A 72,089-nucleotide genomic window follows, 5' to 3' on the forward strand; every position below is an offset into this window, starting at 1 on the left:
TATTTTTGTTCTATAGTGTCCGCAAGTTGGCATGTTTGATGAAATTTTAATGAGAAGGCTGATATATGTACATATATGGCTTTAAGTAAAACTTAACCACATATGCTGGTAAAGTATGACATAATATATTACATAATAAGTTAAGAAAGGCAGATAAATAAATAAACTTGTATTTGACGATTTGTAGGAACACATATGTAAATATGTGCCAAAGTTATTTTTATTTCCTTTAGAAAGCCTGTTATTTGGAATCATGAAGTATAATATTTATTTAAGGAGAATGCATTATTTAAATAGTTATAAAGAATACGGAAAATTAATAAATATTTCGATGGTTTCAACATCTTCTAGGTTTAAGCGATGATAATGATCAGCTTAACCAAACGGAATTATTTATATTTTTAGCCCGAACCAAGGGCTTATGTACCCGTCGTGTCCGTCCGTCCGTCCGTCCGTCTGTCTGTCTGTGACACGCTAGCGGACGAACCCCTAAACCGATTTTGACCAACATTGTCTTAAAATGACCGTTGGGACAAGGCCTTGGATGAGTTCGAAGATGAGCAAAACCGGTTGAGTGGTTGACCGGTGGGGGTCATATAGGTGGTGGGGGTATTATGCACCAAAATTTCAAAATGAAGGTAGAAAGCTGAAATTTGGTACATTGGTCATTAATGGCATCTAATAAAAGAATACGAACTAAAATTTTGAAAATTTTCAGCTGAAGGGACCCTATAGGGTGACCCCCACCGATTTTGAAATATTGTCCAATAAGCTTGAAATTTATCATACAAGGCCCTGATGGCTTCAAATCATAGAATATGAAGTGAAATTGGAAAAAAATTCAGCTAGAGGTACCCTATGGGGTGACCCCCACCGATTTTCAAATATTGTCCTAGAAGGCTGGAATTTGACACAGAGGCTTCTAATGACTTCCAATGAAGGAATATAAAGAGAAATTAAAAAATTTTTCACATTGATACACCCTGTTGGGTAACCCATACTGATTTTTCATAACCCTCCAATTGAGTTAAAATTCGGTTTGAGGATTGATATTGACATGCCATGAAAAAATATGATGTAAAGTTTGTAAATTTTTCAACCGCAGTGACTATTGGGTTGACTCATACTGATTTTTAAAATTTGTTGTATTAATCTGAAATTGATGCCTACTACTTAATCGGACAATGATTGTTTAGTTCAAGAATTAAACGGCATATAACCGGACAACTTCCTTGGTTCGGGCTATGCAAAGCTGTACTAAGAGGTTACTAACAAGAATTACTAATACAAAAACAAGTTAGAAATAGGGGCATATAATTGTTTAACATTTTATATCCTGCTAATTGTTACTAGGATTTCGGCATAATAAAAAATCAAATTAGATGATAAAATCTTTAAAAGGAGAATGCGTCGTGGCAAGTCTGAAGAGTTACAAAGGAAATAAAGAAGCTTTCCTAAATACTGAATATAATATCGATTTGTATGTAGAAATGTCAGTAAAAAATATATGATAGCGAGATGTTTTACAGTCTAAGACAAAATGTAAGAAAGTGAGAGAGGGAAGGGGTGTGGCGGGCGCAAATGGGGCTATGGCATCAAACTGCTTTAGGGTTATGCTACACTCGTTTAGGGCTACAACATATGCGAAGGGCATAAGGATCTGAGTTCGAGATTCCATCACACATTTTATCCGATTATCTAAATGACTGAATCATTATGATAAAACAAAGATGGGAGCATGGAATTAACTAACAATGCGTGGTCCCCAACGGTCTCGCACCGATTTCAACGAAACCTATCTCATTTGATAGATCAACTAATATGAACAAAAGTTGCCATAAGTACCCATCTTGAATGCGCAGAAGTATTGGAGATACAGCGTGTCAAAGGTCAAAAAATTGCACGGCCGCCATAGCGAGAGGGCCAGCGAACTCCGCTCGCTCACCGCAATTCCTCGCTTTTTTTTGCATCGAATCTCGCTGAAAATTTCGTTCTTATTGAATTTTATGAAATGCAGGAATTTGACTATTTTTTAATTTTTGTGGATTTGTTAACGTTTAACAATTTAAATTTTTCATCTTTATTCGTAATAAACTTTTACGATCTTGCTACTGATTACAAATTAATTTATTGCATTATAGATGAGAAAAATTGTTAAACTTGACGTTTAACAATGTTTTAATAGAGAAATTAACAAATCCGCAAAAAATAAAAAATAGTTAAAATCAGGGTTTCGCAATTCCCACTTCCCTGGCATATTTCCCATCCCACTGGGAAATAGGTGGGAAGTGGGAAGTGGGAAATGGGAAACAAGTGGGAAGTTAGGGGTATTGTTTTGGGGTGACTTGGAACAACTTTTTTAAAAGCTAATATTTCGAAAATCTAACTTCATAATCATATTCTCGATGAGATTCTGAGAAAATAAGTGGGTAATACGGTTAAAATCCATTAATCTTTCAAATTAACATGCATTCTTATGAGAAAATGATAAATCTGAGATTTACAAAGCAAAAGTGGTCGTATGACATACCAAAATGCTCAGAACTTTGTGGAGATCACTAATATGAAGTCAGATTACAAATTTTTCCAAATTTCCCACTTCCCACTAGGACGGGAAGTGGGAAGTGGGAAATTTCCCATATTTCCCATACCCACTTCCCAGTGGTATTTCCCACTCCGAAACCCTGGTTAAAATCCTGAATTGCATGAAAATAAATAAGAACGAAATTTTCAGCGAGATTCGATGCAAAAGCGAGGAATTGGGGTGAGTGAGCGGAGTTCGCTGGCCCTTTCGCTCCGGCGGCCTGGCAATTTTTTGACCTTTGACACGCTGTATCTCCAATACTTCTGCGCATTCAAGATGTGTACTTATAACAACTTTTGTTCATATTAGTTGATCTATCAAATAAGATAGGTTTCGTTGAAATCGGTGCGAGACCGTTGGGGACCACGCATGGTAAGTATTTACTCAATTTGGTTAGATTCTACAATTCAAGTTATAATGAAATCGACTTCTCATTCGTTATCATATCTACATGTTAATAATTATTCGTTTTTTTATAAAAATCAACCTTATCAATTGATTGCTGAAAGTATAATTAGTTACTAAAGTTTTCTTGTCCAGCTTATTAAATTTTGGGGTTTTGACTGGGAAAGTGGAAAAATGATTCCATTTGAAATTTTTGAAAAACTATAAAAATTTAAATAGAAAAAACATTTTGGCATTACAAATACATATTTATTACAAGCTTGCGGGATCCCATACATATTATGATACATACTTTATTAGTACAGGCGTACAATCATAACGTATTTTTCGAGTTCCAACGATTTCGATGTATGATATTTCAAAAGTTGCGTAATTTTCATGAGATTACGAATTGTTAATAAAATTTGCAAATAAAATATGCAGTTTTTGCTCTAGAAGCCCATATATGTGAATTTATTACGAATTTTAGGATATTGGCCAGAAATAATAAAAATTTGGTCAAGTATCAGTGGAAATTGCTCCAAGGATTGTTTGCATAGTATAAATTGTTCAGAGTGTAATGTATACAAATTGAATGGCAAGATCAAGAATATTTTTTCACAAAAATCTTTGAATTGATCAGGATTAATTAATCCAGAATGAATACGCCATACATGAATTAATGATAAAATCTTGATAATGGATTATTCATTTAATGCATATCAATTCAAATGCGCCCTCACTAACTGAATTAATATGTTTAAAATATCAAAAACCACGAATATAAACTTGTTTGTGAAATTATTACACAAAATAATTATCTTATGTATATTTCAGACTAAATAAATACGTAGTAAAACTATGTAAAGAAAATGAAATATATATGTTACGTGAGTTACGTCAAACAAGTTCATTAAATATAAAAATGACATTTTACAAACTTTCCTTTCTATCAACCACGAGATTCTTGTCACGAGGACGACCCTCAGCGAACGCTTTCATCATTGCATCACCCCGCGGGTCATAGCAAGTCTGTATTCCCATAAAAACATTAACAACCTCAGTAGATTATTATAGTAAATAAAAATCATAATTAATAAAAACTTACATCAAATCCACGGAATTCTACTCTTTCGAAACACTCAGAGAATGAGTATGCATCAGTCATTGTGAAAGTTTTTTCAACAGGATCACTGTCATAGTTGGAAAAGTTGCGGTTGAAGGCGACTGTCTTTTTCCCTATGAAAATTAAATGACAAATATTTATCAGTGTAAGGCAATTATCGCTGATTTATGTAACTATTAAATTACTAGAAGTTTTGTGGTGCTCGTGGCACCACGGTAATTTCTAATATGAAAATCAAATACGTTAAAACAACGTTCGTGGCGAGTGTATGTCAAGGGTGCGAGTGTATGTCATGCCCTTCCCGTCAAATAACATGAAACCATATTTTGGTATTGGTGGTAAGCGAATGTCCAGGGTACGGCAGTTTAGCTACGTAGTATGTGAGTGCTCCCCGCTGCTATCCCTGTAGTGTTAAATAAAGCATTGACGGGATGCGTTCCCACAGACGGACAGACGGCCAGAACTGGGTAAATATATAAGTTAATATTTGAATATCTGAATAGCTGACAATATCAGAATTCAGTATTCAGTATTGAATACTAAAACTGAAATTCAGTATTCGGTATTCAGTATTGAATACTGAATTCTTAATTCTTAATGCTGAATACTGAATTCTGAATACTGAATTCTGAATACTGAATACTGAATACTGAATTTTGAATACTGAATTCTGAATACTGAATTCTGAATACTGAATTCTGAGTACTGAATTCTGAATTCTGAATACTGAATACTGCATGCTGAATTCTGAATACTGAATCTGCTGATCTGGCTTCTCAGTAATTCATTGTAAGATAGGCTGAGAATAATACATAGAAGGGATAGAGCGTTACAGAATGACAGACAGACAGACAGACAGACAGAATTGGGTAAATATATAAGTGAATTGATTAAAATAATAATTACCGCTCCAAGCTGACATCCCTTCAAGGACTGCTTTAACATGGTTAACATCCCTCACAACGAAGATCTTGACATTTGCGGGATCCAACTTCCAAACCTGTAGAGCTTTTAATTCTTCCCGTAAACGACTTTTCCACACCCCCTGAGCCCCGCCATGTGTCGATATGTCTTCGTCACTGTCAAATACAAGCACACGCATTTTTAACTCCAAGTTGAATTTCTTGACAGATGGAAATATTTCCACAATTTTCGAAATATTCCAGTAACCCGAGCGGTGTAAGTATTTCAAATCAAGAGATTCGATATTTTTCATCTGATTTTGCCAAAATGTCCCAATGCTCGCTGGCAACGTATCCCCAACGTCGGTCATCCTTAAAGAAATATGTTTCAGGTTTGGGCATATCTCTGGCCGTAGGAAGCCATGGATGGGGCTTTTATCCTGGTAACAGTGGAGGCTGAGCGAGGTCAAATTTGGCAGCTGGGGGAGGTTGTACTGAAAATTAGGAGCATAATTTTAATTTAGTGAAATTTTAAATTTAAATATTTAACCTTACAATGCATAAATACCAGTCTTACCACATTTTGGTCGTCCCTTTTCGTGCCACTTCCCACCCAAAGTTTCAAATTTATCAGAGAATTTTTTATAGGTTCCAACATTGCGACAATTTCGTCAATGTCGACATACTCGACAGCTCTCTCCATCTGGTCCATGTCGCCCTTATGATCGTAATGGAGGATTTTCACCTTTGGACACTTCTTAAAACTTGGGCGTTCTCCTATCGGTAAAATCACCGTTTCCAAATTTGGCGCCATGTCGAGTACAAATTGTTGAATAGGAAGTCGTGAGTCGGCAAAACGGCATTTAATATTGACCGTGAATGATATCAAAGAAGGCAGCAGGATCTTATTTTGAAGATCGAGTACAGTGACATTATTCCCACTTGAATGAGTCGGCGTGATGCAGAGGTATTTTAGGTTTGAAAATTTATGGCTGTACATCATCCTGGGGAGTTCGGCGAGGAAGTGGTGGCTAGCGAAAAGTATCATTTCTTCCACACTGCCATGAATTAGTGCAACAAATGTAGGAAGGTTCCTGAAAAAAGCTTTGTCCAATTTGTTTTGATGTCCAATTTGTTTTGATGTTTTGATGGCCTTTTGGGGGCAGGAACATTTGTCAGTAATTTTTATCCTTTTGGCAAGATTGGGGTGAAATGGTGGAGGCCTGGGACGGAAAAGGTTACAGCAGGGCCAGGTTTTCTTGAGGTTGAGAAACGTATTTTTCCTTACGGCGCGAGCACCACCCTGCGTATTCCATGTTTGACAAACTAGCCGGGCTGATTTCAAGTCGGGAATGGATAAGGAAGAAAAAACCCTGTCCAGAACCTATGTAACACAGCAGATGGAAATTGAGTGACTTCAGCAAAATCTTAGACACTTTAGAATTTGAGAAACTAAATATTTACGATGGGATTCATCATGGCTTTCAACATTGCCTCGCAATCTGTATCATCCGCTAAAAATTGAAGCAAAAATTAAAATATGGTCAGATTTTAAAATTGGAATTGGAATTATTTCCATCGTTGTTTAAATTATTTTGCATTAATTATTAGATTGACATATTTTAATGCAATTTCTGCTTTAAGATTACCTGTGGTGGGTGACCTTTCCCTTTGCCCATTTAACCCCTGCCTGGTCTTCCTTCTTGTCAGCATTGTCGTATGAAATGTATGATATTTAAGTGGTAATACGTGCGAAATTGTAAATTTAGCAACTATTTAGAAGTTTAGAATTTTAAATAACAATTTGCCTCAATCTATTGAAACCGGTCAGCGAAACTCATAGCTATTTTTTTTTAATTTTAAATTCACACGTTCACGATGAGAACTGAAAGGCTCTGAATCGTATGCCGAACTGATCATCTCAAAGTAAAGTACACCTGATGAAAACCATCGCGACCTTTCCTTTTATTTTTTTACCTTTCTTATTAATAACATTGAGTTCAGAGTCCACCATAAATTCTTAGAAAGGGTAGAGGGCAACGTGCCGTGCAGAACCTACAAATTTTCAGAGAGTACCTGCAACAGGTTGAACTACGTAAACGGTGAAGAAAGGATTTACTAAGCATACATACTTACCTAAGCATACATAAGCATTTTTGCGGTTGAGTTTCATTTTGCTACATTTGGGGGTTTGGATGCATGGGGATGTACCCACAAACTAGCTTAAATTAGTTAATTGAATATTTGGCACCGTTTCTTTAAATAATCTCAACTTGCCCCTAGAGGGGTGTGCCTGGGCACACCCCATGAATAAATGGTAACACCAATATAGGGATAAATATTGACGTTCTAAGCTCAGTGTTCATAATATGTACTACATATGCCAACTTCGGAAATGAGCGAAACTAATAAGATTTCCACTACTTTCAATATATGGAACTCCTCCCCCTATGGGTGTGGTCAATGACAACTGGTCACATAAAATTTATTTATTGCTAACATGTTTCCTTTCTAAACATGAATCAAATTTGTATAGACTCCTGACCCCAAAATTAGAATAAAAATATTTATAACATGCATTAGGTAATTCCCACCAGTGACCACACCTCTTCAGGGGGCGTGACATTATTAGTTGATGCATCAAAAAAGTTTCCCGTGTAAATAGAATGACATTAGAATTAGCAAAAATTTGCAAAAAAATACGACCCCAGTTAGGATCGAACTCACGACCGCCTGTTGGGAGGCGTGACGTCATACCATTGGGCTATGGCAGCCCCGTTGAGATTAGTTTGTCCTTATCTTATCTTGTCTATAAATGGGCACTGAATATATGCAGTGTATTTAGTTATGGGGGTGGTTCAAACACCAATTTCTCCATGAAAAATTTCGAAATTTCAAAATTTGAAAAAAGATGACACTGGGGAATGGAATTATGTAAAGATTTTGCCTCTTGTCATTTTTCGATTCGATGCATCGTTTTGGCTGAAACCTTGTGCGACTTTTTCAACACCCACGCTGAATGCATATCTTATGCCTCGCAGGGCCCCACTTGAGCATATTCACATATGCTTTTTGAGACGGGGGCCCAGCTTTCCGGCTTTGCCTCACCTAAGAAAAAACAAAACCTACAGTGTGCAGTGTCTAGATAGCCCGAGTCAGGGCGTGTATTTTGTCGACCAGTCATTTTGCATTAGATTACTGTTAAAAGTTACATTTTTAGCCCGAACAAAGGGATTACGTACCCGTGTTGCCTGTCCGTCTGTCTTTAGATAACTTTTGAATTTCACCCGGGTGTGGTGACCCATACCGATTTTCAAATTTTGTAAGAGGAGGAGAGGACGCAAGAGGAGCTTTATTAAGCCGTTGGGGAGCTTAATCAAGCGCAGCGGCTTTATAAATCGCAATTGATCGGCTTAATAAGGCTCCTCTTGCGCCGAATTAAGCGTTGTTCCCCTGACTGACATACGTCTTTGATGGCTGGCTACTAATGAAAGAATGTAAAGTGAAAATGTAAATCTTCATTCGGAGTTAAGATATTCCTTCACGTTACCCTATATGGCGCCCCCACTGATTTTAAAATGTTCCCCCAGAAGTCAGAAAATAAGTGACAAATTCCTTGGTTCGGGCTACACAAAACAGTACTAAGAGGTTTTCTTAAATGAGATATTTGCAAATTAAACTTCTTATTTCTTCATAAGAAGCCATTTGACGAGTATGTAAAAAAATCGCCTTGTAACAAATTCTCATAATCGGTAAGGATCACAAACTAGACAACTGGGATTGATTTTGTTTTAAATTTGACTTTACTGTATTTATCTGCAAGTCATTAGCAATCTCTAAACCAAATATAAGCTGGATTGGAGGATCTAAAAAAAATTAGCATGGTTGACCTAATGGGGTATCTCCGGGGGAAATTTTTTCAATTTCTCTTCATATTCTTGCATTAGAAGCCATCAGAGGCCTATATGCCAAATTTCAATGTTCTTGGACAATATTTGAAAATCGGTGAGGGTCACCCCATAGGGTACCTAGGGGTGAAAATTTTCCAAATTTCACTCCACATACATATTTCTTTCATTAGAAGCCATCAATGACTTATGTACCAAATTTCAGCTTTCTACACCAAAACTTCAAAATGGTCGTACGACCATTTTGAAGTTTTGGTGCACCCCCATCATCTATACATATGACCCCCACCGGTCAACCACTGGAGCGATTTGCCTCATCTTCGAACGTGACTCGTACTTTTATTATATAAACATGTGGTGAAAATTTCAACCAGATTGGATAAGTTCAGTTAGTTATCGTTAGACGGATAGACAGACGGACGGACATGACGTTACATAAGCCCTGACTCGGATTAAAAAGTAGTTGTCAGCGCCTATCCTAGGGTTGGTCCGGCCTGTGGAATGTCTAAAAAGTACGGCCGGTATATGATACAGGTTATTTAATAAATGATCTACTTATCTACGCGAATACTATAAGTACATGAGGTCCACAGAAGTTTGACGTTATTTTTAGAAAAACGTTTTCTAAATATATTTAATAACATCTATTTGTTCCGTTTAATGATTTTAAAGCATGAAAATTATTAATATACTGAATCTAGTTAATTTATGAATGTTATTATTGTATGGTTACATCATCCAATTTTCCCACATGCGCATCCTGCAAGGTAACATAACTATAATTTCTGATAACAACTACTAGTTGTTATCAAAAATATTCCGAATTTGTCATCCTTGGATACGAAAAGGACGCATTAAAAAAAATGCTGGAAATTCCATAAAACTATGCAAAAGTGGGTGTGGGTCTGGGCAAAAAAAATGACCATCGTCACAATGTGGCCCAGCCACAATTTTGTGTATACAAAGCTGATGATATGCTTGATTTTTGTGTGCATATTCCAGCGAGGCCACATTTTGACGATGGCAGTTATTTTAGGGAGAAAGTGGGGGTACAATTATTTCAAAAGCGGATTTCATTCTTTGAAGAAGAAGGAAATTAAGTTAGAGAATGCTGTAACTATTTTGCCTCTTGCCATTTTTCGATTAGATGCATCGTTTTGGCTCAAACCTTGTGGGAGTTTTTGAACCATGTACGAATGCATACTCTGCTTCGCCGGGCCCCACTTGAGCATATTCACATATGCTATGCATATATTAAATTTATTGTTAATTGACACCTTTGTTTCTTTTCGTCGTTTGTTAGATTACCCATCTATTGGTGGGGGAACAATAACTGGGCTATCGCCGTCCTCCTCGAGATTGATAGGAATGTGTGACGTGTCGAGTTTCCTCCCAATAATAACCACTTCTTCATCATCATCCTCCATCGCTTGTTCTTGAACGATATCTGAGGAGAGAACTGCACGTCTGATTCTTTTGATGACGTTGTCTCGGTCCACAACGTCGATAGGGAAGAGCTGTTTAATCTTGCATGTAATCCGTTTATCAGATCCTCCAATGGGTACGAACGGCAATCTCATTCCATACTATCAATTTGAGACGTCCGTATGCCGCCATTCATCCGATACTGACCCATCATCCTCCAGTCAATATTTTAAAGAAATAATAGAAAAATAGTTCACGGGAAGTTTTGGTTGCATTTGTTAGATAAGTCAGGCTAGTGTTTCATCTTTGCAGCATAATTATAATTTTATGCGACTTGCAAAGTAAACAATCCATTCATTTTGTAATTATAGGTTTTAGTTTTACTGCAATTTTCATCGGTAGTATTAATTACAAACGTGATTGCTTTTTAATGCATTTTTGTCAAAAAATAAATTCTGGTAAAAAGTTCACAAAAAATCTGGAAAAATGTTTACAGTTTACATTTTTTGATTTGCGTTGTTTTCATGTAATTTGGCACAATGGTTGCAAGCTACAGGATTCATTATCGATTTTTTGAGGTATGAGGGGGGAATTGAGCCAAATTTCTCACCTATGAGCAAATATGACTCAAAGTAATTAAATTTTAAATTTGCCCATTAAATTGTTAGAATATTGATTAAAATCTGTCAGAAGGGTAATTAATTTTTAATTTGGATAATTTCATATTAAATATTGTTCAATACGGGATTTAAGGTGCAGAATTTGACATAATTTCCTCAAATAAATGGCCAACATATAGAAAATATGCAGTTTTTATGAAAAATTGCATTGAACAGTGCAAAAATATCGCAAATTTTCAAATTTATTATAATGTGTACCAGACTTTATTTTCGGAAAAATGTGTTGTAAATCCCTTAACTTTGTAATGAATGATCCTAAAACACTATGTTGCAATCATAAAATATTATTATTGGGTGAATGAATTATTTTGGTTTTACGCTACATAAAATATTGCTACAGACATTTTCTATAAGAGCTTAGAACTATATTCAATTTTTACGAATCAAGTACTATACAGGGATTTGTCTGGGGGGTTGGCCCCAGGGGTGTGCTTCTTGGTACAATTGACTGAATTTGAGATAGTACATAATGTGGGTACATATTTCATTAGCTTGTTTTCAAAATTTCATCCAAATCGCCCCATAATTAGGAAAAGCGCTGCAAAAGCGCTGCTTACAAATATTTACAACGTTCTTTCGCCATGCAGCGCTTTTGTCAATAATGAAGCGATCTTGATAAAACTTTGAATATAAAGTAGTAATGTATGCGTCAACAATATCCGATCCAGTTGGGACATCTTCGAAAGTATTTCTACGCCTCGACCACACCCATTAGCGACCCCCATGGGGTTGTCTTGGTGGAGTTTTATATTCCGGATATTGTAGATGCATGTTTAAATAGCTTATGTTCTAAATTTATCAAGATCGCTTCAGTATTGACATATTCATATTTATGTGTTTCATATTTCATAAGATGCCCCATATACACCACTTCAATAGTTGTCACAATAGTTCTTAATGACCTTATCAAATGACCTCAGGTCATAATCATCTGTGGTATATCTGCAGGAGGAAAATGTTGAAAAATTTAATTATTTATGTAATGCCTCTTCATAAATATTTGAAATCCCAACATGTTAATCGCTGATAAAAAAGCGCCAGAGAACCACCCCCCAGGGGGGTGTGGTTTTAGTTGTTTGAGGTCACCCTTGGGATACCCCTTATCTGCTAGACAATAATTGGTATCGAATGACATGGTTTACTTTGATAATGACGAAACCCCTGAAAACCACACCCACAGGGGGGAGTGGTTTTACAAAATTGGAGATGCACATCGGGATGGCCTTTCGTCACTGAAAAATAATTGGTGTCGCATGGCATGGTTTACTATAATAATGATGAAAGCGCTGACGACCACACCCACTTGTGGGTGTGGTTTTTTTTAAATTACGAGATGTCCATCATGTTCGTCTGTCTTTCCTGAAAAATTATTGGTGTCACATGACATGGTTTACAAAATTAACCACAAAAGCGCTGGAAACCACACCCACTAGGGGGAGTGGTTGTTTGTTGTTGGGGTCACCATTGGAACCGCCTTTTCTCGCTGAAGAAATATTTGTGTCGCATGTTACATTATGCTTAAACATTCAAGAAATCGCTGAAAGCCACACCCCCAACCACACCCATTGGCTCTGTGACCTATTGACCATTCTGGTCACTGCAAATACTTCAGTGAACTTCTTGGATTTTGAAATTTTGAATTTAACAAAGATTTGACATTCTTAGCAAATTAATAAATTTTAGTCAATTTTTGACCTTATGACCTGCATTCTAGGTCATCCAGGTCATAATTTTTAAAAATTGTAAATCAAAATTAGTGCCCCTGACCTAAGGTTTCCAAAACATTTAAAATTTTGAAAATCGGTTAAGAATTGCTAAAGTTAGAAAAATTTCCAATTTACAATGTTATTAGTTATGGGAAATTCCAGCCGCCTATTATTCTTGGACGTACCATAGAAGGTGTGCACCTCCCCTCAAATTCAATCCTGACAAACATTCTGTTCTAAGTACATGCTTTGCTATCGGATATGATAAAACAATTATCTGGGATCACAAATATGTAAAAATTGTGAAAATCGAGCAGAATTGGATTTTTGGCGACATTAAACTTGGGAGAAAATGGCTTTTTTTCGTGTTTTGCACATCTTTGAAAGGGTGTGGCGGTCGCGAATGGGACTATCATTAATAGGAGTCGGCAATTAGCCTTTAATGTGCTACCGCCGCGGATCGGACTATCTCTAAATTATGAGTAGTTCGATCCCCCTACACAGTACAGTACATCATTAATAGGACATCAAACCGTTTTAGTGTTATGCTACACTCGCTTAGCGCTTCAACGTATGCGAAGGGCATCAAGATCTGTTGTTGGCAAGTTCGGAAGCTCTCTTCCTAAGTAAGTAGCGATTCACAAATGTAGATATCTGGATACATTTAGTGTGCGAAGTGACCAGCCTACATGGAACTGGTTGCAAAATATTATGGTATCTGGCATATTATCCGACGTAGTTGGCCGATCAGACAATTTTTTTATTTTGTTTTCTTGCAAAATCATAATGTTGGGAAAAATTGCAACTTTATTTTTTAAAATAAAGTTGACAAACCTATGTATGAATGCGGATTTGTTGTTTATGGCGACGAACTCTCCGTTCGTATTAGATTGAAGCCTGGGACGTGTATCAGTATGTAACTACTAATATTTTCATGTCGCTTCCGCAATGAAAATGTTTCCAACTTAAATACCTTTCCGACCTTTGATCGAGCTCTTAAGACGGGATGAAAGGCACCTGATATAGGTTCTCGTATTTTTATCAGGGTTCAAGACAGTGTTTCGGGTGGATTAATCCAAGTGGATTTAATGGCCGGATTTAATGGATTCAATGGGATATATCCACTCGTATGTCAGTGGAGTTAATGGCATTAATGGATTTAATGGATTTAATTAAATTTGGGGTATTTTGATACACTGTTGTAATGATAAATACCATGAAATCAAATTTCCAGGAATTGAAAAAGAAGTTCGAACAAAAGTACAAAAATTTAGCAAATGTTAACTGCACACTTACACTTCAATTCCGTGTTTATTTCTGGTCATTCCTGCCATGGATTGCATTATAGATTGTTTTTTAGCTCAATAATTTGATTTTATTATAAATAAGTGGCAATTCAAATCATATCTAATAATTTGGCAATATCATCGTCATTTAAAAATATCTTTGCCATCCTGATTATCACGATGTGAGGGCAACTCAAAATGCCCCAAAATTGATTAAATCCGTTTAAATCCACTGGCCTGGATTTTATCAAAAAAGGTGGATTTAAAGAAACACTGGTTCAAGATGACACTAATGGAAAGTATATATCTAACTTTATATAAAGTCCTGTAGCCTTTCCTATTTTAGAAAATCCACTAACTTGACAACCTAACAAGCCCCGACAAATAAACCAGACCAATCGCACGCCTCATCGATCCCTTACCTCATAAAAATTGCAAAGTATCCCAAAAATTAGGACCACGTAGACCACTAATTGTGTTACCAGGCTTGTGTTACCAGGCTTGACACCTTTTTATGCCACAGTTTCACCCAAGCTACAAAATCTAATTTATTTAACATGGTTAGAAATTAATGTGGTTTTGTGATAATTGTAATTTTGTAATGTCCTAGATATTTCTAAATAGGATGTACAAATCAAGAAGAGGCGGTTTGATATGTCTTTACTACATGTAGCAATACGAATTGTAAAAATAAATGTTTCAAAATAATTTTAAATTTTTAAACTGTTCAAGAAATTTAGAACTTTCAAATTTTAAGTGGTTATAGTGCACTAAGATTTAATTTCGAATCATGTGTTAGTAGTGTTGTATTTTATTTAAAATAAAACTTGTGTTGTATGACAAATTTTGAATTAATCCGATTTACTCGTTGTACTAAAATGGGCCAATTTTATTGTCCGCCTGGATAGAGTACATCACTGCAGAATCCAATATTCTTTGATATGGTGACAAATTGGTCCGGTCCATCATGACGCTGAGCAATCCACTAATTCCCCGGCGTAAAATATAAGCTCGGTCGTAATTATGCGTCGCAATGAAGGCCTTATCCAACCGCACATGGTTTGCCACCACCTGAGCTGCGATAACATCCGGCGTCATGTCGTCACAGGCTCCTCGTAACGTTTTCCAAGTCGCCTCAATTGCAGTTATGCATTGTTCCACGAGCCAAGATGGAAACTCAGTCCCCGCAACGATTTTAAAAATCTCGCCAAAAAATCCGTCCATTTTCTTGTCCGATTCTAAATGTGCCGCCGTTACGACAAATTTTCGAATAAGGTCTTCTTTTCCTGCCATATCGTCTCTATAGAGACAACGATTAACGATCCAGTCGCTAATAACGCCGCAATGTTTACAATCTCCTGATATGTAAGGTGTTAAAGATGTCAATGTCGTCAAAGATGACCAGTCGTCGTTATGCAAACACCCCCGTTTTCCCGAGTGGGCTATTTTGCTAGTTATAAAAGCGGCATGATTCCCTTTAGCGGCGAAAGCGGCATATCTTGAACTAGTCAAATGTTTTGTTTCCGCTAATTGGGTGAATGCACGGTAATGAGGTACAACAGTGTACCATGCGCATGATCCAATCGCTACATCTAACGCCCATTCGTGACTCTTATCCCCAGCGATGCATCTGCAAGTCGCCACCTCGTCGATACAAGCGGCGCATGCGTACGCGTAATTCGTCACAGCCTCCAATCCGCCGTATCTCGCAGCAATCTGTGGAATATAGTTTAGAATGAATTAGTAAATATCAAAATTTTAATTAATTCAGAAATTCTTACATGAATTTCGTTCATAGGTTCGATTGCCCGGATATCGTGAAAAACGTCTATAAGTTCGTTGTTCCGAATAATTATGTCGATCGCTTTCCTAATCGAGGGACATATCGAGGTCCCCTGCGGTGTCCAAATTTCATCCGTAGGAACAACAACACCTTTACCCTGGAGGACGAAGGGAAATTTGAAGTAGACCGGCATTGCCGCCTCCCACCATCTACACTCAAGAAATTCATACGGCGTAATATTTTTCCCAGTAGTTGGCGCAACCTACATTTTCCCCGCTTTACACGAAGCCAATAAATCATTCTTGTGCTGCATGAGTGCTGCTACCATTATGAGTTCATCCATCTCAGGGGGAAAGCGAGACCCCTGAACTTTCGTTGAATCAATGCTAGCCGCCAAGTAGGATTCGATACCCCCCATTTTCGGGTCTTCCATTGTACCCACGTAATCTACGCAGGTCGTGAGGCATAAGGCAGACGCACAGACGGACAAATTGACTATGTCGAAGCCACGGAGAAACATGAAAATTTGGCAGGAGAAATAATAATCGCGGACAGCGCGAGAATTGAAATCTGCAAGCCGCATTATTCCGAGGGTTTTGTAATGGTTGAAAATTTCAGGACCCTCAGAACCCTTGGGAAGTAGGAGGGGGAATGAAACGAATGAGAAGGCCTCCTTGCCCTCGTTGATACACGTTTTGTTGTCAAAATAATCCTGTATGATCCTCTTGAAGTTGACATCGATTCTGTTCCCATTGAAATATTGTTTGCGAGCAAAGGTCGCTTGTAGAAGGGCATTGGCCTCGGTCAACCCTTTATTGTCGGTGGTTATCGGGGCATCGCCATATGGTATGTAAGGGTGCGGTCCAATCAAATAGTCGTCATTTGGTTGTAACTTGATTGAACGGATATCCCTTGAGACGTCATGGAACTCCTCGCTGATGGAGGCCATTAACCAAGCGCTGTCCGCGTCCGGGGAATATTTTTTGGGGACACGGACACCTCTAACTGTGTCCGAAGGATTTTCCATCCTTTTCCAGATGGAATCGTAGAAGGGTTTGTATGACGCGTAGGTCGTCATCCTGTAGTCAAATTTTGAAATATTAGCTAATTATAGTGTCTTGTCAATGTATTATGGTTTTTAAAATTTCTGGGTGAAAACTGTGTTAAAAATAAACAGAGATACGCTTTATATAATTCCATTACTTGCTTTAATTTTACTTGCGTTTATTGCTTTGTTCTTCGTATCCTATCTTTACACAGTAGCGAAAGTTACAACTGCCATATTGAAACTGTTAAACCAGTTTAAAAAATAATAATCAGTATAAAATGATTTATTTCTAGACCTTTTTCGTTTCGTCCAGCACATATCAACTGACATCCAATTCGTAATTGATCAAGATATTCTTTCTCCATACTGTATACCGCTTTATTCTTTGTGATTATTTAGAATATAAATTGAATACCGAATCATGCAGAAAGCCTAAAGCGTACCTAGCTTTATGAAACTGGTCATAAAAACTGTGGAACACAATTAATATGAACTGCTACCTCATTTAGCATATGTAGCGCTGGTAAAAAAATTTTTTATTGCACAGCTTATTGCGCAATTTACCTGGTTTTTTACCTGGTTTGTTTAAGTAGGGACATGCTGAGCCGAGACTCTTTATAAATTCCCAGACATTAAATACAAATTAATGCCAGAAATACACATACTATATCTTTATAATGGAACTTGCCATGTAAATAAAGCATGTTCTTGTGTAATTATGTAATGGCAGAAATACTTATATTAATACTTATAAGTAATTTGTCATGGAAATGAAGCATGTATAGTTAGGAATTTATTGGCAGTTGTCTTGTAATCTGCGTAAATATCTAAGACGGATTTTATTGCTTAACGAATTTGCGTTACGTGGAATTATATAAGTATGTAATTATTTTTTTACTATATTCTTCATGTATGCCGGAGATCATATCCAATGATATATCACTAATGTACGTTCAATAGTGTGTTTACAGTTTACCATGTATGTCTGGCACATACGTTCTCACGAAACAATTGTACATTCAGTCGGTTTCTTGCGTCTACAAAATATAGGCGACCACTGCAATTATGGGAAGATTGGCTGGAAAATTATTCAATTAGATCTGTCCAGTTTGTAACAAGGATAATGCGAAAATTACGTAGTGGCTTGCTTAATTAGTGAAATGTTGGGATACACCGACGTTGATTGTATCGCATAAACTCCCAGATATTAAAAGTTACACAAATATATTTTACTGATGGAAATTTTTTACAATAAATAAGTAGATGTTAGTGATAAAGACGGATTGTATTACTTAATGATTTTTCAATATCTAATCATATTTAGAGATTCAGATATAGCAGGTTGTTGAAAATATGTCTCAAAGTGTGCCTTGTTTTACAGTTTTTGATCTCACTGCCTCACCGAAGTTTGTTTTTTTAAATTATATTTTTATTACTTGTTTTACAGTTTAGTTGAATTCTAATTTTTGTTTCTATGATTCTACTCCATTAGTTATTCCCCCCAGCGGAAATTTATGTATCTGGGTTGACGAAGATACTTGAGATTAGATGGTATACCTTGCGAGTACATTCTGGTTTAATAAGTTCGAGCCTTTTTGAAATTTTGCATTCATCCCATTCTTTTTGAGCTGATAGGAGCTGTAATATGAGCAATTGTGGATAATCATGTAAAGCAGAATGGATAATTGAAATATTCAGTAAGAGGGTTGTCATACGTGTTTCGCCTTAGTGTCTCGCAATCGATTTAGAACAACCTCCTTGAAATCTTGATCACTGGTGTTGTCATCTTGACGTGGGCGCTTCTAATTTAATAAATATAACGGCTGAATATAATTTACTCAACGATTTAAGGAATTGCTAAGACTAATATTTAATTTTGAGTAACTCATTTGCCAATGTTGAAGAAATTTGAAGAAGACCAGTTATGTCGTGCTAAATTCTACTCAATTTACCTGGTATGGATTGGTCTGAATATTGTGAGATCTCGCAGCACTTATATCTCATTTCCAACTAAGATACTAAATGTCGCGGGCAATTTAGGTCTCATAAAGAATTGACTAAAATTTTTCAATATCAATTACTTATCAATTCTTAAAATACAAGAAGTGGATAGAGCTTTCTACCACCAACTCGTGAAACGGAAGGTTTATGGACAGGTTGAAATATAAGCTATGTATGCAAGCTTGGATTACTAAAAATTTAATAAATAGGTTTTAAAAACATTTTCAAAGCTTAAAATATGTATCTAGTAATTTTTCAAGACTCGTCATTAATTTGTGTTACCGTACAAATTTCATTAATTTCGTAGAAATATTAATATAAATATTAATATACCTGTAAAATGTGCATTGTATTACTTGTATTCTATTCTAACCTTGAGGTGTAACGACCCACTTAGTGGGGTGCCTCATTGTACCAATAAATTAAATTAAATTAAATTAAACAGTTTCGACAAAATTTACCAATTTCGGAGTTTCCACGGTGTCTGTGGAATCTCTACTTTCACTCCGTGTCCTTTTTGGAGCGGCAGGACCCCCAGTTATTGAAAGTTGTTGATAATTGACGTTGCCTATAGTTAGACAAAGTTGTCCACTGCCTGGTTCCTTGTTAAGGTGGGTCCCTCCCTTAAGCATAACGGAGAATGCTTGATTAAAATTAAATTTCTGGTCAAAATTAGATTAATTTCCAATATCCTGCGAAACTAGCTGGTACTTGTCATACCCAATAGATTCTTCCAACCATGGAATTAATTATATTATTATAAGTATATTTGTGAACTGGCCAAATGTACAGATTTTAGTGAGTTTTTCTATTTTTTCCCATTTACTTGCATGACTCATGGAAGTATATGTGAAACATATAGTATGCAATCACTTAAGGGCAATGTTAATTTTGTTTGGTCGTATAGGCCGACTTTTTAAGCTAGATGGATGCGGTTAGTGGCATTCGAACAAGCTCAAAAATGTAGGCATAGGGTACGCGAACCGTTTTTGGAAATTTTGATTACTTTTTTATCTTTTCACCTTCAAGTGTAAATGGGCACTAGGGACACTAAATATTTTTTCAAATGGGCTGGGTGAATGAGAATGAAAATCTGATTGCGGGATATTGTCTACAGGGCCTAGGGCTACAACAAATGTTTGAAACATTTTTTAAAATAGGGCCTCCTATACGCGCGAAAATTCAAAATGTTGAATTTTGGGTGGCTTCAGTCTGACAGGGGTACAGACTGGGGGGATTAATATTTTGAACTGGAAAGATGTTCATTGTGTTCCTGAGGGTCCCTAGGGGTGCCCTTAAAGGACCACTTTTTTCGAAATCGCACTTAGGTGAAAAGTTATGGCGGTGTGAAGATGTGAGAGGGTTAGTCATTGAGGAGGAGATCCTCCCTAATTGTCCATCTCACATTTCGATGTACTATGGATATATGGTAGTACACCATGAGTGTACAAAAATCTTTGTTTGACTCCATGGCCCCATTGGTGCCCCCATCCCCCCACACCCTCAATGGGGCAAAAAATGCCAAACTCACGTGTTCCAAACGTTTACATTCAGTTTTGTTCGGGTTTTGCAAATTCTGGCCATAATATTGTAGCCCAAATAGTTTTAGTATCCAATGAACTTCAATTAGATTTCATACTTACATATTATATTCAATTCCAAAGTTAACCTTTATCAATTTTTGATGTATAATATTTTCTATAATATTTATTAACATATATGCATATGTATGTAGTATTAATGATATTATAATATTTTCTCATCATGGGTGTCTTCGTTTGAATGTGTTGTGAGTCTCCCTTTACCCCATGAATTCGCGGTATAAGGAAAGTGGTGTGTTTACCTGCACGACTGTTGCTTCACATGTCATTGCGAAGAATATAATTGTTTTTATATTTATCGAAGTATTTAATTAAATTCAACATAATAAAAGCGATTAATTACACGTCAAGTTCACAATAAACACAAACGATGCCATCTAGACAAAGAAAGTTACGAAAGTACAAGCACGATATAGCAAACAAGTGCAAAATTCAGAAGGACACAAAAACCATACAAGAAGAAAGTATTGATGTCGAAAAGATGGAAATAGACCCCACTGAGGTTGAACTGGCCCTGTCACCTCACCAACAACTCTTCATCAGGAATATCAACCAAGTTGCAAACCGGACATGTTTCATTTGCAATCGTCTTTGGTACGATAAGGGCATCAGGTTAGCGTAAAAGAAAATATAATGAAACAAAGGAATCATGTTAATCGGCACCAAATTTATTTTTACTTTAAATTTTGCAGGGTTTGTCAGTAACTGAAGGAATTCGAAGAGTCCTGGGGTCAGTGGCAAATAGGTACGACAGTAATACCTTGGAACATCTCGTTCCAACTACTGGAGACCAAATAGATTGCTGCCATCGTTGCCATGACAACCTGAACAAAGGAAAAGTTCCAGCAACCGCAATGGTCAACAACATGTATGTCCCAGAGTCACCCAACGTTATCAGTATTTTGACGGATGTGGAGGCAAGGATGGTCAGTCGTGCGAAGGCCTTTCTTAAAATCCACAAATTGAGTCGAGGATGAGGACAAGTTGCTCTTCAAGGGCAGGTCATCCACTTTGCCCAAAGCGTGGAGGAAGTTCAGGAGCAGTTACGCCTCGGGCCGAACACATCAAACGGCACAATAATTGTCACGGAATCAGTTGGAGACTTTCCACATTCCTCCATATTTGATATAAGGCCTCAAGGTAGAGCAATTTAAATCACTACTCAATTTTCTTAGTACATAATGTTAATTGTATTGGTTTTAGTACTTCGTGAAGCTCTAGAGTGGTTGCTCATAAATAATCCCGGATACTCAAACGTGACAATGGAGGAGTTCAACCTGGACGGTATTCGGCTTGAAGATGCCGTTGTAGCACAGAACGAAGGTGATAGTTATCCAACACCAGATGTGACTGATAGGAAGGGAAGGCCACGCATCGAGGGTGGATATGTTCCAATTCCAAGAAAACCGTGGATGATGGCAATGCGGCTGAGCTTCTGTCAAACCTCCAAGCGATTTCTAAAAGCAGGAACTGGAGGAAAACAATGCACTGCAATGTCTGCTGCCGCTGTGGCGTATGCTGCAGTAAAATCTCCGGGTACTTGGACAATACAAGATGGAGACCGGATGTTGACGGCTGGTGACTACTACTACCAGAAATGTCGCAACAGGATTATAGGTATGTGGAATATTCGTGCTGAGATATTGTGATTGAGTGGTAAATTTCGTGTTTACATACAGAAAGGAACGCAACTAATGGTGAAGGCCGCGCACAGATTGTTGCATACGACTATTTAAACCCTGATGAGATCGAGGGACAAATTGCAAATGTTTTTGGAAAATCTGTTAGTATAACCTTGGTGGACGGAGGTATTGTCTTCTACGCTGCGTTTGAAAGGTGGATGGCAGAAGTAGAAGACTATGCGAAGAGGGGGCTAGCCAGTGCCATTGAGGATTTCGTCTCGAGCAACTCAGACTACGCGTTAATTACTGGTGGTTCGTATAATCACAAATACTGCCAACATGTTTCCATTACAAAAATTTAAAATAATCCCATCCCGTAGGTCAATACACAATGGGCCTAAGCAAAAGCGATGGACATCTCTACTATTTTGACAGTCACGCTAGGACTCAACAAGGCATGATTTCAAATGCAGCAACTCAGCAGGCTTTAATTTTAAAGCTACGCCAATGTCAAGAAAGCTACCATCATCTTTGCAAAATAGTCAACAACAATTGTGTTCAAAGCCTAAATGCTGCTGTTCTTACCGTAACTCCTCTGAATATTACAATTCGTGAAGACATAAATAGCCCATCGGAAGCTGAAGAGATAGATAATCCCAATGACATGCATGCTGCATTTGGCGACGAGGCACAAGAAGATTGCCTCATCCACAATATTGACTTCCTTGAGCCTCGGTTGGACAGATTTGGGCAGAGTAGAGAAGAACAATTGCAAGAAGATGTGACCGATCTCGTTTGCACTAGCTCTTGCAACTTGCAAGAAAATGTGAATCTTCATAGGACGGCTGCTCCGCCAATTAACGTGCGTTACGAAATTCATTTGGAGGAGAAATGCTTCATTCAATGTTTCCCCCACGGACAATACGGTTTGGACGAAAATAGAGACCAAGATCACGCTGCTAAATTAACGCCTCACGCATACTTTGCGACCAGAGTGATGTCAGCCGATCGTCGATTTCGTCGTAATGACTATCTCTTCTATGCACTTTCAAGGTCGGAACAATCTATCATGGATTCCAAAATTGCCGTCTGCGCCAACATGAAATTTCAAGACCAGGAAAATGAGAATGCTCCGGTGGCAGAAAATATTCATTTGTACATGAGCGCCATCCGTGGTTCCAAGTCGTACTGGAAGAAATACACAGGAGATATCATGGCAATGGTGACAAGACTTGGTCCACCTACGTTCTTCCTTACAGTGTCTACTGATGATATTGGTTCCGCTGATATTCTCACTGCAATGTGGAGGGCATCGCGTGACGAACCTGTTCCAGCCAATATTCAGAATTTGCCGTATGACGAACGTCGGGAGCTATTAAACTCCAATCCCGTGGCAGCCGCACGTCATTTCAACCTTAGGACCCAGGAACTGATAAAGTTACTGACCAATGATCCAACAATATTTGGAAAGCCGGTGGTCGACTATACCTTCCGTGTTGAATTTCAAGACCGCGGGAGTCCCCATCTACACTCCCTCATCTGGGTAGAAAATCCACCAGATTTTGCTACCACAGAAGGTATCGAATTCATTGACGCCAATGTTTCATGCAGTCTCCATGGTGAAACAGAAATTGGGGACCTGGTTAGACGTTACCAAACGCACAAAAATACACCTACATGCTTCAAGAAAGGTAGCACATGCCGCTTCGGCTTTCCTCGACCTGTAATGGCTGAGACAAGTTTAACATTGGACGAAGACAGCAGGACCCGAGGACGAGGCATCATCTTACGGAGAAATGAAGATGAGATGTGGATTAACAATTATCATCCGAAACTCCTTTGGCTCCTCCGTTGTAATATGGATATACAGCCCGTTCTTGGGGTTGCAGCAGTAGCCCTGTATATCGCTAAATATATTGGTAAGAATGAACCGGAAACCTTCCGCGAAGATATTCGCCGCACAATTCAAACCTTGAGGGAAGGTAATCATCCGATTCGATATCAAATGGAGAAAGTTTCCCGAATTCTTTTGAATCGGCGGACTTTATCGTCTCAAGAGTGTGCTGCCAGAATGTGTAATATCCCAATGCGGTTTTCGTCGCGTAGCTTCGTCTTCGTTCCCACCTTCCGTCCTTGGGATCGGATAAGAATGCTTCGAAAGGATGCATTTCTGAATGGTGACGAAGTAAAATTTGCTAGGTAAATGACAATATTGTAATCATAAATATTTGCCTTTTAATGCTAATCATAAAATTAAATTTTGTTTTAACTCTAGTAACATAATTGACAAATATTGTGAACGCCCGGATGATCTTGGCAATATCTGCCTCTTTGAATTTGCTTCGAAATATCAACCATGTCGAAGTTATGTGCAACCAGATGAGGATTTGGTTGAAGGGTTTGAGGAGGAAATTCTGCGAAGACAAAGAGGTTCTCGGGCTTTCTACCTAAGAGACAGAAGCATGGGTATGTGGAAAAAGAGAGAAACCTTTTCCATAGTCAAAAGCCCATCTTTCCATAGCGACACTGATGCAGCCAATTTTATCTACGCGCACATTCTCCTATACATTCCATTCAGAAATGAGGAGGTAGAGCTGCTAATTCCAGGCGAATCTGTGCAGGAGACTTACGAACGACGGAAGAGCGATATGAGGACAAATGAAGATTTTCACCTCATCCGTCCGGAGATGGCGACAGCATTGGAGGCTGCTATAGACAAAATTTCACATGATCGAGATGCCCAACTTCAAAATGACCTTGCTGAGGACGACCATTTCCTTTACTTCCCCGATGTTGATAATGCAAGCAACGTTTTGATGGCACCAGGGGACGAATATCAAATCCCTTTCATGGACGAAGAAAGCTTCGAAACTGAATTGGCCAAAATGAACCCTGATCAAAAGGAGATCTACGATCTCATTCAGCAGTGTTTGGATGATCAAGGACGAGTCCAACTTAAGTTGTTCATTACTGGTGCTGGGGGAACTGGAAAGTCGTTTTTGATCTCTTTACTGACTAACCTCATTCGGATAAAGGAAGGCGGTCCTGGACTGGACGGCGTAGTGCTTGCTGCTCCAACAGGAGTTGCAGCTCTGAATATAAACGGTCAGACCCTCCATCGTACATTTCATCTGGCCGTAGAGGCAGGGTCTGTCCCACACTACGCCAAACTAGGAGCTCAAATGCTACAGCGTATGCGCGAAAAATTTAGGAACGTTGAGTGGATCATCCTTGATGAAGTTTCGATGATTTCCTACGAGGTGAGGCAAATGTATCATTAATTATATTTCGTATTAATGATGGTCCAGCGGTACCATGAATAGTAAGAATTACTATTTTTAATTAGGTATTCCGGCAGATTGATCATCGCCTGTGCGATTGTTTTGATTCTGAGATGCCGTTTGGAGGAAAGAACGTTATCTGCGTTGGGGATCTCTTCCAGTTGGAACCAGTGAATGGACACTGCATCTACGAAACGCCGCGTTTCTATCTAGGAGAAGCCAACATTTGGCATGCTTTTGAGTTTCGGGAATTAACGGTAAACATGCGTCAAGTGAATGATCCCCTCCTTCGAATATGTAACCATCTACGTGAAGCAAATCTCACAAGCGAAGACCTTGAGATCTTAAGAACCAGGGAGTTAAAGGATGCCAACCCTCTGGAGCCAAAGATGAAAGACATGCAAGAGAAGTTTAAGAATTCCATCCGTATCTATGCAACCCGTGCCCAAGTAGCAAGCTACAATCGCCTGCGGACTAGACAACTTCGCGATGACAAAAGTATAAATGTCTACACCATTCGGGCAAGGGACACCTTCAACTCTGGACCAAATGTTGGATGCCAAGCACCTCTATCCCGTAGTTCTAGAGACAGCAATAAATGCGGAGGATTTCCTGCTTCCATCCAACTAGCTGCTGGATCTAGAATTATGGTGATCCGAAATTCCACGACAACGCGATACCTGGTCAATGGGTCAATGGGGACCGTTGTTGGGTTCACCTGGAATATGCTTGCAAGAGAACAACACCGTTCTGGTGACCTACCCGCCACCGTACAAGTAAAGTTTGACGACCCAAGGATCTGCGGAAATTCAGATGGTATCTTCGATCTCCGACCTGAAGACGTCGTGTACAACAACGGACGCGGGGGTGAAGAAATACGGCGTCGAATGCTACCGATAGTGCTTTGCTGGGCAGTCACGGTTCATAAGGTACAGGGGATAACAGTGGACACTGCCGTAATATATCTTGGACCGGAGCTCTTTGCTCACGGACAAGCTTATGTTGCCCTTAGTCGTGTCCGAACACTCGATGGTGTAGCTATTTTACAGCAAGACGATACCAAGTTGTGCCAAGAACTAAATCAAAAGCTGGTAGCGGAAATGAGAAGGCTTAGGGATAAACTTCTTTAATATTGTTTACTTTAAATATATAATCAAAACAACAATTGCCAAAATGTATTTAGCTAATCTGAAATAAATAGCTTGAGCGAAGTGAACAATGAGGTAGATAAAAATTGGTAAATAATTTAGCGGTAAAACCGCAGGAAAACCTATTTTTTCATTTCCTGTTCCATGTCTAATTTCATTTCATTCAGTTTCACAGTATCAAAATTGAGAGGAAATGCGAGAAACAAGATTTTTTTTCAAATATCGGTACTACCCAAATTGGGTACTACCGATATTTGATGGTGGGGAAAAATAGGCGCAAATTTTGGCAAATGTATTGGCTCATTTGGTCCATCTCATCAACCCCCCTAACCTCTGAAATTCATCAACATCCCAATATCCATTGTCATGGTCGATCGGTTACTCAATGTGCAGGCCTTAATTTTCAATGTCTAAGTGATATGTCAAATGTCCTACAATCTTTAAATTCAACTAGAGGCGGGATCGCACCATATAATTCATACTTGTCGAGATTGAGGAATATAGGTCAAGTTAGATTAGAATAGGTTAGGCCATAATAAAAATGTTTAACCAGTGAAAAGTTTTGCATGAAGCATCACAATTGCAATTAGTTAAAATACAAAATTAAGAATGTAGTTTCCGGAGTCAATATTTGCGCCTATTTTTCCCCACCATCAAATATCGGTAGTACCCAATTTGGGTAGTACCGATATTTGAAAAAAATCTTGTTTCTCGCATTTCCTCTCAATTTTGATACTGTGAAACTGAATGAAATGAAATTAGACATGGAACAGGAAATGAAAAAATAGGTTTTCCTGCGGTTTTACCGCTAAATTATATAGTTTTGAAGTGTCGATAGAAAATTCAAAGCTATCAAGACAAGCATCAGATTTCCAAGAAAACCATAAAGAATGTTTAACACTACTTTTAGAATTGTTTGTATACCTAAGCATATCGTACATTAATTAATGTAACATCTCTGTCTTTATTTTTTAGAACAGAGGAATTTGCGATGGTGTACGTAGACAATAATTTAATAAATATGCTGGAATTTTTACCGTGGAAGTTTGCGGAATTACAGCCGTCGAAGTTTGAGGGATTTCTGACGTCGAAGTTTGCTGAACTACTGCCGCCGAAGTTTGACGAATTGCTGCCACCAGGGTTTGAGGAATTGCTGCCGTCGAAGTTTGCAGAATTTCTGCCGTCGAAGTTTGCGGAATTACTGCCGTCGAAGTTTGAGAAATTGCTGCCGTCGAAGTTTGAGGAATTGATGTCGCCGAGGTTTGAGGAATTGCTGCCACCGGGGTTTGGGGAATTTCTGCCGTCGAAGTTTGAGGAATTGATGTCGCCGTGGTTTGAAGAATTTCTGCCGTCGGGGTTTGCGGAATTGCTGCCGACAAAGTTTCAGGAGTTATTAATGCCGTCAGGATTTGAGGAATTGCTGCCGTTGAGGTTTGAGGAATTGCTGCTGTCGGGATTTGAGGAATTGCTACCGTCGAAGTTTCAGGAATGATATCTGTCGTATTTCGAGAAATTGCCGTCATCCAGAGTTGAGCACGCTTATGAGCAGCATATTGTGGAGAAACCGGCTGGAATAAAGTATAAAAACATATGTGCAACAAATCGCATTAAATAATTCTTTTAAATTAATTTTACCATTTTTAAACCTTGACGTTGATAACGTTGATAAGCCTTATAGAAATGGACAACTAGATAATTTTTTTATGCACTATATTTCAAGAGGAAGATGATAACCACTGTTCAAAATTATGGTAGAAGTCATACGGCAATTATTAGTATGACAACAACACTGTAAAAATTCAACAACGACCAAAGACCATGGATTACAAATCAGGAGTAACCTATTTAATTTCATACAATTGACTACGTTTTTGCAACACTAGATCACTACCAACTGGATGTATATTAAGTGGATTAAAGGAATTATCTGTACTAGCACCAGTAAATATATTTACCGGTTAAAAGATCTTTATATAATTATATATATGATTATATATAATTGATCTTTCAACTCGATATCTTACAGATAACGGGATGGGCACGATCCGTTTGACTAAAAATATGCATGTATTAACGAGAAGTGCCAAGTATTTGGATACATGGGGTAGGTCTATGTATTATTTCCACTATCTTTGCATTATTTGCATGGTGACTAAATTGTTGATAACGCAGTGGAATAGGTTAACACGGAGCAAAAATATTAATCGAGCACGTACACAGGTTTCCAGTTCAGATAGATAATGGATTTTGTCAACAATTTTTACTTATCGCAAACCTCTATGGCGCCTAAGCATATTTTTTCAGGTACATAATTACGATACGTCTGTGTAGCGAATAATCCTTACATTTTTATTAAGATGTAATGAAATTTGTTACATAGTATGTAAAGACAATCTAATGGAAATCCATAACAATTTTGCATAAAATATTGACATTTGTGATTATGTAAGAAAACAAATTTTTCATTATTTAAGCATATCGTCAAGCATAACTTTCAAAGTGGGATGCTTTTTGCTAAATCTTTCTTTCCAGATATTCCAAGCCGCATCGTTACGATAACACTGATCTTTTGCTCGTACGAATTGCGATAAATAGGTTAGCATTAAAATAAAATAAGTATCACAAATTGTAATTAACTCACATCGCTGTCCGACATTTTTTTCGCCCTGTCTATTACGCTATCCTTAGTACGTTTGGCCATCGGGTCGGTATCCTCGTCGCTCTCGTCCTCGTCTTCAGTATCCTGCAGGAAATTAAGGAATTTAAATTTATGTCGACCTGATTATGAGGTCGACATAATAATATAAGTTAGTTTCATAAGTTAGTTTTCCCCTTACCGGGTATTTTGAAACACATGTATGATTTCTAAAATCTCGCTTAGGCGTTGGTAAGGCAACAGCACTTTGGGTTACTTCAGTCACCAGTGGTTTGACGGGTTTTGACGCCAGAAGCGATTTTTGTCCCTTTTTCAGTACCTTTTCTTCCTTCCGGTCGTCGGTTGGGGTCAATTGACCAGTTTTGTCTAATATATTTACAAGGTGAACTACAATGCGATTCTCGCAGGGGTTCTGATATTGGGAACGAATTTTCTGAACTTTATCTGCAAGAGTGGGTACTTGGTCTTTCGCTGTCTTACTTTTCCTGTATTTTTGGATGCGGTAATTTTCCGGATGTTCGAGCGGATAAAGCTTCAGTGATACATAGCAGGGAAATAATCATGCATCAGAAAATGATTAATAATTTCCACTTACCAATTCACACCCCTTTAACACATCTTTCCATGTTTGATTTGCGAAGAATTCTTTACTTTTTTTAAAATCAGATTCCGGGTCGATAAGCTTGACACAGATTTTTGATTTTCGTCTGGGGGCCTTGGTAGGATTACAGACATGTAGTGTACATAATGTAATATATTTACTTCATCGGGGACATGGCAATGTTTGCTTGGTTTTGTATTGTGTACTAATATTTCGATTATTTATGTTACTTACCATGGATGCTACATACGACAAGAAATGGCGATGTCTATTATACGAATGGGAAAACCAACCTGGCTTCGGAGAAAAATTTTGCATAGTTGTTAGAGATACGAGTTTTATCTGCCGAGTGATATATGAAGCAATTAGCTGGTTAACTCTGTGAAGCGATTTGTGCAAGCTAAAATGAGATTAGATTGGACTTTTTTTACTTTATGTTGAGAGTAATCATACATATGCATGTATGTTTACCAAATTACATGCCACAAATTCGTTGTTTACTTGTTAAACACTTTTATTTAGTCTTTGTATAAATTATGCTAAAACGTATTTTATAAATTACAATTTTAATACAGTACATAAATATAATTTGCAGGTAAAGGCAATAACAAACCACCGGTTTCTGCATAATTTTCGTTGCATAATTAACATATTGCATAAATGCAATTTTGCACAATTATTAGGTATGGAAAGTTTAGCTTATCAAAATAAAATATTCAGGTTAGGTAAATTTTATTTTTCATGTATTCCATCTGAGATAAATTATTTTGTATTCCGTCATGGAATTTCTGTCAAGAACTGATGTCGATTAATAAAATAATCTACCCCAATTGTCGTTAATCTTTAAATATTGTTATCGTACATAAAGAGTTTGTACTTTCAGAAATTTTTTAAGAGATACAAAATAGGTCTACACATTTTTTTAGGCCAAATTGCAAGAGGGTCTCGCTAATTACCTCGGGGTATGTATTTAATGTATGTATATTGAATTTATTAACTACCTGGGAAAAAAGTATTCAAAGTTCAGTCAAATTTTATTACATGATTTCTTATTATTTCCATGAAATTTGCATGCAGAGCGTGGAGAAATATTTTCTGAAAGCGGAGAGTCTGCCCTCTACTCGTATTCCATGGGCAACACTTGGAAAAAACTCACTCCAGCTGGACTGAAGTGACAACAATAAATCAAATCAAATTATTTGATTTAATTTCTTTGGTGACAATTATTCTTAATTTTGTACTGGAATTAATCTCCATTATTTAGAATTAACCGTGGTTGAATGTGCTGCAAAATAATTACACACCTAAACTTTATTAGTTCCATTATTTACTAAATTGGCACGTGTCCTGAACCAGGTTGCAAAATTAATGAATATTTCTTTCAAAGTGGTGGGTGAAACTTATTTTTAACTCTAATTGGAAATTGAATTTATTTAGTAATATGTACATTGGTCCTTAATTTTGATTACAATTTGATTTTATAGAATTTCGTTGCCAAATTTTTGCCAAATCTCGAGTGGTGGGAAGTAATTGACTGATTCCCGTCACATCATGGAGAATTCCGGTAAATTCTTATCAATCTTTTAATATGAGCCTTTCGCAACACCTTGACCTATAGATAATTTATAATTTGCTTAGGCGACGACCTCCACCCTGTCAAATCTCACACACCGGGAATTCCCATTTCAAGGGGACGTCGCTGCGAAATTTGTTTCCTCAAGTGCCGAACTTTAGGAATTTATAAGGACCATAGGAAAATGCATTACGACTGGCTCAACAACAGGATTCAATGTCCCACCTGCGACGCCACGTTTAGCAGGCCGTGCTACTTCCGGAAACACATCTCTATGAAAATGTGAGAAATAGATAATGAATAATCGACTTAAGGGGGAGGTGATTATTATTTTTTGATGTCATTAGCTGCAGTAAAGTTCCAGACGAGACAAAACCTGATTGTTTACCTCAAGAGACGAAAACCTGTGTCAAGTGTCGCATTACTTTTGCAAGAAATGATGAACTACAAGAACACGAACGGTTTGACAGGTAAGGTGATTAATTGGCGAATTTATAATTTATGATAAGGTTTAAAAAAATATTTAGATGCGCAAAATCTAGACTTGGTCGTAAATATGGTCCTCGGAGTAATCCGCCTAAACTTGAAACTTGGAATAAACCGCCTGAATCACACGGTGACACAAGAGCGTTGAGTAGTAACCGTCCCCCAAGGTAAGAGTCGAATTCTTGATGATTTTTGCCCTCTTTCCGCAAAATGAATGTTCAAATTAAAAAAAATCCTATATTGCAAATTATAATTTTTATACACACCTATTTTAGGCTGGAATTGCTGACTTGTCCAGTGGACACGTGTCGTAGATCGTTCGACTCGACGTTCGAATGGGACACACATATCAAAAAAATCCACGCCACATGGGATGGGAAGTGTGTCCTCTGTGGGGAAAAATTTGAGTGTCAGTTCGACCTTATTGACCATCTGAGGGGCAGGCATGGGTCACAGGATAAATTTTATGCAGAAAATCTCGTCCGAGTTAAGACTGAGCTAATTGTGGACGAATTCGATGAAGGACGAACGATCAAACTGGAGCCTGATCAAGACACAAAGGATGGAATCCTGCCGGTTGAAAATTTAGTTTCTAATGTTTCAAATACTAAATGTGATAATGATGTAAAAATTAAATTGGAAGTTGAGCAATTTTAATTAACAATGTTAATTTAGCATTTATGTAAAATTGTGGCGTTGGATTAAGGGGTATAAATAAAAGACGTTCAAATAAGTTTGAAAAATTATATTAATTTTTCTTTCGGTTGGCATATTTCCTCACGTCCTCCACACATGATAAATTTACCAATTTTAAATGTCTGTTCATTAAGGATTCTCAGTTTTATTTATTTGCGTGCTGTGAAATACATTTTATTGATGATAAGTTAAACTTATCATCAATAAAATGTAAACTTATTAAGTTTACATAAATACCGTTCAATTAATTTGGAGCTGATTTTGCAATTTTACAACGGATATTCCGTTGCAAGGAATATTGTCTAGAAGAGGTTGCATGGATCGTGGTTGGTGGTTGCTTATTATTGCAACCATTCTCGTTATGCTCACTTCTAAAATGCGCTGCGACTGCCTTTTTTTCAAGATAAGTTTTATCACATCCCGGAAAAGTGCACGGAAAGCGAGGTCTTGTCGTCGAGCTGTGGACCGTTTTGCGGTGCGCTTGCAAATTAGTTTTTGTTGTAAACGATTTATGACAAATATTGCAAGAAACTCGAGGTCCATTGTTGTGAAAATTTGCCATGTGATATTCCAAACCATAGCGATCCTTGTACTGTTTTTGGCAAATCTGATAATTATTACAGACAAGAAATCTCTATGTTAATGCACAATTCTAATTATGCCACGGAATATCCGATTTGTAAAAATATGGAGTAATTCAAAAATGATGTATATTGACTTACCGCACATTTTACTGCAGCCTTATGATCATGCGTGATAAGGTGCTTGAGAAGAGATGCCTCCGTTTTAAAAACTTTGGAGCATCGATGGCACTTGAACATAACATTTGAGTTTGTCAACATTTTTGAAAAAAACTAATTATTATATGTACAAAATATATTTGGGGTACGGTATCTTTTCTAAACTTTTGAAATTTGTATAAACAACGTAGTATTTTGTCAACTAAGAAGTATGAGCGAAATAGGTAACTGACGAATATCTGGAAGTATGTAGAGTTAAGTTAATATTGGAAAAGGCCCCATATTCTTGAAATAACCACGCATCAAGCACGTTGACCCAGTACGAACCAATCCTAGGAAAAGGCATGAATTCCTTCCCGCACTGTGTTCTAGAAATGCTATGAATAAATCCTTCATTTATTTATTGTGGGTGGAATAATATGATTTTTTTTCTTTCCCATGCAAACAGAAACAGGGTCTCGTCGTCTTACCCATGTCATGAAACCACCTTTTTTGTAGAGGGAATGCAACGTTTTACTCTACATACATATGAGTGCATTCATACATACCATATTTAGACCACAGTTGGGATACGAGGAATGCGTTTTTACTCAACCCTTTTGAGAGGGGCCCTTTGAAGTGGTACCTTAGCATGTTGCACTCAACTCCACATATTGCCCACGTCCAGCATATCCTTGTGCGAGTGATATTCCGCTCAAATTGTAAGTCTGGAGAACATCTGGAAAATAAACCCAAGTTCGACTGCTTAGTTTAATTGAAAGTATATTTGTTTTAATTTTCATTGATTTTACAATAGAATGGAGACCGTCGAGAGAAAAATTGACTTCAAATGTGAGCACTGCTCCAAAGTTTTTAAAAGGAAGGCGGGTCTTGCTCAGCACCTTATCACGCATGATACCGGGGCTGCAGTAAATTGCGAGGTGAGTTATCTCAGATAATTTAATGCAGAACTTTTAAAATTATCAAAATGTTGATTACCGTTTAATTATTCTTAGAAATGCGCGAAACCATACAAGAATCAAAAAAGATTAAAAATTCACATGGCAAATTGCCATAGCAACAAAGCCCCAATCTCTTGTAATATTTGTCACAAGACACTTTCAACCAAGAATACTTTACAAGCGCACCATAAGAAGTTTCACAGCTCGACGACAAGGCCCCGCATTCCGTGCCCGTCTCCACCTTGTGATAAAACCTATTTTGATAAAATCGCAATTACGGATCATGTGAGAAGGGAACATAACGAGAATCCCACCAAATTTCCGTGTACTCTTTGCGGGAAAGAATTCAAAATGAAAGCACATCTTAACAGCCACATAGCGTTCCACACGACGGAGAAGCCTTACAAGTGTTTAACCTGTGGGAGAAGGTTCGCGCAAACTAGCAATTTTAAAAGCCATCAGGTAAAATTAAAGAATTATTATAAATGGAAACTTAAAATACCAAAAAATTCCACGGTAAAAAATACAGAGATTCTGGTAATACATGTATACACACTTTTTCTTAAAGTTTTGACCTATTTAATTGCTGTAGTGGTCGTTTTAAGATAACCACAAAAAAATTTCATAAATACTAATGATTTTATGATATAATTTTATATATCCATTTATACGTAAAAGAAATTGGTTGCAATGTAGCAATTATAAAAACGAGTATTTTTAATTTTTTGATAACCAGATTCGTTTTATCACGTTTTTTGACTTTTTAAAAATTACTGAGCGTATTTTGAACGCAACTTAAATATATACTGAATAAGAAAATCATATAATCTTATTAGATGATTTACAAATAATTCTCATCAATTATGTCCACACGCCATTATTTTCTTAGAGAATTTTATGCCGCTAGATACATACAATTACATTTATATTTTAAAACACCTTGTTATTTTTTCAGCGAGTACATATGGAGAGATCTCAACGAGAAGTGCACCGGTGTCACCTCTGTGATCGGATATTGATAAGCAAACGAAACCTAAATGACCACATCCGGAATGTACACGACAATGTGAAAAATTATTCTTGCAAAAATTGTGACATGAAATTCCCAACGAGAAATCATCTCGGACGACACGTGGATTCGAAACACCCATCGCGTGAAACCCCCCTTCACTCCTGTAACCTTTGCGAGTACAAGTCCCATTCGAGATGCAATTTCCAAAGGCATTTGCAAAGACACGATCCTTGTGAGAAAAAGTACTCTTGTTATTTCTGTGGGAAAAAGTTCCGTGATTTTTCCAGGTTGCGTGGACATATCTGGATACACACTCTTGAAATGTAGTCCAAAGCTTGGATTTAATTATTGTAAAAAATTAGAGAACTTTTTGTTAATGCATGGCTGATAATGATTAAAAAAAATTAATTTAAATCATGTAAATACTATTAATCATGATTCCATTAAAGTTGTAACCAGTTCATGACCAAATCATGAACTTTAACTTCACAATTAATACTTCATAATAAATACTTAAATACCGGAAGGGATAATTTTCTCTACGACAACGCCTTACTCGACAGAACAGCACCATAACTTGCATCCTACCTGCTTTTCAGAAACACACCTTATCTCCGCACCTGTGAACCTTAGGCGACCACCAACCATACGGAAAGCACCTGGAAGTTTCTGGTGTTTTCCGTCATGTTTCAGGCTAAAGCATGACACTCACAAAGTGGTACATTTCAAATTGCAGTTGTTTTCGAAATCTAGGAAATTTAAGCTTTTTTAAATGAAATTATGGTCATTTATGGTTATTTTCTGAGTGACTTACACTAATCATCGTCATAAAATACTGGGCATACGTCGATGGACTTTAGTTGAGGCGAAGGTAATACACATCCCAATTTAGAGTATCACGTATATCTTCATGGTTTTTACCAGATTGGAAAATGGCGTTCGTTTAAAGTTAGGCAATAAAAATTGTATGCAAATAATACGTCTTGTTTAGATGTTGTTTAGACGTCTTGTTTAAAGGCCGATGCGAAGGACAGAAGTACTTATTATCCTTACTAAATTAATTAATAGGTAGATACATACTTTGTAATGCATTCGGCTATATCGGCAAATTTATTAGTTCACCAAACATACAGTGTATGGCTCTTATTTATGTTCTATAAAAGCAAGCAGCGCATCAAATAAGTAAATTGGCTAATAAACGTTAAATCTGTTTAAGCGTAAACACATTTACAGTGCCATTGGCTTGCGAAAAGCAGCAGATAGTTTGAAGGTTTTCCAGTGCCTAATTTGAAAAAATTAACCTAGTATAATTTAAATTGCAGAACAACCTCCCGGAGTTCGGGAAAAACTCTCCGTACATACTACTTCAAATCCTTCTAACAACCAGAATGGTACTTTATGTACCAATAACTCCAACTCATCCTGTCAACAACATTTCTCCTATTTTCTACCACGAATACCACTATTTCCATCCCCACGAGCACTGCACAAATGGCAAAAATAGGCTTGATCAATTCCAATGAGACGGGCATGGATTCATGGAAGGTCACTGGCTCTCTCTGATTTCCAAAACAGCTTTGAACCAATTGAAAATATTGGTCACGTGTGTAATCGCCCGTGTTGCGTAGAGACTTACTAATCGTTAACACCCTGTTCCACATCCCATTCAAACCAGTATCGCGCATGCGTCCGAATTCCTTGGCAACGTATGGGGACAACAAATTTGTATTTCCTAGTAAGAAACGAGTCATACTGAACGGGGATCCACCCTTGTTCCTGACGATATAGCGGTCCCACACAATTCTAATTCGATTAACGAAAAATTCCTTGTCGTTGTTACTAAACATTACAACGAGCATTTGCTTTTGGGTACCATTTCCTGTGATCATGTTGCTCGCCATAGTCTGCACGGATGGGTCACTCCCAAGGAGCACCTTTGCCTTAAATTTGTTCAAAAATTGTACAAATTTTGGACTCGCCTCTCCAGTAGCTATTAATTCTGGAATAATGAAGTCCAGCAGGATCGATTTCGTCACCCCCGTCTTTAGATTGTAATAAGCAAACATTTCCAATATCGGAACGTCCCAGTTGAGCAGGTCGGTCACCCCGGTAGGAGTTTGTGTGGGGTAGAAAACCGCTAAACATGAATATATTGAGCCCTGGTAGACGTTAGCCATGAGGACGAGGTTCCCAAAAAGCCATATGACGACCAACATTAAGGCAGCTGTCCCGCTACGATACGACTTTCCACTACTGTCGCCGACTTGGCCGAGAAAAATGGAGGTGACCACAATCAGCCGGTCTACCGCTATGGTAGCAATTAAGGGTATCGAACTGTCTCGGAATCCCTCTCGGAGCCCTAGCCAGGTAAAAAATCCACCAACTAAAAGCACGCTCATCAAGGTGAAGGTCCATGTCGAACGGTCGAAAGGGGAAACGAAACTTTCCACCCCGCTTGCCACAGCGGGATAGTCGGTAACCGTTACAAAGTTAATTTCGTCCAGAATAACCTCATAAACTGTGTAGGCTGGACCGGTGTCGTTATCACTGAGATAAAATACATTGCCATAACCATGTCTACCTAATTTGATATACCATGAGTAATCCACATTTCCTATCAGGGTCAAATTATACTTGTTCGCAATCACTGCAATTGGACAGAAGTCTGGAAATTGTAAATTGGCAAATCCCTTATGGGCTAGGCCACAAGTTGCGTTTAGACTCTGTAAATTCAGGATACCCATATAGTTGTGCATATCGCGATTCTGGGCGTCCCAAGCTTGCCGAATTTCAGGGAGTGAGATTCCATCTAATGGTGCGCCGCTGAACTGATTGCATGTCAAGCAAGGGATCAGGAGGGATGTCGGGGCGCTCTCCTCGAAGAGTATCAATTTCGTTGTCACTATGGTGCTAGTGATGATTGTAAAGTCGGACAGGTACCGGTGGCGATCAATTTGGCCAAAGATATAGTGAGGGCGAATTGTGGAGGTCAAGATATAAATCAAGTTTCGACACTCATTCAAATTCCCGATAGCCGCTGGATTTATCTGGTGTCGTACAAATTGAACAAAGATGGCCTGGGAACGCGCCGATTTCTCCCTGTCACGATTGGAGTATGCTTTAAAGGAAACTCTTACGGGGGCGGGATAGAAACAAAATCTTCTTGACGTTGATTGACAAAGGATAGCGTTACGCCGAGGTGAGTAGGGGTTATTGTCCAGTACGTCGTGAAAGTATTGAAAATCGGTTTCCAAGTCCATTACTTTGCGACAAGTGGGGGTATAGAGGAAGGTGAGATCTGTATCGAAAAAGAGACCAGTCCAAATGGTAGAAATGGCAAAGGACAATCTGGAAAGGGTTAGGAAAATGAGGATTATCCAATTCTGCGGCGGCATAATTAAATTTGACAGAATAGTTAAGACGCGTTGAAAGTAATTAGAAATATTTCGAAACTTTGCCAATGCAGGTTGAGATTAATGTATTTAAATGTATTTATGTCCTTGGGCCAATCTGAGTCAACTTTATCGAATGTACTACATTTTTGTGGTCACTAAATCAAAGTCAAATTAGCTTTCCGATACGAATTTTTCCACTAGTTAGTAACTAGTTCATACACTTTTCTCTGACAAGTCTGCAAAACAATAATTACATATGGATTTAAATATGATTATTGGCTGAGCGACATGATCAGCTTCTATACATGTTGATACCAAAATTTCTCAATTTACGACATGAACCATCTCTAATTATCCAAAATATCGAAACTGGCGAGGCAAAAACAAAACAAATAGTACCCTGTTGGCTAGTAGTGGATGATCTCTGACAGGAGGAACAAGGGCGAACGAATAATCTAAAATTGAGAGTATAGGATTGACAAAAACGAGAAACAGGTAAATACATTTTAAAACTGAATTTGAAATTAAATTTCGAAAATTTCATACCTGTTTAGAGTCTTATTTCAGGACGGCAAATTAGAACGCATTCGTACTTGTGATATTTAAGCACGACGATAGATCTCTGAATCAATTGCCGAAGCGATATTTTGGACTTCTATCTCGAAAATTCGGTAGCACCAAATAAAAAACGTTATTTGTAAGAAACCTATAAAGGCAACCTATTACTTCATGAATATGTATAAATACATAAACCATATTAAATAGGTAGATTACATTTCAGTGGAATCAACTGTAGAATCCTATTACCACACTTAATACCTCCGAGAAATAGTTTTACCAAATATGATGTTCCGAGAAATGGTGGGTAAAACCTACAATTTCGCATAAATATATTTAAATAAATATATTTATGTAACCTACATTTCACGATGCTTACATAAATGGATAATTCTGTTCTTCACGCAATATTTTATTTATTTCTGTAATGAATCGTGATCTAAATTTATGAGCAAACAATATTTAGTAAGGATGGAATGCATGCCTACGTAAAATTGTATTTTTCCTATTATTTAAAATTATAGAGTTTACTTAAGTAATTTGCGTGCATACTTATTTATGTAAATGTAAATTCATAATTTCCCAAGAGAATTTGGGAAAATTTATAGTGGGAATTTATAAATATTCCGATTTTACATTTTGCATACTTATGATAAACATTTATTTACAACCGTTTTAGTGAACAAAATTAAATGCACTGAAAAATGTTTGCCAATAAGAACATTATTATTATAAAATATAACTTGAAAAAGTAAAAAATCTAAGGTGAGGCAAATGCACTTAAAAGTATAAAACAAGCCCCCCGCACCCCTTAACATTACCTAGCCTGGGCTGATGATCACAAAGAACTCGTTATGATCATAATAACCAATGGCTATTAGCTGCGCCTTGTTAATTATGCTGAATAATTTCTAATTTATTCAAATTTTAAATAGTTACATTAAATTGACAATATTTCATTTTAAAACAGAGATTTCTGGATGGTGTTTCCGAAACTGTCTGTTTTTTAAATTTAACAGAATTTGCTTACTGTGGAATAATTCAATTTCCACACTACGTACATATCATATCTATTTCAAATAAATATTAATTTTGTAAATAAAGACTTTTTTCACGATGGATCAGAACAGTTTAATTAAAAGTTATCATCAGCCCAGGCGACGTAATGTTAAGGGGTGAGGGGGGCTTGTTTTATACTTTTAAGTGCATTTGCCTCACCTTAGATTTTTTACTTTTTCAAGTTATATTTTATTTTATTCTTTTTCTCTATAAAAATAAATCTGGTTTACAAAACCCATAATTTATCAGGATGTATTAATATATGGATAAAATTTTGTCTCCCTAGTAGGAAGTCCCTACTCATTTTAAGAATTAAATTTGTAAATGCCACAGTTTTTTTTTTCTTAGGTGAGGCAAACCCGGAAAGCGGGGCCCCGTCTCAAAAAGCATATGTGAATATGCTCAAGTGGGGCCCTGCGAAGCATAAGATATGCATTCAGCGTTGGTGCTGGAAAACTCTCACAAAGTTTCAGCCAAAACGATGCGTCTAATCGAAAAATGACAAGAGGCAAAATAGTTACAGCATTCTCTAACTTAATTTCCTTTTTCTTCAAATTTCGAAATTTATTCGTTTTTCTATTAGAAATTGAATTTTGAAGTTTTCAAAATTCAAAAGTCTGATAAAAATTTAAACTTTCAAATTACCATAATTTCAGAAATTAATCTCTTGGATAAGATTTATTTTTCGTCTATAACATATGCTGACCTAAAATAATTATTGAATACATGACAGACCAATTAAAGATTTTATCCGGTTATACAGCAGTGTACTGTCAGAAGTAATAGCGTAAGTGAATAAAGTTCACACGTGGTGTTATGGTAGTCCAGTGGTGTTGGGACAGGCGGTCAGACCAACAGGATCCGAGTTCGAATCTCCTCGGATCTAAGTTTTTGCAACTTTTTTTCACGTTTAGATCACTTTTTTTATAAATTTTTCATAATTTTAAATTTTAAATTTAATATGTACTAATTTTTAGAACGAGGAGGGCTTTTGTGACCGTCATGTCTGGTCGTCTAACGATAACTCTCTATAATTTAATCCTGTCGGGTTGAAATTTTCACCATATCTATATGATTGGAGAGTATGACCCAGGTCCGAAGATAAGCCAAATCGGCATAGCTGTTAACCTGTGGGGGTCATATAGAGGTAGGGGTATTATCGTAAAAATTTCAGAATGGTCGTAGAAAGCTGAAATTGGGATAGAGGTCATTAATGGCTTCTAATGTTCTAATGAAAGAATATAAAGTGAAAAATTTCACCTGTGAGGTGACCTCCACTGATTTGCAAATACTATCCTGGAAACTTGAAATTTGGCACATAGGTCACTAACAGCATTTAATGAAAGAAAATGAAAGGAAATTTGAACAATTTTCACCAAGAGGTACCTTATACGGTGAACCGATTTTGAAATATTGACAAAGAAGGCTTAAATTTGGCATAGAGGCATCTAACGAAGGGATATGAATAGAATTTGGAAAAATTTTCACCCGGAGGTACCTCATGGAGTGACCCCCAACGATTTAAATATATTGCCCTAGAACCTTGGAATTTGGAATATAGATCTCTTATTGCTGCAAATTAAAGAATATGATATGAAATCAAGAAAAAAGTCACACGGGGATATGTTATTGGGTCAGCCATACTGATTTTTTTAAATTCTCCAATTCAGACTTAATTTGTTTTGGAGATTGTTAGGGTAGAATTTAGGCTCACTTTTAGCCAGCCACTTTTGCCCATTGAACACGTTTAGCCAGTTTTCACCGGCCATTGGTCAAAATAACTTTGGCTGGCTAAAACGGAACACCGGTTGGTTAAGTGATGTTAAAAAATTAAACCCGAATAAAAACTAAGAAATAAATACTTTTCCAAAAAAAGGACTCTTAGGTTCGGCATCGCGATAAAAAGAAGAAAACAAGTTTATTGTAGGATAACAACTTTACCGAAATATTAACTATAGTTGGCCAGTCTGGCAGTATTTGCTGAACCGCGGGCCAATTACGTTACGTGGCTATATAATTTGTGTGCGCAAAATTTTATGATTCAACACTCTTCGTGGAACGAACATTCGTTCTTCATATTCTTTATCTTTCTAAATCACTTAGCCTATTACGACTCGTGAGCCACTAGGAAAACTTAAAATAAAAGCAGGTGGCTAGACCCATGGGATCCGAGTTCGAATTTTCTCGGATCCCAGTTTTTTTGCAATTTTTTTTCAGGTTTTGATCATTCATTTTTTTAAATTTTTCATAATTTATATTTTAAATTTAATATTTACTAATTTTTTGACCGAAACAGGGCTTAGGTGACCGTCATGTCTGGCCATCTTACGATATCTCTCTTTAAATTTATCCGATTGGGTTGAAATTTTCACCATATCTTTATGGGGTGAAAGTACAAACCAGGGTCGAAGATGAACCAAATCGCCCAGCGGTTGACTGGTGGGGGTCATACATACAGAAGTAGGGGATTATCACCAAAATTTTAAATTGGTCGTAGAAAGCCGAAATTTGGTACCAAGGTCATTAATGGTTTCTAATGAAAGAATATGGAGTGAAACTTGGAAAATTTTTAACCGGAGGTACCCTATGTGGTGACCCCCCCCCCCCCACGCTTTTCAAATATTATCCTAGAACATAGAAATTTGGCATATAGGTCCCTGATTGCTTCAAATTACAGAATATGAAATGAAATTTAAAAAAAAATCACTCTGGATCAGCCATACTGATTTTTAGGCTCTCATTACCTTTAGTCAGCCACTTTTAGTAATTGATTACTTTTAGCAGTTTTAGCCAGTTTTCACCGGCCAGTGGTAAAAATGACTTTGGCCGGCTAAAACTTAACACTGGTTGGTGAAGTTATGTCAAAAAATTAAACCCGAATAAAAACTAGGAAATAAATACTTTTACAAAAAAAGGACTCTTAGGTTCGGCATCGCGATAAAAAGAAGAAAACAAGTTTATTGTACGATAACAACGTTGCCGAAATATTAACTATAGTTAGCGAGTCTTGCAGTATTTGCTGAACCGCGGGCCAATCCTCTACATAGTTTTTAATGACATATTTGCTTTTATATACATAGATGACGCTACATATGTATATTCAAATATTTTTTAAATCTTCCTGTATGATTTTATTGGCGAGTTCATAAAATTTAAATATAAAATATGACAGTGACTTTATGTACTATCCATTCACATACTCCACACGTAAATATATGGCCAATATTTGATTATGTGCATGTAATAAGTACATCAGGATCAGGACTGTTTATAAGAATTCAAAAGATTCTTAGAAAGAACTTAATTTTAAATTGGCGTATTATGTTGGTGCAAGTATATTATTTTCAAAATTAAGCTTTGATTCTTAGTTTTACTGGTGATTCTTGAGTCCTGATAAGCAAATTGATTTAGGAGGAAAAGGAATGAATACATACGAAAATTACCGTTGTATGGATAAAGGAGAAAATCGGTAACAAACTGTTCCGCACTAAAATAATATAACCATGGAACGCCATTGGCCCGCGGTTCAGCAAATACTGCAAGACTCGCTAACTATAGTTAATATTTCGGCAACGTTGTTATCGTACAATAAACTTGTTTTCTTCTTTTTATCGCGATGCCGAACCTAAGAGTCCTTTTTTTGTAAAAGTATTTATACTAAACCGAAATTGCATGGCGAATAACAATCATGCAATTAGGTTACTATACGGTAACCAATGGGGAATTTTTGTAATAAGGAAAACTCGGTCGTTTTTCGACCAATCGGGTTGAAATTTTTTTTCCACTATAAAAAGTGGGTACGGTCTTTCATAAAATCAGCTACCCAGCTATGTAGGTAATCTCCTTCATAGAAAAATCGCATTTTCAAAAATTCCCCTCCACTAAAACTTTTTTCAGGGAGGTCGGATCGAAAAATCCCTTTCAATAGCACTAGATTATGTCCATAATTGATTTTTAGGTCTCTTGACATTTTTTCTTAGTGAGGCAAATACCAGGCAACAAAAAATTACTAAGTATGCAGTTACCCTACCCTTAAAAAGGGGCAACTTTGGCATTTCTTAACCGATTTGAATGAAATTTGGTACATATCATCCCAACACGATTTGGAGATGATCTGTGAATCGACTAAGCGATTAATTGAGTTTGACCCGAGTTATGGGCAAAAATCTGCTCTCGGCTCCAGTTAAAAATTTATTGCAAATTACTGGTAGATGGTATTATGAAAAATTTTCTACCACGGGTTAGATCATGTAATTCTGCAAATTTTGAGCTATCAACGGTCAAAATCGGTCAAGAAATGAAAAAGTTTTTCCAATAGTCATTTCAAAAAATTCAATTAATATAGCGATAGTGAAAAAAAATCATTACTGTTGTTGCATAACAACATCCATGATTTAGTAACATGTTGTTTAATACACAAAATCTAAATATCTGCTACATGGTTTTTAACTACAAGTTTTAATCTAGAACTCAATGACAAGTATTAAATAAACAAGGTCCCAAAAAAAGGAAATCTTAGTGAGGCGTGTGTGAGGTAACAGGAAGACATTCAATTTCCAGCAGCACATTTGCATCGCCACTCAGAGAATTATATTTCTATCTGGCTTATGTATAAATATCTTGAAAATAGTCAAGTCAGTTAATAATAATTAATATGAAGATTTCCAATAAAATCATATTTTTACGTATAAGTATAGAAGTTCTAAATTACAACTGATGGGTTTGCAAAATAATGTACTCATCGTATATTTTTCTCAGAGTGGCGATGCAAATGTTCTGCTGGAAATTGTATGTCTTCCTGTTACCTCACACACGCCTCACTAAGATTTCCTTTTTTTGGGACCTTGTTTATCTCTAAAACGCACCCATTTGGCTGTAGAGCGTGCTCAAGGTTTCGAGAGGGGGGGGGGTGAATGCATACTAAGGTGTAACTGTAACCATGGACTTTTTACCTCACCTTAGAAAAATAGAAACATGGAAACTTCCTTAAATTTGCAGATACCCCTTTCGTTACCTAAGATATAGAGTTGGACCATAAGACATAATTGTTTTAACATCACAAGTAAATAAATTTAGTATGTATTCATATTCTACATTATAAGCATGATAACCTGGGCCGAAAAAAATCCTTAGTCTCATACGGTGCATAATTAGATGTCAAACCCGGTTAGAATTTTCTAATTAAATAATTCGGCCAGAAAATTAGGTCGTAGTTGTGCGGTGAGATAACTAATTCATAATTAGTAATAATGCTCACTGTTCTCCAGTTCTCCCTAGCATCGTATTTTTCTATTTTTTCCATGTACGTCCACTAGCTGGATGTGTATGTGAGAGGTATAGTATATATAGATACATATATATATATATGTATGTTCGCAGACACTAAATTTTATCGAAAACCAAGTCGTGTGGCAAAACCTTACAAGATAGGTGGATGAAGTAGAATAACTTTGTTACCGTCTCCCAAATATAGGTATAGGGCACGCATACCGTTTTTCGAAGTTCCGAAACTTTTTGAAATACGAACGCTGAAACGTTAAAAGCAAATTAATCACTAAATAGCTGCATAAATTATTGGGCGCATGATGGGGAACACGAGTGAGTGACAGGGTTATATCCTCAGGTAGGATGACTTCAATTTCTAGTCAAACTTTCGTATGAAAATAAAACAAATTGTACTTGGGTATTGCATGTGTAATATACTTTAATATCCAATTACTATTTTACATATGCTAACCATTTAAATTCTAACATTTGAAAGGGCTTGAATATTATATTTAGCATGGCAGAATTGTTTCAGTTTACGTAGCAGTAACGTCTGGTGGGGATAGTTCAATATACCAAATTTTATCGTGATATAGATCTCCCCCATTCCTGGACGTCAATCCCCCGAAGAAATAAATGCGATTAAGTTTCTTCACGAAAACAGCGCTGGAGCAAGGCTTCAGTATCATTTCCTGGAAAGTTAGCCACAGGAAGGAGACTATAGGTCAAAGTGTTCGGGTCAGTTTGAATAATGCTGTGAGGGTAATGGCCCGCGGAAATGTTGTTATATCCACCAAACAAATACGCATACGACCCATTCCATACGACAGCAGGCCTTACTACAAAGTAGGGCAGGGGAAACGAACCGTAAGTTGTGGCGAGGGATGTCAAATTCAGTCTTGCTGGGGGATAAGCATCACTTAGGTAATCGTTGCCAAAAAGTATGGCAGACCCTGTATGATCCGCAACTGCGGCAGCAAAGAAATAGGGCTTAACTAGATCTCCAACTTTTGAGATAGTGTGATTCTCCATGTTGAAAATGACTATGTTTGTCCTACGATCTCCTCCAATGACGAAAATTTCCTCTGGGTTTGCGTAACCTGGCACGGCGGCGCAGTTATAATTCGGGATGGTTCGAGTGCCAACTAATTCTACCATGTTCGTACTTGGAGTAAATCTGTAAATTCGGTCCGTTGGCGTGAAATATGTCATCGCGTGGTGGACGTAGATATCACCTGTGCGGTCGTCAAAAGATGCAGATCCGACAGTCATTGGGGTGGGAACAGAGGCAACGAGCTGGACTTCTTCGGTGGAAATGGTAAACTTAACGATCTCGCCTAAAATGGAGCCGGATGCTATATTCATTCCTCCAATGATGTAAATGGCGTCTTTCCCATCGTAAATGGCGGAGGTGGAGTACCTTGTGGATGGTAATTTTGTGGATACTTCAACTGCAACAAGTTGTTTAGCTGTTGATGGTAATAGGAGTGAGGTGAGGATGTTAAGAAAGACGACATTGTTAATGACGTGTGTCACTTTAAGACGGAAAATAGGACTAAAAATTGATAAGTAAAAATGTCTTCGAAATCAGCTTTTGGTGAGAATAATGTCAGGATTGTATCGAAGCTTGGACTGAAATGAATATGAATCAGTCTGCTGGTTAGGCTTTTCAGACATAAAAATTCAGCATCAACAAGCTGGCAAACAAGGAAAGTAAGCTAATTAATTCATTGGTGATTTTGATTGGCAAACTACTGTTCCTGTTGCTCTAAGAGTCAGACAAATTTGCGTACTACAAACCTTTCATTGTAATTTGGTGCCATCGCCATCGCATGCCATCACAGAACCATATTTAACAATGAACCTTCCGTTTGCAATCTGCAGCATTATCTCGCAACTACGAATCGGACTGTACTCTATAAAACTTGGGGACAGAAAAGTAACATTTAACACTTGCTGTCCATTTTGTACATCAGGATCTGACGCCACCATTGATCACCTAACACTAAAATGTAGAATCCTCACTCCCAGTAGAGAAAGATATTTGTATGCATATGTTAAAGATTTTCCCTCCCTTTCTGAAATGTATAATGATAACAGGACTAATCGAAACTTTTTTAAATCATTATTTTGCTTTTGGATTGATGTTTTTAATTACTACGACTTATTACTATGAATGAATATTTGAATTATGTAAACTCTGTGACATGTTGATGAGGGCTGCAGGCCATATATCAATAAATATACATACATACATACATTGTAATTTGGTGTACATAAGTCGCATACTAAATGGTTGAGAGTTCGCTGGAAAACTTATTGTATTTTAACACGGCATAGGTCACTTCAATTCAAAGGGAGTATCCAAAATTCGATAAGCTTTCCAGCGATACCTCAGCCATTAATGTGCGATTTCTGTACCTGAAGTTATAAGGTAAAGTTTAAAGGACGAAGGTTTTTCTGACTCTTAGGGCAAAAGCAACAGTACATAATTCATGAGAGTGTCAGGAAAAACCGATTCACGATATTTGTCAATCAATTAGCCAATACCAGCAACTTGCTATCAGAATATTATTTATGTCAGAATGATAACAATATTTGATTGATTTGCGTGACGTTCAAACAATTAATTGCTTTTGGATGATGCAAGTGGTCTAGTTGATATTGATTATCTTTTCCTGGTAGTGGAGACAGAAAAACAATCAAAAAGAACTGATTACGTGACATAATACATTTAACGACAAAGTGGGGAATTTTAGTAGTGGTAACTTACCATTGGTAAGTGGTAAGTCATATTTGCGTTCACTAGCTCTAGGATTACTGCAAAATGAAAATACAGATGTAAATGCTCGATTTGCATAGACTTGTTTTTATTGTCACACAATGTTGGCCATAATTGATTACGAATCTTTTTTAGATCATATTCTATTGCTACATAGGTTGCTATATTTAATTCAATTAATCAAAAGGGAAAATATTAATTTCCCGTATCCCGTGAGTCTTTGAAAGAACCATTACATTATTATTTGGCCATCAAATCAGGAGGCACACGTCCCAAAAATTCACACCCGAAATTTAAAGTTTTTCGTATTGTACGTAATCAAATCATAATTACATAAATGATTAGTATTATTGCCATTTCCGAGTGGATAAAATGCTTAATTAGTTTAGATTTTAGACCTTAGATTCTTTGTTACTAACAAATTGTTAGTTCCAAGAAATCACAAAATAAATAAAAAACTATGATTTGGGATGTTTGTAAATAAATTTAAAAAATAGCAGCAAACACGTCTTCTCCTTAATGTTTTTATTGTCACAAGCTTGTAAATCCGAGGCTTGTGTTAAATGTATTAAATTATATATATTACGTCTGATGTTTATTGCTAATACTTTACTTCTCTTTGCTTGACATACAAATTGATAACATGGGTCATTATTAATGACTCATTAAGTGTTTATGGTGACTTAGAATTATGACTACTTTAGCAGTAAATTTACAGAAACGTCATAAATTAAAAACTGATTAAGGCTACATTTTTCTAAGAAATGAACAGGTCTATATTTCTGATACTAATGAAAAGAGTGAAAACATGTTTCCCTAGTCATAAACAATTTTAAAATGTTCCGGATTAATGTTTCTAACAATTGCTATACTTGCTATACTTATTAAAAATAAAGAAAAATAAAGAATTGTCGAGTTTGTAGTCTATATATAGACTATAAACTCGACAATTCTTTATTTTTTTCTGATTCACCTATTTACTATGTAATAACTTCAGACGAAAGCAACTTTCTGCCATTCTTTAAAAAAATGTTATGGCATAATAAGAGTGATTTTTACCTGTTATGAATCCTATCATGCTTTTGTTGTAAATACTTGAAACCCGGAATCATGAACCGCATGTCGAATTCATCTATCACAAAATATAACATTTAATTTTAAAGGTTACTAACACTAGTACGGCACAACTTTGAGTAAATGAATTAAAGTTTGAAGTCTGGCCAGGTTGATTCCCAAACTGAAAGGTTTAGTACGCTCGCTTCCAGGTTCCAGGAAGCAACATCTGTTTATGTTCCCCTATAGCATACCAACACTAAAAGCGTGTAAAACCATAAAATATTACTACTTTTAAGAGACTTTTTTCTGCTACGAGTGACATTGCTATAGGCTAAATATTTTTGTAATCTTTCCACCTGAGAATCTTTAATTATATTTACAAAAAAAAACATATATATAGATATGCATTTATGTCACATTTCACATATTAAATTTATACATGTAACATTCTTTTAAGGTTAACAAAAAGTTTGGCATAGATAAACCAGATTCATGAATATATTTAATTATGTATGACAAAACTGTCAAAAAAATAAGTTTGAAAATATTTATTACACTTGTTACTTGTTGTTTGTTATTATGTACTTCATTCCTTATTTCCGTATAAAAATCATTATCATCAAATTATAAAAAATTTTGTCGAGCAAACTCGATTCACGTCCTCTATACAATTAACAATTTATAAAACAATTGCTAATTGAGTAAACTTGACTAATTAATTCGACGGCAGAAAACAAGGTGAAGCTCCTTATGCAACATATAAACTGCACTAATTCATAGTTAGAGTAGAAAATCTCATATTATCTAATTTTAAATTAACAATAGGTTTCGTATACTTCAAATTTAATAATAATGTAAACTTCTTCGTTCCACATATAGTCTCGTCTTCTTGTTTCTATCTTTGATATGGTTCCGGATCGGAGTCTTTATTAATCGTAAGTCATTTGGAACGGTTCTTCTCGCAGCAAACAAATACTTAGCAAGCCATCATAGCCAAAGCGTTCAACAAATAGGAAATCTCCAAAACGAGTCCAATTATCCACTCTAAATTTACACTGTCTATCATGGATTCTTCTTAACCTCTGTTAGTTAACGCGGGATCTACGTTGATAAAATAATCATTTTCATAACAATGTTTGACCGTCATGTTGTGAGTTACCTCGGTATCGGTCATCAAGTTCATGGTCTCGATGGTGTTGCAAAAGGGAGTATTCATTGCCCTAGCCGCAATTGTTAACTTTATAAGGTTCCATTTGCACATCCAAAGACGGTGGCATGATGGTACACTTCGGAGTCAATCGTGTTTTCTCATCTTGATAAAGTGGTGCCTAGGACAAGGGTTGTCTTCCAGCTTCACTGTTCTCCATCCAGTCTTACCATCATATTCATCATCTTATCATGAATCAACGATGACCTGGAGATAAATATATAAAGCCAGCATAAAACGGTCTACATAACAGATGTCTGGACTTTGTCGTACATCTCGCTATTAGCAGGGCAATTAAATGATAAGCAGAAGTCAGAATCTAAAAACAAACATTGTACATAATTGTTAAGTGTATTATATATATTGGCTATAATAGATAATATTACATAAAATAGTTGGTAGAATATTTTACCAGCAATGCAAACCAACGAAGGAGCATAAATGAATACGAGCAATTTGTACCCCATTTTGTTTAAGTAAACCTCAGGGAAAGAAATTGGAAAAGCTGGAGAACTGCAAAAAATAATTACCAAAAATTAGTTACCAAATAGGCACTGCTCCTTTTGTGTTAATACCTTTCTAATGTGAAGATAACAATACTAAGTCAGGGTCAATTAAGAAAATTAGCAATAAATAAATATACGCGAAATTACTGCGAAAAAACTTCCGTAAGTAACAGAATGTCTACACATTAAGTGGGAGGGAAGTATTTTCGCTTGGCTGGTATTTAGATTATGACTTTGCTAGTCCCAATACAATGAAAGCAGGCAACTTGGTTAAGGTAAGTTTAAACGACCTATTATTGCATACGCAAACTTATTCTCTGAAACATAGTTGCATAAAATAAGTTTATTTAATTGTAAATTTTCCATAATTTTAAAGATTTTTGCATTATGCCTATTCTTACTAATTCCTTCTTCACGGAAAACTTTGTGTTACATTTATCAATTTATTGAAGGGCTAGATTTATATTGTACATCTATTGTATCTAAACAGCACCTCGACCAGTTTACCGTTATCTATGTATGCATCCCTAATCACATATGAATTTCTCTAGTCACTAAACGACATAATATTCTGTTAATGAGACAACTCGTTCAAGTTCATCATCCGTTATCTTCGTCAACCCCATGCAATAAAGCCCAACTCGTCCATAAGATTCCCCACGGTAATGTAGAACTCATTGAAAGTGCCCTCTTTATAAACATAATATATGTGAAATTAAATTGAAATTAATTATAATTAATTTTACCCTTACCACCAACATCATCCATGGCTTCGATAACTGCACGCACAGTTACTGATACGAGACGACGTCGTGGTTGACCACTCTCATCGAAATCTTCATCACGTCTTGGGCGACAATCGATGCAATGAATAATTGTTATAAAGATGATAATACTAATGAACAGTAAATCTTTCTTCATGTTGGATTTAGACCACCTGCAGGGAAGCATTTATAAAATTGAGATGACTCCGTTTAAAAGCCTGCAGAAGACAGGTAATCCATTTAATACTGAAATTTTTATTACAATTGAAATCATCTGTCCATAAAACGACAAAAATACTCATAAAAATGTTGGATATTAGGAATAAGTACAAATTTGGTATACCATCTCCTGTTGTTCCGCGGAATGGATGGTAAGCATTTATTGAAAACAACTGACAGTGTGACTATTTAATTAAGTAATTAGCTTTATTTTAATGTGCGTGTCGTAATTTCAAAAGTTGTTAATCTGGAGTTTATTTGGGAATATATGTATGTATAATTTCCTATAGGCTATAGCAAAATACACTGAAGCTGCTGAAGATTTTAGTTGTTAAATTGGAATATTTGCAAAAGCCGTGGTAAATATCCAATATTTCGCACAAATTCTAAAACGACTTATATGCTGTCGATGCATAATTTTAAAATGACTTAAAGTTTAAAGTGCACATAAAATGCACGGTTTAAGTGTGCACATACGTCATTTTATAATTAATGCGACGGCATTGGTTTATAAACTTCAATTTTTGCAATGTTTATCATTGGCGGAGGAAGTTAGAGTCATTTCCTATACTGAGAACGGAAATTGTTTATCATGCTCAAGTAATAGCCGCAATTACTCATTACAATTTTATTACCTATTAAAATGAGATTTATTTAAAGGTGATATGGAAACTTTATTTAGCATGGTTTAGAATTGTCCACCATTTAAAATAAATTTCTTATTGCAGAAAAATATAAGAATTTTGGCGAGTGCGGGTGTTCAATTAGTTCCACATGTCCAACAAGCATTCAACTCTGCTAGTAATACAAGTGAGCCGTCCATAAACAAATTAACAATTAAAAGTGGTAAAAGTCACACTGGCTGCGTAGCCTACTTAAGATGAAAGGTGGGATAAAATTAAGGTGAAATAAAATTTGTACATATGTAAGGGCTGATCCAGAAATTTATGGCTACGAAACAACGTTTAATATGAATATATTGGGTTGAGCATTTATCTTATTTTATTTCATATTATTAAATTACCACAATGATTCAGAACTTCATTACTAAGTTGGATATCAATATATACATATATTCTTTTATACTAAAATTTACGATATCCGTGATAATTTAAACTACGGCAAAAATTTAAATCTAAACAAAACCTGTCTACATCGTCTCACCAATACCTGCTTAAACTCTGTAAAGTAACAAACTACTAGTAACCCAAATAACAGTCCACCCAAATACAAAATAAAACAAAGTTTCAAATCATCCAACTCAACAGGTTTAAACGCACCATCAAACAATTTCTCGCTAATCATGTCTGCCCCACTCATTACCAGAATACCGTAGTAATTCAAGGTTGACAGCTTTTTCCTAATTTCCCTGTCCCCCCACCGTTACCCCGATTTTTTGTCGGCTCGCGGCGACGACAACAATCGGAAGCAATGGTTTGAGGGGAATGGATTTCCCGTATAGGTTACGGTAGCGTTACGGATTCTCCATCGCAAAGAATTGATACTGAAAAAATCAACACGATGTGTGTGCAACATGTACCATGCAATCCTTTCAAAGTTTTGTATCTCTTCTACCGACGCAGGTATTTTAAAATAATGATCTGGTTGTATCATCAGAGAAGAACGCTGGATAGAATCAATTGTTTCAATTAATTTCGGGAAATCTTTAGGTTCAAACTTTTTGCAAATTAAATCTGCAAAAGTGGATAAACGTGTGGCTTGCAGGTGTGAATTAAGCTCTGATATCATGATTCCATTATAACAATTAGTCAAAATAACCGACATGGCACACCATGAGCCTATAATGAAGCGGATGAACCACCTCTGCCCAACCTCGGCTGATATGGGAGTACTCTCCTCAAACAAGGTGCCAAGTATGAAGAGCCATGTGGCAAAAGAGATGCTTCTCAGCGCCGTGAAATATTTGTAGGCTGATGTTATTGTAATAATTAATGTGAGTGAGATGCCCAAAACAAGCCATAGCTTTGACTTGAAAGGTGTAATATAGAATTTAAAAGTTACATATTCTTTGATAGCAGGTCAAATATTGATATCCAGTAGACCCTATGATCATCGACGTATCCATATAACCGAGAATGTTTAAATAGTGCTCCATCGTGCCGAAATTAAAACGTCCTTGGAATGAATTCCGGCAACTTGAAACGGGTGTTTGATTCGCAGTTAAGAATACAATTTGCAAAACGTTTTCTAAGGTGGTGTACTTTCTAGAAATATTGTTGAATGGATTTCTAAATTTTTGTCCTACTACCTCCGTGATATTAGTTACTTTTTCATAATTATCACACCATGATCTGGCTGGGGTTTCAATACTAAGGATAGCTTTAAACACGCTGATTTTGTGGTTAGGGGTATCCCGTTGACAAAATAGATAGTGGGAGAGAGAGTACGTCCTTATTTTACTCCAGCTCATTTGCAATGCTTCGCCATGCCAGACGCAAATTTTGAATTCGCGTTCTGTGTAAAGGAAAAGAATGCTTAGTAACGCGATCCTATCCTTTGCAAAGGTAACATTTCCCAAGCTCTGTTTTGTAGTGACAAGGGTAATTAGTACATTATTCCTTTCAAAGAGCCTTTGATTCCAGTCATGAAACATATGGCCACTCCATGTCATAGTAGACCATCGAAACATGTCAAGTGTTGGCTTGTTTTCGACTTTCGTACCAGCATCGAGGTATTGGCTGTATAGGAGTATGGCAAACTGGCACGTGGTGAAAACTCTTGATTTTGACGTGTGAATTTGAATCAGGGGATAATCAACGATTTTATGGGATGGTGAATGTACAATTTTTATCGGTTGGATCACATTATTCCAATCAATGTTGGTTATCGATCCATCGGACATTACTTGAATATCACAAGGACCTAACTTGTGAAGCAGAATATCAAAAACTGGTAGAACTTGCTCACTAATAGTTGTACGAATTGTCAAAAAATTAAATAAAGGAATTGATAAAATGTAGATAAGGACAATCATTTTTAATTATTTTGGAATATACGTTTTGCACGAATGGAGGGATCTAGTATATGTGGTTAGTGACCGTCAAAGTAAGAAAAATTGGTTTACAAATTCGGATACACTACAAAAGCAGGCTATAAATAATATCTCAGACTAGTGGATTCGTAAATTAACCAGAACTACCACAATCGGAATACGTGGTTAATAAAGTAACCATGGCAATTACTGGATATTCCTACTAGGATTATCTGGAATTTATCTATGTATATACATTAATAACTGCTGAGTAAACTTATTTTTGAAAAATTCTATCACGAATGAAAACTTAAAATCGCCAATCGATCAAAAAAATATTATTTCTCCTAAGGTTTGCTTGCACGAAAAATGGGTGACTCCTTACATGAATAAATTATTTTTATGCTATTTACTAAAATTACGTAAAATATTAACAAAAGCTCCGGATAGCGTGATATGGAGAAAAATATGTCAACCTAAAGGGGCAACCCAATATATTCCGAGCACGAGTAGCAAATTTATAAAATTTCTACCTGAGTTTAATATTATATATTGGGAATTAACCAGTTGTCTACCACCAACATGTTATGGGCACAAGAATAAATTGAATTTTTCAATTTAAGTTATCCACAAACTTATGGCTAACGACTTGTTTTTAAAAAAATAGTAAATCAGGGCTGAATCGCTAAAATTTGATGGGTCACTAATGATAACATCGAAACAACTAATAATTGGAGAACCCAAGAAGTGAGGGGTACCTTTTTCTTAGCATAAGATTTGCATTGCAACACATTACCAAGATTTCAATCATAATGGCGGATTGGGTGTATATTAGGGATGGCGAAAGTTTTAAGGTTATAAAAAATAGTCATGGAATCATATGAGTTACGATTATCTGTGTAAAGCTCCCTCATTGCAAAATATTGTTTAGGGTCAGGTGTTCCGGAAAGTTTTGAAGATTCCAATCTGAAGTTTGGAACGTGAGGAGGCATAATACTTGATCATATGTGACACGAATTATATCAAATTATAGAAAATCGGAAACTTGTATTGGTAAACTTGCTCCTAGGTTTCCGAAATATTGTGAATTATGAAAATGGGTCAAGAATTGCACAAGCTACGCAACTTGTAATTTTCAGTGGTTTAAGCATTAGAAATTCCGTGTATCTATTAATTCTGGATAAACTAGAATTAGGGTTTTGCAATTATCGAGGATTTATGTTACTCCTACCAGTGCAAACTAATCTTGAATCAGCATCTACAGTGAATTTTTTTATAAATATCCAAAACAGACGTTCTGGGCGACCTAAATTTGTGATGTAGTCATTAAATATGATTTCTAAATGACAATAAAAACTCCAGGGTTTACATTCCTAGTGACATCATTTTTAGTCAAAATGGTACAAAAAATGCTAGAAATTTGCAATAGTTTTACGGCGTTTCTTGTTCCACCCCTGACTTGCTTGATCCCAACCTTGCGTACGTATTATTTTTCGGTTAGGTTATATGTGGTTAAAATTGGATAAGGCGGGGTAGGATTGGGTGGCGTGGAATTATAAATGCTAATAGTTTTATTTGTTCATGTCATTAATCCGATAGAGTGTTTGAGAAAATATTCTACTGTTTCGCACTGAGCTCTCAGAGTAATATTTTCAAAGTCATTATTAATTAAGGAAAATATTCTTCTTCAATACATGCGACTGATAATATTCAATATTTAAAAGACAACATACAGGGTGTTAATAAAGTCCGATCCCATTTTTCCTGTAAAAAAGTGAAGGCTAGTATAAAAAAAACTACCCGTGATACTTACAAAAAATGTTCAACATATTTACCTTAGTATTTGGTCTTGTTACCATTTACTTTAACCATGCCCTCAACTCTTTGTTTAAGGCTCTGTGCTAATTTTTCCAATGTGCCTCTGGAAATCGAATTCCATACATCTTGAACTTTTTTTTACTAGCTCTTCCCTCGTCCGGGGTTGTGGCTCTTTGTATACATTTTCCTTAAGTATGGACCACTGGTTCTTCAGGGGATTCAAATCTGGGCCGTTAGCGGCCCACACCCCCTTGCTCCAGACCGTTGAAACTTGCGTCTTGATGAGACTCAAACTCGCTTTTGCTGTATGGGCTATAGCACCATCCTGCATGAAAACTATTTTTCTTTCATTCGGAAATATTTCCTTGTTCCCCATGCTATCGAAATAGATAGGTAATATTTTTTCCATATAATGCTTTGCATTGACTGATTGGCCTTTTGGTATGATATGTAGAGGGGTCACGCAACGTGCACAAAATCCACCCGCTACCATAACTTTAAGCCCGAATTTTGGGATCGCTCTTGATGGTACATCCGATTTGTTTTCTGTCCTGTAACGAACATTTTGTTGGTTCAATTTTGGATATAGTTCAATAATAGATTCGTCAGTCCAAAGGATGTGACTGCGCAATTCTTCACCAAGTCTTTTTTCACTCAAATGGGCACTTTTCTGAAGGAGTTCTTCAAATTTCAGACGGTCATCGATATATTTTTGTGACATGAGAGGTTTTTTTGGTTAGTTTGTAAGCTGTGTGACCCCACTTCGTAGTTTTCACAAATTTTTGCACGGTCACACAGTTAATTTGCTTCTTCTTCTCTTTATAGCGTTTTGAGTCATTTAACTCCCTTGCTCAATTACGTAATGAACTACCGGTTTTCTTGCAAAGTCTGTTTTTAATCATTCTTTTTGTGGTAGGTGACACCTTTCTGGGTCGCCCTGGTCGCTTTTTGTCGTGGACAAAATTTTTATTCTTCCATTTCCAAACAGTTCTGCGGCTGCAGCCCAATTTTTGCACAATTTCTGTAGGTTTAAGCCCCTGCTGATGCAATGTTTGTATCTCAACTCTAAGATGCTCATGACTTACACGTTTAGTTGTTCCTCCCATGGTAAAAATTTGAAATAAATAACTTCACTGGTTCAAAAGTTCCAGCTGAATTTGTAACAACCACGCTCCAAAAAATGCATGGGATCGGACTTTATTAACACCCTTTATAACAGAACAACACTTAAATAAGTAACCACTCTTACAGCATTATTCACAATTATAAAGAAAAGTTGGTTAGTCTATACGCGTTCCACCGGAGAGACGGACAGAAATGGATTATTATATAAGTCAATGAATAATTTCCTTATAATACTACTTTTTTATAGTGTTATATAATGAATTGGTCCTCCAACTTGCATACAAACGTACACTGGAGATAAAATAGAGACATTATTTGCAATTGTATATTGAAACGTGTATGTACTTAGTAGTGCTTTTATTTTTTGGTGAAATTGCATGTACAAAAGAAATAAGGAAGAAACACCTTGCAATAAAATATCGACGTACAACTATGTACTTAATAAATATATGTGCAAAAATTTCCTGTCCTGTATAGCGCAGGATGTACTTCGAAGGGGAAATACTTACGTCTAAATGTTTATTATACTTATTACATATTACTACCCCATATAAAGGGCGTGAATATTCTGGCTTGCTAACGAAAGACTTTAAAACTTAAAATTTATAAAAATTACAATTATATATACACAGAGTTCGCCTATTTCAAAATTATGTACGCCTCGCCCTGAATTGCTACTGACAAAGAATGTTTCCTTATGACATCTTCCAAATTGTTTATACACCCAACACCGTTGAAATCGGCGTCGTCACCTCTTAAACCTAGCAAACATGCGTCAAAATTAACTACAATTACCACTTTTCGATCATCTCTACCAATCCCGTCGTCTGTCTTAATCGTTTCAATTTTCCCACGGAAATCAGTAACCCCGCTTAATTCAAATTTATCATGAGCAAGATCCTGATTGGATATGTACTGAAGACTTGAGGTTGGATATATCCATCCTTTGGTAACATCCGGACAATTGCATGATTCCTGTAAGTTGATGTATAAAAACCTGAAATACTGTTTGCCCACCAAGCTTTCCGATGCCTTTATTCCGACGAGCTTGATGTCAAATCCATTCAATTCATCAGGCTCGGTACCTTTAATGAGACATCCAGCCTCCAAGTTATAACCAGATTTAGTAGAAGTTTTCCTATTATTGGTAAGATTCCATTCCACCATCATAGTATCCTGTCGGTTGTTCAAGCTCGTTTTGTGGCAAAGAACTCGACCCAGCTCCACCCTGGCACCAGGGCCACCGCATTTGAGAAACGTTTTAAGCTGGAACGTATCCTCCGGGGTGAAGCGGATTCCGGGGTGTGTGACGAGCTTAATTTCTGTTATAGATAGAGGCCTTTCCACAACTTGTTCTTGGGTGAGAGAAATGATTATTTCGGCCCCGTTCGAGATGATCGAGTTAGCTTGGTCGGAGTCAAGTACGGTTGAATCTTTATTTTTGAGACGTTGAAAGAGGAGGCTTTTCTGTTTGGGGGAAATCTGGCATAAAATTTCCCATAAGATAAACCCCAGCGAGTAAAGGTCCGCTGGTGTGCCGTATGTCCCCGTGGCTACTTCGGGTGCTCTGTAGATCGGGGTGCCAACGCTGGTTGAGAAGACGGCAGTCTCATCGATACCTGTTATACATTTAATTTTGTTCATTGAGAAATTGGCATGAGTTATTTGGTAATTATTTCATGATTGAATTAATTTTTCGCGGCATTTAACAAATTTCTTTTATCACGCATGAAAATAAAACAAAATTGAATTAAAAACGAGGAAATATGGATTCCTTTTTCATTTTAAATCGTTCGTACTTAATGCATGCGAACAGTCTCACCTTGACCGCTTGAGCAACTCTGATGCATCCCATCACATATCTTCCTTGATAAGCCAAAATCTGCAATTTTAACTGGTAACGATTCTCCCGGGGAAAACAAAATATTTGCCGGCTTCAAGTCCCGGTGAAGGATATTTTTACCATGTAGAAACCCAATGCCGTCAAAGATATCTTGGATAATCAAAACTGTCCTGGATGGGTCGTCCCTTTTTTTCCCGGACTGTAACCATTCCGCCAAAGTTTGTCCACATAACTCCATTTCGAGACAGACTAACTTGACCAACCCATCATTGACGTCTTGGTCTTCCTTTTCTTCGTAAAGCCGACTCATCATCGAGTCAAATTGGGCATCCGAACCTGAAGTCAAGGCACCCTTAAGATTTCTCAATTCCTCCAGTTCTACAACGGTTTCCCTAATTTGATGCGTCCTGACCAAATTTCTGTGATAGGTGAACTTGATGTTGTTATATTCTTTCTGCGCGCCAATGTCGGTCTCTGTATCGGGGCAAATTAACACCTTCACGGCAGTAACCTGGCCGGTCTGCTCGTTTCTTGCTTCCGTCACAAAGCCGAAAGCGCCTTGGCCAAGGGGGTTGAAGAAGGTGGCATTACGGAACCACTCCGTTCCATCGGGGTTCTTCAATTGTTGCAAGACGGTAGTGATGTTACTATTGTCAAATAATTCGGACCCCGTGTCCAGCTCAATTCTGATTTCTTCGACAGATTGAAATCTCTCGTGGTCGTCCTCTTCCACCATTTTGGATAAAATATAATCGCCATTAAGAATCATTCTGTTTTTGAGGGGCTCCTTCTCAACTAGCCAGAGGAAGATGGACTCTGTCATGTAGGTACTGTCCCTCCATGGGGATTCTAATATGGCGAAGAATAACCCGCCCAGGGAATGAATGTCCTCATGTGGTCGACGGGCTTCATGAAGAAATCCAATTTTGACAGGAAGTTCGAACTTTGGCGCGGCAAATACAACGTTGCGTGCGTTTAAGGAACCGTGGTGGATTGTTTTGCTATGCAAAAATTTGACACCGTCTAAAATACCGTGGATGATTTTGGCCTGTGTGGTTTTGCATGGAGGAATACTTGTTGTCAGCCAAGTTTCAAGTGTGCTTCCATGTAGTGGTGTCCTAATCTGGAAGGACAGTAAGTCGTCTAGGCTGGGGACAGGTATACGGGGGCGGAGTGAGCCAACGCGGTAGTCAAATTCGGCATAAAATTGAGTCAATATTGTGTCCTTCAGAGTTTTTGGAGTGCTTTGATACACAGAAATAACCTTGAGGAAGTTGGGATGTCCTTGAAGCACGCTGAGTGAGAGGAGGCGATGGAGGTAGATTAACTGGGATGGAGAAATATCGCACTTTCGGGAAATAATAGTGGTGTCAAGGCAGTTTTGTGGATTTTCAGTGTGATATATTTTGTGAACGGTGAAGCTGTATGGGCCATACAGACCTTTCGAGTGTGATAATTCTTTAGATCCGTTATCCTCCGGATTAGACATAGTTTCAAGGCTGGAAGTCAAACAGGGAAATGATTTAATTTTAAAGTTGATTAATTGAATCAGCCTTAATTACTTTGTAGTAAAATACGATAAAACTGTTTACAAAAAATGGTACTTTTGTGACATGAAAAGCCCCCACTAACTTTTGAATGATCTAAGAATTGCCTACTTCAGATGGATTCTGCAAGTTTATGTTACTATACTTGTAGTTAATCTGGGCGATGTAATCGGAGAGAACTTCTGCAACCTGGTGTGTGAAAATTGTTTAACAAAAAGATGGGCAAACTAACAAAAAGAATCTGGCGATGCACTAAAAATGTAGTTGAACAGTGAACGCAATTTAAGCATGATGCAAACCAGATTGGAATGATGGATGTGGTGTATCTTATCTTCGTTTGGAAGGAATACGCTATGTGCCAGATTGATGATTTTGTGGCACTATATTAACGAAGGTGGGTATAGTTGGCTATTAACGATCACTCAATCGACACCAAGATAAGAATTTTGGTTGTTATTCTGTTTGGTTGAAAACGCAGGGCAACGGCTGGTTCGAGTTTATGTAGAATTGTAGATTAGGTTGGTCTGGATAACTGAATTATATTGTATAACATATTGGCACATTAGTGTATTTTAGCATGTACGAGAGCCACAAGTCAAGTCAAGTAATCCTCTATTCAAGTGTTTATATAAATCAGTTTATAAAATTGGTTTGAAAACCATGATACTAGAAAAATAAAAAATATAACTATATATAAATAAACTAAAAATTACTTACTCCCGGATTTAACTTTCATGGTAATTACAATAAATAAGCATATGTAAATTCCAAACAGAAGTAACAATTAAACTAATTTAGACTAACAGGTTAAAATTCTAAAAGAACCAATAATATCCAGGTGAGCTTATGTATACTCACGGTTGGCTTAATTTTTAGAGAACTCGATCTCCCTTGCCAGCAGGTGGTTCAATTTAACCAATTTTTAGTATGCCTTATCGCATTAGATTTTTCAAAATCTTTATGGTATTCTCAATACTACTGCTACCAGCCCCAGTTCGACACTTTAGTAATCACCCTTTATATGTGCAGCATCTTACGAATTACTGTGCATACTTGATTCTAATTGTATATTTCTACATCCTCTCGAATTGCGAATTAGATAATTGCGAATTAGCACAGGAGGGTTGTCAACCAAAATTACTCGCCGCTTAAATTCTTCCTCCTCCTGCAAATACTTATAAACAAAACCCGAGAAATCGAAAAAAAACTTGAAATCAATTTCTTTAACGATCGCCTTCGCTAGCTTACATTTTTTTCAAAAATTCGGGTACTTCTTGTACGATTATGTACTCGTCTTCACCGAGTGATTTGTTAATGAGGGTCCATTGAGCTGTGGTGTAGGTCTTAACATTGGACATCCTTAATTTATGTATGCATATTACCCACTTGCGTGGATATACAACAAATTGATATATATATACCTGAATTAATAGTCATCAAAACTTTTTAAAATCTATTCAAGTGTGGACGTTTTCAGTTTTTGGGCTCATGTGGAAGTTTCTGCATAAAGGGTTCCTTTAAGTGCTAATTAGAGTACAAATCCTGTAAGCTTGCAAAAATTCTTCACAAAATGCGGCATCTCTTCCAAGTACTCTTATAACGAAGATATTAATGCCTAAAATCTATTCATTTTTTACCCTTAGTGTATGTATGTATTTATTTATTCTCTTTACCTGATTAAAAATTTTAAGCGAAAATGGCGGATATATTTCGGCATGAACTCCTTGTTTCGTATGGATGTAACTGATCATAGTTTGTAGTTTTTTTCTAAATATAAAGGAAGTTTTTATGACTGAAATGCGCGAGTGCTATGCTTACACCAATGCCGGCAACTTTCCGGCAACAAGGAATAAATGGAAACACAGCTCGGCACATAGTAAATGATTTATTACAGTGTTACAATAATTCATAATTATGATATAAACATTATACCATGGAGTATGTATGGAATGTCATATTTATACCCAAGATACATAAATCAACGATTTGCAAAAATTCATAGAAAAATTAGGTTAATCCTAACTCCCCCTCGTAAATTCCAAAACACTCAAACAATGCCGCAAACAGCAAAATTGATAAATTCATAATCCAGGCCCTAAATAGTTCAACGAACAAAGTATTCCCTAAATATAAGTTACATCATGTGTATCGGCGGGGCTTCAAAATAATTAACATATCTAAATTACTTGCTCAAATTTCATAACCAAAAATTCTGTATTCTTTCCGACTCTTTGTTTGTAATTTTTTTGCCGCAACCGCCAATTTGTGGCGGGACACAAAGGATTTCTAAGCGGAATCACAATGTCAAGTAATTAATTTCGAAAGGCGGTACCTATAACCAATTTATATTCTCCGGTTTTTATTAGTCTGATTTCCAATGTCCAATAAAAATTAGCCGATCGCGTATAAATACCATCTCGGGGATTGGTGAATTCATTCCGAAGATCAATTCGCAGTTTCTACCTTAGATATTCTGCCATGACAATTTCCCATATTTTTTTCCGTTGGGTGGTCGCCCTCGGTATAGGTATGTTGATGGTCCAAATTATTATATTTAAAAACTACCTATATTTTCAAAGATAAATAAATTTAAAAAACTTTTTCATTCTTCTCTAGCACTTGCCCAAACTAAGCCTGCCATCCTAGCACAATCAATGTCCGATAGGTGTGTCACCGTCAATGAGACAGCGACCGGCAACTGCCTCTGGAAACTCGGCCTGGCCACCGATACTGATCAACTCGTCCTCGGAATGACCATTTCCTACTATCGCATCCGTTGGAGTAACGGGTGGAGCGAGCCATACTACCCTGGAGGAAACGATATTGATGGCACACTAACAGATGGAGGATCCTGTAACGGTGTACCCTACGCGGCAGGAAAACAACGTCGTCAATGGTCCTATTTCGTCGACCATTATCACAGCTACACGGTCTGCGAGGCCAACGATGCAACAACTCGAGCCCCAGCGGGGACATGTGATCCCGAAAACTGTCGCCTAGAGGGGCTCAACTGTACGTCCTACCAACATTTGTAACAAGGCCACGAGGAGATGGGAGGCGTTAGAATGTGGATTCGGACTCTTCTGGAATCCCGACTGGAATGCCAACATCACTGGGGGAAGTTGCGACGAATGGGACAACCTCGCCGCGGAGATTCAAAACCGCTACAACTCGGATGCTGCCTGTTTTCCGCCTTGCTACTATGAGAAGAATGGTGAGTGTTCTAACAATTATATTTATCATCCAGCCGGGTCCGACCACCGGGTCAGTCAGACGCTGGAATGTCCATCAAATCTTGTTTGGGCGGATGAGATGCAAACTTGTGATCGATGTGATCATGTCATGGACGACGTGAAAGGAGTGAATTGTTGTGGCAGCATCAGCGAACCGGGAAATGGAGGTGGAGGTGGGGGGCCAATATAGTACCTAAGGCGGGTTTACGACCAACTTATAAAACCAGGGTTGTTTCAAGATGATAGAAAAGGAATACAAAATAAAAAACCTATAAATCTGTAATATCTTTCTTGTACAATAATATTTCTAAAATTCTAACAACTGTTATAAATTTTCGATATATCGGTAGCAAAAATATTTTGTAAGTTTATTAAACTTTATAAAATTTGTACCTCATTTTTCTTCATTTGTTGCCATACAACACATTTTCGGTTCGGTTCTCTTACGGCTAAATTTTTTTGTCTCATCCTGTTCACTTCTATGTGCAAAAATCGACAATTGATACACTAATAAATAATATTGCGGCTTCCCTTATAGTTATAGATAGTTGGCTAGATTGATTACTATCCAGGGTCTCTATAATATTCTCAGATCGTTGGTAGCATCATTCGCAGAGTGAATTTCCAGGAAATTCAAATTTATTGCCTTCCGGTTACAATGATAATATTGACAATATTGATGAGAATTAATGATATCAATATTCAATTTCTTACATGAAGTGACATTTGGAATTAATGCACCATGATTCGTTAGAATCTTCTTATGATGAAAAAATAATAAGTAATATTAATTGTGGACAAAAAGTAACCGAAATAAACCCAAAATATGTCTAAAAATACAATTAAGCTAATCATTCTTTACATATATATATCACATTCATTAAGTTAATACAAAGACGCAACATTCTATCGGTATAGAATTCTACGAAACAATTATTTATATACGTCTTATTGTGTTTACGTATGGTCAATGCCGTTATAATTTTAACATAGAGCCAATCAACGGTATTGCAAAATCGCTAGACCCTCATTTTACTGCATTTTTAAAGTAACTAGTTCCACTGACTTCCTTGCCTTCAACTATTCCCGCCTGGCCTATAAAAAACAATCATCAACATAGGCTGCTTCATCTTTACTCTGCGACTGGATTCTGCCTCGCCAGGGACAGCTTCCGTCGTGTGATCGTGATGTCTGGCAACGGCGTATATTTCCAACAATGGGATGACAAGGACACCGACATCCGAAACGTGGAAACGTGGAAAGTGATGAACCTCGACAGCAATATGAGGACGGAAGTCTACACGGGGTAGTGCAGTGTGGACAAATTTCAAAGGTGGAGTAATAGCGGGGGTAAGTTCAAAAGTGGGCACGCCTGGATGTCTAGACGGCTGTACGGATGGACATGTATGGACAGATGGACAGATGGTACGGATGGACACTAATCCAATGGGGAAGGTTATAAGAGATGGGATTAATAGATTGGATAGTTCTTTGTGGTTAATTTCTATATTTTTGTAAGTCATTTAAAATTAACATTTATTTTTTTCAGGTTAAATGAATCTATGTATAAGTTTAATTCTCAACGTGTACTCGTTGAATAGCGAACCAGAGCGAGAGAAAAAAGTGAAAGGTCCCTTACTTTAGCATTGAAAGAATGCGTTATTTCTCGTCACAAAAGTCGTCATATCTTTTCCACTAGTGATTTTTAAACGTTAATTCTTGTGTATTGGTTGACTGGTATTGGGTCCTGCATTGAATGCATATAGTGGCGACGTCTAACTCGAAAAGTAGTGCAGGGTCATTCCTTGAGAGTATTACATTACAAAAATCTGTATTGTATGTAAGTAGTCGAACGAAGCTCGAGGGGCAGGCTTTTTAGTGGACTCATCATGGTTGCAGATTCGTGGTTAATGGTCGATGACCCGTTGAATATTCCAGCAATTTCAATTATTAGTATTCACTGTTTCTTCCATTCATTTATGTTATTGTAATTTAATTAAAATTTTATTTGGCTTAATACAAATGTGGTTAAAAATTTGAATGAAGTACCTCCAATATTTACAATTTACAGGCTCAAGGAATTATAAATTATGAAATTTTTCACATATATGAAAAATGTAACATTTAACAGTAATCTGATGCAAAATAATAGGACTGGTCGATATAATAACCCTGGCTGGGAATATCTATTTAGACTCTGCACACTAGGTTTTTCAAATTTGCCGTTGCCTAGATACAAGTATATAATCCACCTTTTGTACACCTGTCTTTTTGAATATAATTCTAAATCTCGGTGGGCTCCATGTTAATCTTGGATGCAGGGTGAAAATAAAAATTCATGCATTTATCCTTAATTTAGAAAATACTCGAATATATTTCAGCATTTTTCTTTACGGACAAAATTTTTCAAAAAAAAATAATTGTGTACTTAGAGTAATTTCGCTGCCATGCTTTACAATAAATTATTTGCAATGATAATAAAAATAGAATATAGTTCGAATTCAGGTGTTGGTAACCTGGAACTAAATGTAGAATAAATGCAGATACTTAGATAAATTAAAATGCACTAATTTAATGGACTGTTAGCATATAATATATATATTAGGATACACATTTATTCGTCGATATATGTAGCTGAGGGTTATGAAATCAGAAAGATAGTTCATATTCTTACGGGAATGTATTATTTTTATTAGAGAATAATAATTGACGAAAAGCTAGCCAATCGCGGAAAATTATTCACAAAATTGATATGAATCCTTTATCGTGCCATCCCAGAGTGCTGTTCCAAAAGGGTGATGGTTTCTTTCATTAGTTGGCCATAAAATGCATGATCTTGATGGACGATTAGTGCAGCTTTAAATTGGTCCGGCATGATTCCGGTTCTTTTCGCAGCATTTCTTACCGTGGCATTAAATTCAATTGCACCAGTCTCCTCTTTAACACATGGACAGTCATCTAGGTTAACCTTAATGCTCTCTCCATCTTGTCCACCTGCACCACCTGCTCCCCCATTCCCTGGTATGCCGTTTACCCCAGCCGTTCCTGTGATGTTTATTATGCTATTTCTTGCTAGATCTATTGTAATTCCTGAACCAGCAGCTCCCCCACGCCCTGTGTGACATTATAAATAATAATAATAATCAAACTATGATAACAAATATATATGTACAGACCTGAGTTGCCGCCATCTCCTCCAGTACTCCCAGAAGAACCTGTTGTTCCGTCGATTGTAATATCCACACCGTTATTACCAGCTTTGCATGTACATTCATCGCTGTCGTCAGTTTGGCAAGTATTACACGTATTTGGATAAACCCTCACTTGTACCTTCCCACCGCTCCATGCAGCACAGTCGTTTGCAGTTGGCGAAGAGTCAAAGGGTTTTACACTTCCAATTCTTCCGCGAATTCCAGTAGCACCGGTTACCCCATGACCCCCATTTCCACCATTCGTCTCAAAAGTGTAACTACCTCCCCCATTCTTCTTGCTAAACATTGCCTGATAATTTCCTCCCATATTGCCCGGAGTACCACTATCGCCTGTTCCAACTCCATCTATACCATTTAGTCCTGATAAATTTATATTTATTTGGCTTGTAGCATCCCAATTTGTTGACAATATGAATAGCTGAATGTTATTGGTAGGATTAAAATCCGCACCCCTAAAATCTTGGTCGAAATATAATGTGTGTGTTGTGATAATTGCAACAGTGGAGACTCTACTTTGTTGAAGGATACAGTTCTTGACTTCACCAATAGTGACGAAATTATTCTTGAATACCATCTTCCCGGATACAATACTTGGACATGGTTTCGCCTGCAATGCGAATTGTAATATGCTTCTAAGAATTGCGCTCTGTGCGGTGGATTGAGTAAGTTTTATGAAATCTGGCCGTGTCATAATGAATGGTGAAGTCATGCTCCCACTTAGTGGGACAGTCTTATCATAAAATCCAACAACATTTCCACCCGCACTTTGCCACCACTCATGGAATCCATTTTGGTCTACCTGTACGACTCGTTTAGTTAAATCAATACTAACTGCTGATAAGTATCTGTAGAACAGAAATTCATCTTGCATTGGCTCCTTGATAGATTGCAGGAATGGTGATACCCATGATTTCTCTTTCCATCCAAAACTGTCCAGGATTTCTAGTAGACCAACTACTGTCGTATCCAGTGTGTAAGGCCCGTCGCTGTCTAAGTATTCATCGTACAAGGGCAGGATTCCACGTATTGCTCCAGTCAGATTTACCTCAACGTTTTGAATATTTCGAATATCCTCCACTACCTGAGTAGCCTTAGATGTAAAATAATTTTGTTTTTCGATTCTCTCTGATTCATCTACAATTGAATTTAAATAATCCAACATTTCCAATTTCAAATTTCCAGTTATTCCCCCCAGCAAACCATATATTTTGTTGAAGATAGAATTGGGAGTTTGTCCGTTTCGCAAGTTGTTCACAAGCGATTGCTCTAAACTTTGCAAATCCGTAGTCCAGTCCATTGGGTTGACTTGTCCATCCACCTCCAGTTGCGACTTGCAGAACGCAATAAACCACGCTGTGTGATTAACTCTTATTGCTGTATTTGATGCAAGTGTAGCATGAATTTTAATTATTTTTGACTTGATAATTGCTGAACAATTCATAGGTTGAGCTCCCGCACAACCGCTATAGTTTGCAGATTTCACTGCCATTAGAGATGCGTTGAAACTGGGTATATTCACACCATCGTTTGATTGCGACAGTGTTTGGAAAGTTGAGATAAAATTGATAACAACGCTATCAGAAAATGATTTGAGTTCATTTGTAATATTACGAGTTGCAATAGGTAACTTTAACATTGCATCTGTCTGTAAATTTGGATATAATCGTTCAAGGTAAGATACATCGATAAAAAAACTGATCTGAGCTTGAGCTGCATTTAAACAAAACGCAATGAAGTTGATAATTGTTTGGACAGTCTCGACGTGGATTGAGGAATGATCTGGGGCAATCTGACTGAAGCTTGATTTGATCGCAGTTAAGCATGCCGTAGTCTGGCCTCCATTTGAGCAAGAAGGATAAGTGGTGGACTTTAGAACATTTATGCTAGTATTAAATGATTGGAAATTCTGGTAGGGCAGTGTTTGATTTAGTAATTCTTCAAGCACAGGTTTCGCGGCAGAAGCAAAATCCGAAATTACGTTTCTAACATTTGTTTCAATTAAGGGCACCAATTCCAAACGGATGTATTCCAATAGGTTCTGATGAATCAATACAACTTTCTGAATCCACTGATGTTGCTGAAAGCTAGTTCCTGGAACTGTTATATGTACGTAGTCAAGAAATGTGACTGTCGCAATTAATTTTGAATGTGTTTCTTCAACAAGATCGGGAGCGAAAGTGGCAACCGTCCCCAAGATCTCAGTCATGTAAGTGGTTGGTGGACTGGAAATATTCAGATAATCGTATGACGCGACCTTTAAATTTATCAGCAAACCTTCCAATGTTCCTTGATCGCCACTGCCATTGAAGAGTTGCAAGCATTTAGATTTTAAGTCCCTTGTTACTTCATCTGCTAGAGAATCAAACTCTTCCTTGACCAGTTCAACGAATGCTACACGAGCTTCCACCAGAAATCGTTCAGCCTTTTCGGATAAACCATATCCAAAATCATCGTCTGACTTCTCAATGAGGCTAGTTTGATTATAAATAATATTTTTCATGTAAATGCGATCCTTAATAAATACGGGCATGTCGTTCAGTGTGCCATTGCTTATCGGAACTCTCATCATCGATACATTGATAGGATATTCTTCGTCATCCAATGTCATTAAACCCTCGACGATCAATCTAACGGCATCTTGGTACTCAGGAGTTATTACTTCGTCTATATCGTTGTAAAAGCTATGTAGGAATTGCCCGTATCCGTAAAGTAACCCACTGTCTGATCTACCAAAGTCGGCCATGTTAACAAGTAATGTAATACCACCATTAAACTTCCTAGGATTCTTAATAAGTTTTGCAAGGTTCATCATTAAATCTGGAAAGTTCTTTTTCTCATTAATGGACATGTGTGACTCCTTTGTTAGTACAACAATTCTGAGTCTTGTAGAATGTTCTATAACTTTCTTTATGAAGAATGAGTTAGCAATTTCCACGCTAGCATTCCGGTTGTCGTCGAATCCTGGCATGTCATAGAAAACAGTAATTGAGTCGTCAGTTGTATTGTCTACCACCAGGTTGGGTAGTAATGTTTTGGATACAATACTGTTCCCAATATCTCCATTAAGATCTGTTACGTTACATCTTTCGGACCGGTCGCAAGTTGATTGTAAAGGGTTTGTCTCGTTGGCAAAAAATTGTACGGTCGTGCTTTTGCCAGTGCCGGAGAGTCCTACCACGATTGTTACATCCCGAGAATCACTGAGCTCAATTTCTTCATCTCCAAGCTTGATAAATCTCAGCACATCTTCCATTAATAGAGTGCAATTTTCTATATCGCAAAGAGTTCCTGGAAATGTTAAAACATTTCTTTGTAATATATGTATTTGGCATTATGAGAACAAACAGTCACTGCGTATGAGCGATTCATCGTAGTGCATACATGATAGGAAGCCAACGAGCTTTGCACACTTAAAATCACTTATACTAGTAAAAGTACCACAAATTAACATTTTAAATTTCTAATGTTTAAGCAAGCTGACAAAGTTTGAAAAACAATTGTGCCCGGAATTTAAGGCATTTTATTCATTTTTCAGGAGCTGCAATGCCAATACAGAATATTCACCCATTCTAACTCCATATAAGAGAAAAGTTGTTTTCAAAAAAGGTTACTTCGAAACAATTTTACGGGAGTTTTACTACTAGGTTTTGACAGTTCGTACATTGAAATTATTGTTTGCACAACATACGCATCTTTTGAGCATAGGATTATTACAATTGGATGAGAAATTACATAGTTCTACATTCGGTTAAATTTCAAATATCCGAAGGCTTAAAAGTTGAACATACATATATTTAAATAATGTTATTATGCTTTATTGCCTACATGTTCTCAATTGAGTTCATATATGAGCTTTGGTTAATATTGGTGAATAATTATAATTTTCCAAAAAAAGCTAGAAATAAACAAGACCCGAAAAATCCAAAAACCTATTTGATGCAATGAAAAGTATAAAATCAAACTTAACACGGTGGAATCAATTAACTCTGCGTTACGAGGAGCATAGTTCACCAATAATTTCTATACGATTATTTCAATATTTGACAAAAAATTCTAGTTATAAGTTTCAGATGATGCAGAAATCACCAAAGAAGTTATCATTTAGCAAAAACTATGCGAGCGGGGAGGCAAATTTAAGATTATTGCACTTTTATAAATTGTATTTTACATAGCGCCCATTTTCGACGGCCACACCCAACCCAAAATCTGTAATTTGTTTTCGCACATTTTCTCCCAAAAGTCCGATTTTGTACGGATTCTCTTAATTTTTGTAGACTTCTTTCTGATGCCAGATAGTTTTGCAATAACACTTAGTACC

General features: G+C 36.9%; 6 protein-coding genes across 9 annotated transcripts; 3 read left to right on the forward strand and 3 right to left on the reverse strand.

Moving 5' to 3' along the window:
- Positions 1–3,432: 3,432 nt before the first annotated feature.
- LOC118439049 lies at positions 3,433–6,893 on the reverse strand. 2 transcript variants are annotated; one of them, XM_035860066.1, is made up of 6 exons: positions 6,646–6,893; positions 6,461–6,510; positions 5,574–6,380; positions 5,001–5,490; positions 4,077–4,207; positions 3,433–4,000 (listed from the first exon to the last, which is right to left on the reverse strand). In XM_035860066.1, the coding sequence occupies exons 1-6, from the start codon at positions 6,707–6,709 to the stop codon at positions 3,902–3,904; spliced, it is 1,641 nt and encodes a 546-aa protein (XP_035715959.1). In that variant the 5' UTR covers positions 6,710–6,893; the 3' UTR covers positions 3,433–3,901. The 2 variants fall into 2 exon arrangements, 1 of the variants encoding a protein (XP_035715959.1); XR_004837207.1 differs by lacking the exon at positions 3,433–4,000 and adding an exon at positions 4,280–4,497 and having other exon boundaries at positions 4,084–4,207.
- An 11,350-nt stretch (positions 6,894–18,243) lies between these two features.
- On the reverse strand, positions 18,244–30,106 carry LOC118439101 (mucin-5AC-like). 2 transcript variants are annotated; one of them, XM_035860130.1, is made up of 9 exons: positions 29,977–30,106; positions 29,737–29,856; positions 29,622–29,673; positions 29,323–29,507; positions 29,127–29,228; positions 27,523–28,053; positions 19,295–19,456; positions 18,548–18,634; positions 18,244–18,470 (listed from the first exon to the last, which is right to left on the reverse strand). In XM_035860130.1, the coding sequence occupies exons 1-9, from the start codon at positions 30,058–30,060 to the stop codon at positions 18,345–18,347; spliced, it is 1,449 nt and encodes a 482-aa protein (XP_035716023.1). In that variant the 5' UTR covers positions 30,061–30,106; the 3' UTR covers positions 18,244–18,344. The 2 variants fall into 2 exon arrangements, with proteins under 2 accessions (XP_035716023.1, XP_035716022.1); XM_035860129.1 differs by having other exon boundaries at positions 29,323–29,673.
- A 763-nt stretch (positions 30,107–30,869) lies between these two features.
- Positions 30,870–32,544, forward strand: LOC110860259. Of its 2 annotated transcripts, none has more exons than XM_022109312.2 (6): positions 30,870–31,131; positions 31,227–31,306; positions 31,381–31,597; positions 31,663–31,785; positions 31,843–31,968; positions 32,077–32,544. In XM_022109312.2, exons 2-6 carry the CDS (start codon positions 31,294–31,296, stop codon positions 32,456–32,458), a joined length of 861 nt encoding a protein of 286 aa, XP_021965004.2. In that variant the 5' UTR covers positions 30,870–31,131; positions 31,227–31,293; the 3' UTR covers positions 32,459–32,544. The 2 variants fall into 2 exon arrangements, with proteins under 2 accessions (XP_021965004.2, XP_021965005.2); XM_022109313.2 differs by having other exon boundaries at positions 31,858–31,968.
- A 193-nt stretch (positions 32,545–32,737) lies between these two features.
- Positions 32,738–35,691, forward strand: LOC110860260 (gastrula zinc finger protein XlCGF7.1). Its single transcript, XM_022109315.2, has 3 exons — positions 32,738–34,157; positions 34,233–34,640; positions 35,134–35,691. The coding sequence occupies exons 1-3, from the start codon at positions 34,035–34,037 to the stop codon at positions 35,515–35,517; spliced, it is 915 nt and encodes a 304-aa protein (XP_021965007.2). The 5' UTR covers positions 32,738–34,034; the 3' UTR covers positions 35,518–35,691.
- A 22,528-nt stretch (positions 35,692–58,219) lies between these two features.
- On the reverse strand, positions 58,220–60,822 carry LOC118439086 (probable serine/threonine-protein kinase fhkA). Its single transcript, XM_035860115.1, has 2 exons — positions 59,759–60,822; positions 58,220–59,555 (listed from the first exon to the last, which is right to left on the reverse strand). The coding sequence occupies exons 1-2, from the start codon at positions 60,600–60,602 to the stop codon at positions 58,576–58,578; spliced, it is 1,824 nt and encodes a 607-aa protein (XP_035716008.1). The 5' UTR covers positions 60,603–60,822; the 3' UTR covers positions 58,220–58,575.
- Positions 60,823–63,288: 2,466 nt separating this feature from the next.
- Positions 63,289–64,847, forward strand: LOC110860261. Its single transcript, XM_022109316.2, has 2 exons — positions 63,289–63,853; positions 63,943–64,847. The coding sequence occupies exons 1-2, from the start codon at positions 63,805–63,807 to the stop codon at positions 64,359–64,361; spliced, it is 468 nt and encodes a 155-aa protein (XP_021965008.1). The 5' UTR covers positions 63,289–63,804; the 3' UTR covers positions 64,362–64,847.
- The last annotated feature ends 7,242 nt before the right edge of the window (positions 64,848–72,089 follow it).

This window comes from Folsomia candida, unplaced genomic scaffold (assembly GCF_002217175.1).
Source record: "Folsomia candida strain VU population unplaced genomic scaffold, ASM221717v1 Fcan01_Sc030, whole genome shotgun sequence".
Classification (NCBI taxonomy): Eukaryota; Metazoa; Arthropoda; class Collembola; order Entomobryomorpha; family Isotomidae; genus Folsomia; species Folsomia candida.

Bases quoted from the DNA above. Each gene is read 5' to 3' on its own strand.
- LOC118439049 (XM_035860066.1), bottom strand. From the start codon at position 6,709: ATGCTGACAAGAAGGAAGACCAGGCAGGGGTTAAATGGGCAAAGGGAA. The intron at 4,208-5,000 runs GTAATTATTATT...TAATTTTCATAG, and splicing joins AGGGATGTCAGCTTGGAGCG to GGAAAAAGACAGTCGCCTTC. The intron at 4,001-4,076 runs GTAAGTTTTTAT...ATGGGAATACAG, and splicing joins TAGAATTCCGTGGATTTGAT to ACTTGCTATGACCCGCGGGG.
- LOC118439101 (XM_035860129.1), bottom strand. From the start codon at position 30,060: ATGCAAAATTTTTCTCCGAAGCCAGGTTGGTTTTCCCATTCGTATAAT. The intron at 29,674-29,736 runs GTAAGTGGAAAT...GTATCACTGAAG, and splicing joins TGTTAAAGGGGTGTGAATTG to CTTTATCCGCTCGAACATCC. The intron at 28,054-29,126 runs GTGAGTTAATTA...ACTTTATTCCAG, and splicing joins AAAAAATGTCGGACAGCGAT to CCGGTTTCTCCACAATATGC.
- LOC110860259 (XM_022109312.2), top strand. The intron at 31,598-31,662 runs GTGAGAAATAGA...TGATGTCATTAG, and splicing joins AAACACATCTCTATGAAAAT to CTGCAGTAAAGTTCCAGACG. The intron at 31,786-31,842 runs GTAAGGTGATTA...AAAAATATTTAG, and splicing joins GAACACGAACGGTTTGACAG to ATGCGCAAAATCTAGACTTG.
- LOC110860260 (XM_022109315.2), top strand. From the start codon at position 34,035: ATGGAGACCGTCGAGAGAAAAATTGACTTCAAATGTGAGCACTGCTCC. The intron at 34,158-34,232 runs GTGAGTTATCTC...AATTATTCTTAG, and splicing joins GGGCTGCAGTAAATTGCGAG to AAATGCGCGAAACCATACAA. The intron at 34,641-35,133 runs GTAAAATTAAAG...TTATTTTTTCAG, and splicing joins GCAATTTTAAAAGCCATCAG to CGAGTACATATGGAGAGATC.
- LOC118439086 (XM_035860115.1), bottom strand. From the start codon at position 60,602: ATGACAGAGTCCATCTTCCTCTGGCTAGTTGAGAAGGAGCCCCTCAAA. The intron at 59,556-59,758 runs GTGAGACTGTTC...AATGTATAACAG, and splicing joins GAGTTGCTCAAGCGGTCAAG to GTATCGATGAGACTGCCGTC.
- LOC110860261 (XM_022109316.2), top strand. From the start codon at position 63,805: ATGACAATTTCCCATATTTTTTTCCGTTGGGTGGTCGCCCTCGGTATA. The intron at 63,854-63,942 runs GTATGTTGATGG...ATTCTTCTCTAG, and splicing joins GGTGGTCGCCCTCGGTATAG to CACTTGCCCAAACTAAGCCT.